The 67,897-nt window shown below is 39.8% G+C and overlaps 2 protein-coding genes and 2 pseudogenes across 2 annotated transcripts; 2 read left to right on the top strand and 2 right to left on the bottom strand.

Annotated features, from left to right (window-relative positions):
* Positions 1-2,788: 2,788 nt before the first annotated feature.
* On the top strand, positions 2,789-3,708 carry LOC147820776 (N-myc-interactor pseudogene; annotated as a pseudogene).
* An 11,142-nt stretch (positions 3,709-14,850) lies between these two features.
* On the bottom strand, positions 14,851-15,801 carry LOC101714507 (olfactory receptor 1165). Its single transcript, XM_004869818.2, has one exon. It carries the CDS (start codon positions 15,799-15,801, stop codon positions 14,851-14,853), a length of 951 nt encoding a protein of 316 aa, XP_004869875.2.
* Positions 15,802-23,332: 7,531 nt separating this feature from the next.
* Positions 23,333-36,063, bottom strand: LOC147820775 (olfactory receptor 4C6-like; annotated as a pseudogene).
* Positions 36,064-42,729: 6,666 nt separating this feature from the next.
* LOC147820774 (olfactory receptor 4C16-like) lies at positions 42,730-43,662 on the top strand. The gene has a single exon (XM_087203591.1). The coding sequence runs from the start codon at positions 42,730-42,732 to the stop codon at positions 43,660-43,662; it is 933 nt and encodes a 310-aa protein (XP_087059717.1).
* The last annotated feature ends 24,235 nt before the right edge of the window (positions 43,663-67,897 follow it).

The raw sequence follows: 67,897 nt of genomic DNA, 5'->3' as shown, positions 1-67,897 counted from the left end.
TCTTGTTTATTTTTGCCACATTTAATGCAGCTGGCACACTGCTCATCACTCTTGTCTTACTTGCTCATGTGGTTACCATCCTCAAGATGCGTTCAGCCAGTGGGCAGCACAAGGCTTTTCTCCACCTGCACCTCCCACCTGACGGCCATCAGCATCTTCCACGGCACCATCCTGTTCCTCTACACTGTGCCCAGCTCCAAGAACTCCAGGCACACGGTCAGAGTGTGGCTCTGTGTTTTACACTCTGTGATCCCCATGCTGAACCCCCTGATCTACAGTCTGAGAAATAAAGATGTGAAGGACACAGTCCGCAAATTAATGGACATCAAATTCTTTCCTTATTGAGCATGGGATTTCAGTTGATTTGGGCTCTGATGTACACGTCTTTGTCATAAAGGTTGATTTAAGGATTAAAAATCAAGAGTTAATTTTGTGTAGTGGGCTAGAAACCGACGTTGCTTTCAAGATACCAACTTCAGCTGTGTCTTCCTTGTTGAGAACATCAGTAATTCTGGTGATCTTTCACCTTTATCTCCAGATTTGGTGTAACATAACATAGTTTCTAATCTGGTTGTGAAGTTGACACATAATATAAATATCATGTGGCACATCTTGTACAATTCAATAAATATTAATTCCATTCCTATTTTTATGAACTACCTGAAGTCGACTAGGCTTTCAAAACAGAATTATGTTACAAATGTAGGAGTATATGTCAGATATAAAATTCTAGTCTTCCACATGCAAAATCCATTGTTAACAGAATGCCAAAGAAGGACTTGGCCATTGAAAAGAAAATAAATGTCCTAGAGAAGGGAAATTTCAGAAGCACTACAGGATTTGTTGAAGGATGCTTTTATTTAAATTTCAAAAGAAGCTAATGAATCCTGGCCATGAAGAAGAGAAACAGCTGAGATGTTCCAAATATATTTAAGTGAGAAAGGAATTTTATTCACCACAAATAAAATGAAGAAGGAAGGAAGGTAATAGTGAGCTAATAAGTCAATAAGTACTTTTGTGAGTTCATGTGATATAATTTTGTTTGTGTTTGTGGGCATGTGTTGTTTAATGTACACAGATTAATCAGCATAAATAAAATTTGATTAAGATGCATTCTGTTTCCTGAATGCGTTTTTAAAGGACCTACAGTGTGGCCATGTTATAATCTATGATAGACATCACAAAAGTCATAGAACTGATAGACTGGATCTTAAAAAATGTTATATGTAAAATGGGGTTTATGTGCCTACCTATCCTGCATGAAGATATCACAAATATTATCAATTCTTTGTGATTTGTAAATTTTGTGTATAAGTTCAGAATCTTTCTCAATAGACTTATTTACCTTAAAAAGAAAATGTTTGCCATTATCTTAACAGTTGAAAAATAATTTCCTATGTAAATTTCTTCAAAATAAAATACAAACCAGGTATCAATTCTCATTTTTTATAAATGATCAAAACTGCACCAGATTTTACCCGAATACCTCACTTTCACTGAAATAACTTGTACAGACTTAACCTTCTATTTACTCATTCTGTCTAGATGAAATTTTAAGCCATCATCAATACTGTGATAATGGTAATATGGGTCAGTAAGAAATGCAGCACAGTGGACAACTGACACAGTCATTTGTGGAAACTATTGGAGGCAACTGAAATGGGATTGTACTCTTGTTAGCATGACCATCACCCAAGAGCAAAGTAATAGCTCAAAGCCTCCCTTACTCTAGGTACGTATCTAGAAACATGAGTTCTGTTGTGGCTTGTGTATAGAATGTCCCCCCAAACCCCAACTCATGCAGTCATAAACGGGGCTTTTGCAGAGGTGGGTGAGTCTAGGGTATGTGACTCTGGAACTGATCCGTGGTGCAGTGCTAGGCTGAAGGGCAGTAGGATTAAGTGTGTGAATCTACCTGCCCTAAATAGTCTGGTTAAGATAAAAGGGGCAGAAGGACGCCATTAAGATCCCTTGCTTTCTTCTGCTGATTTCTGCTTGCAATGAACTTGTTCTCCTCTGTGATGCCTCTCTGCTAAGCCTGGGGCCTCTCTGCCTTGGAACCAGCTGATTATGAACTGAAACCTCTACAAACTGAACTAAATAAACCTTTCCTCCTTTAACTTGTGGGTGTTGGGTATTTTGTCTTAGCAAGGAGAAAACTAACACAAGTTCTTTTTGGGTGAAAGTCAAGCCCTCTCCTTCTAGACACCAACTGTGTTGAATGTTAAGATTCTAAAGGGCTATCTGTGTTTCTAACCATATCACTTATGGTCCTAGAAATTGCCCTTGACTTGAGTTGGCTTGTTGGTGATCCTATTACTTTTATTTCTATTTTAATCCATTTTTCAGAAATCCACAGGTGCCTACTTGTTAGGAAAGTTTGATTATACCAGTATCAGTGCTCACAAATTTCAAGGTTTGTTTTGATTTTCATTTGAAAATTTTCCACAATAAAATAAATTCACTGTTCTTTCAAATTTAAGTGGCAATATCCTTCTTGAACTAAGGTTATTCTTATCTTTCCTGTTTTATATAATTAGTCATCTACTGAATCATTTTGGAGTCTGTTACAGATAACTAAATCCAATCAGCAAAAAATACCTGAACTTAAAATTATATTATACAACTATCTCATACTGTAAATATAGTATTTTTTCTCAATAAACAGGGTGATATGTCTTTTGCAAAAGCGAAGGTGAACAAGAGATAGAGGGAACTGAGGAGGGGACAGAAAGGGGACTAAAAATTTCAGATGGGGGTTGCATTGAGATGGCGGTCACGGAGAATAATGGAACCTGAGCAGGACAACAAAAATCAAGAACTTAAAAAACAGCTGGATGAAAAATCTAAGAATGATGAATAAAATGAGGGATTACTTGATGAAATTAGAAAGGAAAATATCCAACTACAAGAGGAGATCCAGAAGCTTGAAGCTAAATTACAAGAGTCCACCAAAGACTTCCAGATTAAAGAGGATATTCCTGAGACACAGATGACATTCACACCATTAGAGAATCCTGAGAATGACAGCCAGTTTTTAAATATCTCCTGTTCATTTCAAGTGAGCTCACAAGTATCTTATGAGCTACAGAAAGGACAAGCACTTTTCACTCTGAAAAAGAAGTTGCAGAAAATGTGATAACAATGGGAAGGCATCAAGTGCCGATAAAGGATGTGAATGTGGTGGTTACAGCCAAGCCAGTTCCACTGAATGCTGGGGTCAGATTCCAGGTTCGTGTAGAAGTCTCTCAAGTGAAGATCAATGCTACTGAAATTCCCGATGGATTGCCTGAAGATCAGACGAGAGACACACTGGCGCCGAGTTTTAGCAAGTCCTGGAATGGAGGTGGGGAGGTGGAAAATGTGGACAATGACCAAGAGTCCCGAAGTGCTGTCATCACGTTTGTGGACACCGGAGTCACTGACAAGATTCTGAAAAAGAAAGACTACCCTCTTCACATAAATCAAAGCTGCCATAGTGTTGTTGTTTCTCCATACATAGAAAGACGCTGGCAAAAGTACCAGGTATTTTCAGGAATATCTACGAGGACAGTGCTCCTGACTGGACTGGAACACATTCGGATGGATGAAGAGACTGTGGTGGATTTGGTTAGCATTCACTTTCAATGGGAGAAGAACAGGGATGGAGAAGTAGAAGTTGTAAAACGTTCCCTTGGTCAGCCTCACACAGCATATTTTGAAGACTAGACTGATGCTTCATATGAAAACTATAACTTTTTAGTCAAATCACTGTAAACATTTGGCAAAATGAATACTCCTTTCTTTAAAAAACTGAACACTTCTTTAGTGTCCATGTAGTCTTAAATACAATATATATTTCCAAAAAATAATAATAAAGATGTATTATGTATGCAAAACAACTTCCCATGACAAATATCATTATATATTGCAAACAGGTACTAATAAAAATAGAATAGAAAATTTTGAAAACCAGGTAACAGACACTCTTCCATAATATAGTCAAATATAAAAGGTCCACGTTTTAAGATAGTCTCCCTCTTTAATTCTTTAATAGCTATTTTACCAAGGATACCTGTGACAGATCATGCCACTCTTAATGACATTTTTTAATACTGTATTGTATTATTTTATCATAATAAAGATATTAACATTAAAAGTAAGACTAACACTGAAAAAATAAGTGCAGAGGGAAATAAAAATAAGTCTGTAAAAAATAATACTCTACATACATTACTTTTATTTTGACAACTGTTTACCTTTACTCTTGTCCATCAATAACTAGACCTAAATACTCTATCTATCTTCTGACTATGCAGGTTAAAAAAGAGAAAGGGAAAATTTGTATCCAGTATTTCAAAGTGCACACATATGCACACACTTAAACTTTCATTGTCTCATTCCATCTAAGAAATAAAATTAGTAATAGTAATGGTGATGAAGAGAAAATCAAAACAAAGTAACATTGACACATTGCCACTGACTTGACTCACAGGTGGTTCATACATGACTGTCTCTTGTAGGCACAGGATAGTCCAATTCAGTGGTACAAGCTTCGCAACGCCACAGTCATGCATGAACAGCTGGTCATGAATATGTTAATGGAAATATTCACAACTTGGTTTCTTGTAGCTTTATTTATGCTATTGATGACACTTAAATCTATGACCTGCCTCTTCAACCACCATAAATGCTCTTCTTTTTTTTCCCTTAAATTCTTTTATTGGTACATTTTAGGTATACAACATGTTTACATTTATCATTGGGTGTTTGTACCTGTATCTTGGTTCTTATTTTTTCCCCATTACCTGTTCACCCTTCACCCCCTCCATCCTTCTCTATTTACATAGATTTGTTTCCATTTTTTGTTCTTTTCTCATAATTTTCCTTTCCCTTCTTTCCTTTCCCCTTCCCCTCCCAACACCCCTCCACCCTTGGAACTTTTCTTCCTATTTCAAATTATCAATTATTCATTTTAATCATTTTAATCCTTATTTACACTCTCAGTTTCTCACACTAGAGAAACTATTTGGTATTTACACATGTGTGTCCTATTTATTTCACTTATGAGTATGGCCTCAATATGCATCCATTTAGCTATAAATGTTTCCAGTTTCTCTTTCTTTAAGGCTGAGTACTACTCAATTTTATAAAAAAAAAAAATCTTCTTTATCCAGTTTCCAGTTGATGGGCACTTGGGCACTTGGGATGTTTCCAAGCTTTAGCTATTACAAACTGTGCCTCTATGAACATGGGTGCACATATATTGCTGTGGTATGATTCTTTTAATTCTTTTGGGAAGATACCCAGCAGGGGAATAGCTGGGTCAAATGGGACCTCTAGTCCTAGTTCTTTGAGGTCTCTCCATATGAATTTCTACACTGGTTGCACCAGTCTGCATTCCCACCAGCAATGGAGAAGGGTTCCTTTCTCCCCACACCCCTGCTAGCATTAGTTATTGGTTGATTTCTTGATAGCAGCCATTCTTTCTGGGGAGTGTTGGCATCTCAGTGTTGTTTTCATCTGCATCTCTCGAATGACCAATGATGTTGAACATTTTTTCATAAATTTATTGGCTGATTTTAATTCTATGAGAAATGTCTGTTCATTTCAGATGCCCATTTTTGAATTGGGTTTTTGAATTTGGGGGGTCTGATTTTTTTTCAGTTCTTTATATATTCTAGATAGTAGTCTTTTGTCTGAGGTACAGCTGCTAAAACTTTTTTCCCACATAGTAGCTTGTGTCTTATCTCTGTTGGTGATTTCTCTGGCAGTGCAGAAACTTTTCAATAAGATGAGATCCCAGCTGTTGATTCTTTGTGGTAGTTGCCATGCTACTGAGGTTTTGTTCAAAAAGTCTTTTCCCATGCCAATGACTTCAAGAGTTCTACATAACTAATCTTCCAGCAAGTTCAGTGTTTCTGTCTTAATATTTAGATCTTTAATCCACTTTGATCTTAGCTTAGTGCATGGTGATAGGTATAGGTCTAATTTTAATCATTAGCATGTTGAAATCCAGTTTTTCCAACACCATTTATTAAATAGACTACTTTCCTCCAATGATGGTAGTTGGTTCCTTTGTCAAAGTTGAAGTGGCTGAGTATGTCTGGAGTTGTTTCTGCATCTTCTAATCTATTCCACTGATGCTCAGGTCTGGTTCTTTGCCAGTACCATGCTGTTTTTATCACAGTAGCTTTGTAGTATAGTTTCAAGGTGGGGATTGTGATAACCCCAGCCATATCTCTGTTGCCTAGAATTGCTTTTACTATTCTAGATCTCTTCTGATTTGAAATGAATTTTTGGATTGTTTTCTCTAGTTCTGTGAAGTGTATTGTTGGAATTTCAATTGGAATTGCATTAAATCTATATAGTAGTTTTGGAAGTATGGTCATTTTCACTATATTGGTTCTTCCTACCCAGGAACAAGGGATGTCTTTCCATTTTCTTATATCTTCCCAGATCTCCTTTTTTAGAGTGCTGTAGTTTTCAGTGTAGAGGTCTTTTGCTTCCTTTGTTAGATTGATTCCTAGATATTTTTTGATGCTATTGTAAAAGGAATTATTTCTGTAATTTCTATTTCAGCAAGTCTGCTATTTGTGTATAAGAAGGCTATTTTTTTGAGTGTTGACCTTATATCCAGCTACACTTCTCATTCTGTCAATTAGGTCTAGAAGTCTTTTGGCAGAGTTTTTTGGGTCTTCTATGTAAAGTACCACATCATCAGAAAATAAAGACAATTTAACCTCTTCCTTTCCTATCTTTATTCCTTTTATTTTTTTCTCATTGCTGTGGCCAATGTTTCCAGAACTAAATTGAACAGAAGTGGTGATAGTGGGCATTTTTGTCTTGTTCTTGATTTTAGCCTGAAAGTTTTCAGTTTTTGACCATTTAATATGATGTTGGCTGTTGGTTTTTCACAGTTAGCCTTAATCAGGTTGAGATAAAGACCTTCTATTGCAATTTTCTGTAGAGTTTTTATCATGAATGGGTGCTGGATTTTGTCAAATGCCTTTTCTGCATCTGTTGAGATGATCATGTGGTTATTGTCCTCGGCTCTGTTGATGTAGTGTATTACATTTATTGATTTATGGATGTTGAACCATCCTTGCATCCCTGAGATAAATCCGTCTTGGTCAGGGTGTATGATCCTCTTGAGGACCCTCAGTATTCTGTTTGCCAGTATCTTTTTGAGGATTTTTGCATCTATGTTCATTAAGGAGATTGGCCTGTAGTTCTCTTTTTGGGTTGGGTCTTTCCATGGTTTTGGAATCAAAGTAACACTTGCTTCCAGGAATGAATTTGGAAGCCTTGCTTCCCTTTCAATTTCCTTGATGGGTTTAAAGAGTAATGGTGATAGTTCTTCTTCTTTTTTTATTCTTTTATTGGTACATTTTAGGTATACAATACATTTACATTTCTCATTGGGAACTTGTACCTTTACATGATATATCTTGTTTCTTATTTTTCCCCATTCCCAGCCCTCCCTTCACCCCTTCCACCCTTCTATATTTACAAAGATTTTGTTTCCATTTTTTAAATATTAATTCCATTCCTGTCTTTCCTTTCCCCTACCCCTCCCACTTCCCCTTCCCCCTTTGCCCCTTTCCTTCCTATTTCACATTATATATCATACCTTTTAGTCCTTATTTACACTTTCAGTTTCTCATACTAGAGAAACTATTCAGTATTTATACATGTGTCTTATAGAATTCAGCAGTGAAGTCATCAGGACCTGGGCTTTTCTTTGTTAGTAAGTTTTTTATTACATTTTCAATTTCACTTATTGTAATTGGGGTGTTTAAAATTTCTGTTTCTTCTTCATTTAACTTTGGCAATTCATATGTATCTAGGAATCTGTCCATTTCTTCTGTGCTTTCCATTTTATTAGAGTACAGGTTCTCAAAGTAGGTATTGATGATCCTCTGGATTTCTGCTGGGTCTGTTGTGGCTTCACCTTTTTTGTTCTTAATTGCATGGATTTGCACCTTTTCTTTCCTTTTATTGATAAGGTTGGCTAAAGGTTTATCGATTTTATTTATTGTTTTGAAAAACGAACTCTTTGACTTATTAATTTTCTGTATCATTCTCTTAGTCTCCATTGCATTGATTTCTGCTCTGATCTTTATAATTTCCTCTCTTGAATGAGCTTTCAGTTTGTTGTGCTCTTCTTTTTCTAGGAGACTGAGGTTCTGCATTAGGTTATTTATCTGAGTTTTCTCTGTTTTCCTAATATGGGCATTCACTGCTATGAATTTCCTGGCTAGAACGGCTTTCATTGTGTCCCATAGATTCCTATATATTCTACTGGCATTATCATTTACTTGTAGAAACTGTCTAATTTCTTTCTTAATTTCCTCTGTCACCCATTGGTTGTTCAGGAGGGTGTTATTCAATTGCCAGGTGTTTGTGGGAGTTTTGTGGTTTCTTATGTTATTGATCTCCAATTTTATTGCACTATGGTCTGATAATATACATGGAGTAACTTCAATTCTTTTACATTTACTTAGACATGTCCTATGAGCTAGCACGTGGTGTATTTTGGAGAATGAACTGTGTGTAGCTGAAAAGAATGTGTATTCTGATTTTGTGGTGTGGAACACTTCTGTAAACATCTATTAAATCCATTTGCTCGATAGTTTGGTTCAGTTCTAGAATTTCATTGTTAGTTTTTTGTCTAGATGGTCTGTCTATTTGTGATAGTGGGGTATTGAGGTTCCCATTACAATTGTATTAGTGCTTATTTTGTTTCTCATGTGCATTAATATTTCTTTTGTATGGTTGAGGCATTCGTATTTGGTGTATATATATTTAGGATTGTCATTTCTTCCTCTTGTATTGTTCTCTTCACAAGGATGTAGTGACCATATTTGTCTCTGTTAATCAGTTTTGTTTTGAAATCTCCATTGTGTGCAAATAAGATTGCTACACCTGCTTTTTTCTGGGTTCCTGTTGTGTGGAGAACTGTTTTCCATCCTTTTACTTTCCGTCTATGAATTTCCTTTTGAATTAAGTGTGTTTTTTTGTATACAGCATATTGCTGGATTTTGCTTCTTAATCCATTCTGTCAGCCTATTTCTTTTGATTGGTGAATTGAGGCCATTAACATTCATAGTTATAATTGATAGATATTGACTCATCCTTGTCATGATGTTTTACTATTGTTGGCTCTTTTATTTCTTATTTTTCCCCCCTTTCCCTTTTGTATCTTACCTTGCCTGGTGGCTTCCCTCTGTTGGGCCCCATGGAGTTTTGACATTAATTGTCTTTTTCTAGGATATTGCTTAGAATTGTTTGGAGTGCTGGTTTGGTGTTCATGAAATTTCTCAGGTGTTCTTTGTCATGAAAGTATATAATTTCCCCCATCGATTTTGAAAGATAATTATGCAGGATACAACAGTCTACGTTGGAAGTTATTTTCTTTTAAGGCTTGAAATACTTGACTCCAGGCTTTCCTTGAGTTGAGGGTTTGTGTTAAGAAGTCTGCTGTGATTCTGATGGGCTTTCCTTTGTAGGTGATTTGTTTATTTTCTCTATCTGCCTGTAGGACTTTGTTCTTCTGTTGGGTTTCTGGGATCTTGACTATTATATATCTAGGTGTAGTTTTTTTTTTATCATGGCTAGATGAAGTTCTATATGCCTCTCTTATCTGTATTTCCAATTCTCCACCTCTGTCTGGGAAGTTTTCTACCATTACTTCTATGGACAGTTTTTTATGTTAATTGTACTTTCTCCTGCTTTTTCGTGGATTCCTATCAGTCTTATGTTATTCTTCTTTGCATCATCTAGCAGCTGCAGGATTGATTTATCATGGTCCCTTAGTATTTTTAAGAAATCTCTGTTTTCATAGTCCTTCACCACAACCCTGTCTTCTACATCTGATATTCTGTCTTCAGATTCCCTTAATCTGCTCTGCATGCTTTCAGTGGAGTTTTTAATCTCCTGAATATCTGTTTGAATCTTTTTCATGGTATCCATTTCTTTCTTATGCTGGGCATTCATGGTTTCCAGCATATTTCTGAGCTCATCTATTTTTTTTTATCTGTTTCTGTTCTAGAGCCTCTAATCATGTCTTTCACACTGTTCATCACCTCTGTAGTTATCTGGGAGATTATTTCTGTTTTGAATTTTTCTAGAGCCTAATTCATCTGTTTTGTTACTTCCTGTACTATCAGTTCAGGGTGTCCAGGTGGTTGATTATTGGACTTTTCCACCTCATTTAACACCAGAATTTGCCCTTTTGGGGGGGGGGGTCTGAGTTTGTGCCTTATTTAAATGTCTTCTCATTTTTGTTTTTGGTACTGTCCTTGGTTTAGTTCCTGGGTTTATACTTCGAAGTTGCTTATTGTAAGTATATTTTTTGATGTATTTAGAACCCTTATGGAATGATTGCTTCTAAGAGGTGTCTTCCAGATATAGCTGGTCTTTACGTTTTGAGCCTCTAATGGCTCTGAGGCTGTCTCATTTTCATTATACCAGGAAAGACAACTGATTAGATCAATCACAACACTTTAGCCCAAGTGATACAATTAGCAACACAATAGCATCAAGTACCTCTTAGAAAATGACAATTTGTGGTAGTTATTAATCTATCATCTTTAACTGTGTGAATTAAATCAAAATCAAGGACCAACCCAACATATGTTTATAGTGAATAAACTCTTCAATAAAGCAACTTTACCATTTGAAATGTTTAGTTAGAAGGAGTTTCAGAGGGAGGTATAGGTAAGTAGACGGATAGGGGAAGGTTAGCAGTGAGACCAGAGGACACAGGTGAGAGAAAGAAAGAGAAGAAATGAAAACTAAAGAAGAAATATGAACCAGGGCCAGAACAGGAACACAAAGGGAAATGAAGAACAATGTGGGACAGCAAGGGAGTGAGGGAGAGAGAGAGAGAAAGAAAACAGAAAAGAAAGAAAAAAGAGAAAAATAAAAAATTTGAGTAGAAAAAGAAGGAAAAATATTAAAAATAAGAGCAAAAAAATAGTGGTAATTTTGAAAATAACAAATACATGATAAAAATGAAGAGCCCTTTCACTGTATGTCTCTGCTGTCACAATAGACAACATGGGCAGCAGTGTGCAGTTATAAGTCAATGAGTCTCAGTTAGCCAGTCACAGACCCATGAGATTCAGGCAGATTTCTGGCTGCAAGTCCCAAGTTGAGCTCCTTGTCCTCCTGAAGACTTGAACTGTGCAAGTTTCTATTGCAAGTTCCAGCTGCCTTTCCCCTGAAGATAGTCCAGGTTCCGATGGGAGGTGATGATCCCTCCAACTCACCAAGTATGGTGGTCTGGTGTGCCTTTATTGCAGAGATTCTCTTCACTCTTCCACTGGGTTTCAGTTATCATCAGGGAGCCTGAGAGAGGTCCACTCTCTGTTGTTCACTTCTGAAGCTCAAGACAATGACCTTTGTGTCCCCCTGTGCCTCTGTAGTGTGGAACCAAGTAGCTGCACAGCAAAAAGGCCAGAGGTGGGGGGACAGGGGGCTCTGTTGTTGCAGGTGCCCGTGCTGCTCCATGGGTGGCTGTTCTCTCTGGGAGGCTGTCTCACATGAGGGGAAAGGTCACCCAGTATTTCTAAAACAGGACAGGTTAACACAGATGGGGTCTTTGCGATAGCCTACACAGAGCACAAGAACAACATATTTTACAGTTCGTGGACAGATGTGCTACAGTAATTATTCATTCCATGTTATGTTTGACAGCTCCTTCTACTTCATATATAATGACCAAGGGATAATATTCATAGTTTATAATTCTACATAAATAATTATAAATGACCAATATTTTAAGTTACTAGAAAACAAATTCATGAACATATTAAAGAGTGGCACAGATCATTGTTTATGAAAACATCCAAATTAAATACAGTGAAATATTGCATAAGGAGTAGTCATGTGGTCTGATAATACTTCGTGCTGTAGTGAAGGAAGTAGATCATAAGGTTAAAAGTTTCAAACTTTGTTATTAGACATGTAAATTAATGAAAGAATTCTGAGAAATTGAGAGCTAAATATATGCACAATACTCCTACATGTAAACCCCTTTGTAATGAGTAACTATGTGCTCTGCAACAATACTTACACTTACATGATGAAATATTAAAGAGGAACAACATTAAAGTCACTGAAATATATGCAGCAACTTCAATACCATGTAAAGACATTGGTAAGTTATGAAGTGTGATACATGAAATAAACACTACAAATATTAGTTTGCATTAGTTTGTCAATAAGAAATAACCGGTAGTTCATACTTTTTTCTTCTGTTACCTTTATCCAGTTTTAGGATTAGCACCATGTTGAGTTCCTAAAATGAGGGGAGAAGTGTTCCTTTTCCTGCTTTAATTGTTTGATATAATTTATCAGTTAAAATGTATATGAGCCTATCATTGTCATATAGGTAGGTTATCAAGCTAGGAATATACTTTCTTTAATAGGTGCTATTCAAATTTTATATTGCCTCCAGAGTTAGTTTCATTAATTTGTCTTCCAAGGTACTTCTTAGAAGTTATCAAATTTATTTCAAAAAAGAATTTTGTAATATGCTTTCTATATCCTTTTAATTTCTGTAAAATCTGTGGTAATGTCTCCTAGATATTGATATTGTAATTTTTAAAATGTATAATTGATATTGTTTAATAGGAAGAAAGGTCTAAAGGAGCAGGGGAAGTGGGAGAGGTAGGGGAAAGGAAAAAAGGGAAAAGAAAAAATATGAGAAAAGGAAAAAAATGGAAACAAAGTCTTTGCAAATAGGAAAGGGTGGAGGGGGTGAAGGGAGGGGAGGGGAAGGGGGAAAAAAATAAGAACCAAGATACTCATGTAATGGTACAAGATCCCAATGATGAATGTAACTGTTTTTTATACCTAAAATGTACCAATAAAGTTAGTGGAAAAAAAAAAGAAAAGAAATAACTGGTATCCAGTGACAGATATCTTAGGTAGCAAAATCTAGAGAAAAAAAGTGCCTTAATATGATAAAAGTCTTCTTTGGGTTATTGAGAGTGGGAGGAAAGTAGTATAGACTTTTCAGGGTGGTCATTTCCTATCGATGTATTTGAGACTTACATGTTCATTTAACAAGTATTTTAAAATATATTTGGAACTTTAACTGATATGTCAGAAATTCAGGCTACTCCACATTTTTCAAAGAGATTTATTTTAATACTTGGGGAGAGAAATAATCAGATAATACATTTCTAAAAAATGGATGATCTATGATAAATTACATATAGAAGTTTAGGGAAAATGGGAAAGTTGGTTTCTATTACCGACTAAAACCTACTTAATTATATGGCTCATCAATCAGGAATCAAAACACCAAGAGATAGCCGATTTTGGAGATGTAAACTAGGAGTTAATGATATGTCTGTTAGAAGCTAGTGATGATTCACGTTTCTTTTTTGTGAAAGCAACTAGAGAATGTCAGTTACTGATAAGGAGTCCAGAAGCTCACCGGGATACTGTGTAATAAAAAATGAAATTGACAACTATGGTCTTGTGTCAGTCAGTAATTAGCTTACGTACTAAGGCAAGTGAACAGAACTTTATCAACACCCATTATGGAAATATAAGAAAAATGAGCTAAGATAGTAGCTAATATTTTCAAATTTGGTTTGCTTAAATTCAGACCAAGTTTTCGTGATACAAACCCAAGGTCCTTGTTCTACTTGAAATTGAGTATTAAGGCAAAACAAAAGATGTGCTGAGCTATGGAGCCTCGAGTATGAATCCAGCAAAAGCAGCTGTCGTCTGTGTTTGCTGAACTTTCATTAAGCTCAACTTAAAGTAAAGCCATAACATAGGAAATGAGTTGCTGCATCCACATCTCTTCACTGTCGCTTCCACAGTGTCCAGTGAGGAAATGTTCAAATGTACAGCAACACCTTGGTTTGTGAGCATAGTTCATTCTGGGAACATGCTTGTAATCGAAAGGAAATCTAATATCAAAGCAAATTTCCCAGTAAGAAATAATGAAAACTTGGATGATTTGTTACACAATGCAAAAATATTCATATAAAGTGATTATGATATAGTAATACAATACAAAATGATACAGAAAATATAAAGAAAAATAAACAAATTAACCTGCATTTACCTTTGAAACCCTTCGTGGCTGGTATGAGGAAGACAGGAAGAGGAATGTGATTGTGTAGGATGACTTCCACTATCACTAAGGGAATCACTGCATTCCATTGGCTCAGTGGAATCTGTTTCTTTTTGTGTAACTTTAACAAGGACTCTATTCAATGATACTTGCTTTTGCCTCCTTTTGAGGATTTCACAGAAATGTGGCATTGCGTTGTCATTAAATTCATCACTCACATTCCTACCGCCTTATTCAGGTGGTGCATTTCTGCAAAATTTTGCACTCTTTCCCACATTGTACACATCTCCCTAGTCTCATTTGAAGTGAAGGATCCCTCCACCTTTTTCTCCTCCTCTTCTGCAGATGAGACCCTCCATAACCTCTTGCCTTTGGGAGAGGATTACCCACAATTCCTAGGACAGATTGGCTCAGTTGTGATCATGCAATGTTCGGCATCAGGTACTGTTCATAGTACAAGACATCATTTGTTTATCAAGTTAAATTTATTGGAAATGTTTGCTCATCTTGTGGAACATTTGCTGCACAAGTTATTCACAATGCAAGGTTTTACTGTAATTCATTCTAAAATTCAGATAAAATGGATGAGTGCAATATATTTGTATCAAATCATAGGAAATGATAAACACCATTCTAAACATAGCATTTTCAATAGCTTAATTGATTACAGTACAACAATAAATTCATTTAAAGCTAAAGTATCAACAGTAATGTACATGAAAATATGAGATGTAATTAAGACATAAATAAACAATTATTTGTTTGCATTATGTGGATTGACAATGCAGTTTGGGATTTATTAGCCTCCTGATCGTGTCTTTAACATCCTTGTTCCTGAGGCTGTAGATGAGGGGATTCAGCATGGGAACCACTACTGTATAAAGCACAGTGGCCACTTTGACCAGCAGCCAGGAGCCCTTGGAGCTGGGCACACAGTAGAGGAGAAGGAGGATGCCATGGAAGATGCTGATGGCCATTAGGTGGGAGGTGCAGGTGGAGAAGGCTTTTTGGAGTCCACCCTTGAAGGGCATCCTGATGATAGTCACCACGATGACCACATAGGAGGCAAGGGTGATCAGGAGGCTGCAGGCCTCACTCAGTATAGAAATTATTAAACATATCATCTGGCTGAAGGAGGGGTCGGAGCAGGACACATCCAGGACAGCAGAGTACTCACAGCCAAAGTGGTTGATGATGCTGGACTCGCAGTAGGACAACTGCACAAGAGAATACGTGATTGTCAAGGAACAGAGTACACCCCACATGTAAGTTCCTGCCACCAGGACAGCACAGAGCTTAGGAGGCATGGCCACTGTGTAGAGCAGGGGGTTACAGACAGCCATGAACCGGTCATAGGCCATCACTGCCAACATGAACATCTCCGTGAACACACAGGCACAGCCAAAGAAAAACTGTGCCATGCACCCTCTGAAAGAGATTGTTCTTTCCTCCACGACCAGGATCTCTAAGAGTTTGGGGGTAAACACACTCGAATAACAAATATCCAAAAAGGAAAGATGGCTGAGGAAAAAGTACATGGGCGTGTGAAGTTTGGGATTGAGTTTCCGGACCACAATTATGCCCAAGTTCCCCAGCAGAGTGACTGTGTAGATGGCCAGGAACACCAGGAAGAGGGCCACCTGGAGCTGGGGGTAATCTGAGAACCCCACCAGGACGAACGAGGTCACATAGCTCCGATTTCCCAAGTGAAGCAGCATGATGCTTAATTAGGAAATGCAGATAAAAGTAGAAGGAAACTTGGGCAGCAGAACTTGAGCAAATGAGTTGGCTGAAGCTGGGCAGAGGCTCAGTGTAAACCAGTGAAGACAAGTGTGGTCAGCTGGCATCCACGGAGGCTCTGGATCACTTTGGGGTATTATTTGGCCACTTTTCGACTTGTCGCTCTGGGCAATTAGCTTTGTCCTTCAACAATTTATTGATCTTATCTATCCATAAAAAGAATATTATACACATTATTATTTTATATAAATCAATAATAAATGTTACCACTATTGAGAATAACCAGAGTAAATCATGTTTTGAAGAAATCAAAGGCGGCAGAGCAAACTCAAACATATATTAAGCATGGTGGCCATGTGATTATGGATGTGGAGTCTTTGAAAAGATCAAATATTTTAGCGCATAAATAAAAATGTGGTACAAAATTGTGAGGGAGAAGCAAAATATCTTGTCAGATATTCCCAGGTCTGTAGTGATATACTGAATTTTCACCCTTTCTAGGCATATCCTATTACAAGGAACTCAAAAAACATCTACTTCAGAGGAACTTTAGGTGATTTGATCAATAGTTCTATTAATATTGATATTACTTCAATTTTATATCTACTGCATGGTTACTGGTAGGCCTTAAACAATAAAATCTAATGATCTCCTGATAAACTAGTCCAGAGATATCCTTAGAAGTCTAATATTGATTACTGTTGGTTATGAAGTTGGTTTGCAGTACATATCATATTGAAAAGAAACAACAACTTACAAACTCTATAAACAGAGTAGTATAAGTAATATCTCTTATAAGAGAACCAAAATCCTTTCATGTTACAAGCCTAAGTGCGGACATCAAGGAAGTACGACAGAACATGTAAGACTGAACTACATGAAGTGCTTGTTTTTGCATGCCACCAGGAGTCTGATTATTAGATATTGCATATGGTGAATTCTGAATGAAAAACTGATTTTGCAAGCGGTTGTGAAGACCCAATAAACATCTTGAGCACATCTGAGAACTGACACCCTCATGGCCTTGTCTGTAGCCATTGAGTCTGCTATGAATGAAATCTGCCACTACCATTCCTAGGTAAAGAGCACCAGCTACTCCACCACACGGTCCAGTGCATAGACGAGTCGGTGGACCTCTGTGAATGTTATCTCTTAATCAATGTGTCCCTAAAGAAGTCTTCCTTTTATATTCAGGAACTTAGATTGTTTTCATTGGGTTGAGAATTTTGACAAAAACCTGGGTCTATCTACTGTAAGAGAGTCTGATGAGACCAAGGTATCAGTAAGGCTCTGCTAGTTGACATAGAGACAGAATTCCTGAATGGTTAGATTATACACTGTCTAATGGTAACAAAGTAACCATTCTAAGAGTCTCTAATCCAATCACCAAAGAATAATCGACACAGTTTGAAAGCAACAAATTTTTGAATAGTTTTACAGGCTTGATGTTCAGTCTTGATTGCCAAAATGTATACTGTCCATTCCAGACATTAAAGTTCCTGTCCTCACACCAGGAAGTTCTCCTTCAAATGTGGTTTTTGAAAGAAACCACAGGACTAATCACAGTCAATTCTGTATTTTAATATTTATCTTTGTTGTTCTACAAATAATGAATTTCCTTGTAAGTTTAGGTTCCAGTAGGCATATTTCAATTTTGGAAGTTGTTGTTTTTTAAGCATTCTTTACTTTCACAGTACAGAAAATCAAATATTTCAGATACTTGGCTTGGCCTTGTGCTTTTTCTTAGGTAAAATCATGACTATATTTGCTTGTTTGTTCTGTCATTTGCCTCTTTCAATGGTTAGAAATTGTCCTGGAGAGCTACTTCTTAGGACAACATTCTTGACACAGTATTAATCTTTCTGAGCTGATAAAGTACCAAGAACCAGGCTCAGTATCCCAAGAAAATCTTCCGGCTCAGAAAGAATGAACTCAGTTCACTACTATTACTCATTTCTGGCTTCGAGCCTGGACTTAGCTTATGAATTTAACTCAATTCACTACCATGCCAAAATTTGTTCCTTGATTGCTACTAAGCCATGCCCTTTATGCTTATATGCTTACAATTTTTGGACCAAGTTATAGATTGCGCATTTATTATTACATGTTTTACCCTGCCTGATTCTCTCATTCCCATTGCTGATTGAGTGCCCTTTCATCCTAATAGCATAGAATGGACCAACTACATTTCTTGACTTCTACAGGCTCTCTGCCTAGAATCCTTTGCTATAATTTCATTTGCCTTTAAAATCACTGATAGTTATGGTGATTCTAGTTTTATGTGCTATTATGATTTGGGGATTTTGCTGATCCTTTATTAAATTTTCTTTCACCTGGCCTTTGGAAGGCTACTCACAATGTGGTTAGAGCGTGATTTTAATTTAATGTACAAAGAGCCATCAAAACATGAAAGAGTTCAAATAATTTTTAAATGACCCCCTTGATTCATTTCTCAATTTGGAAAGTGAGGTCCCCACTGCATATTTAATACTTTACAAATAGAATAGCTACTCAAGAGTGAAAAGAGTACAATAATTGCTAAACTGATGTCACGGTGATAATTTTATACAAACAGTCATGGTGTAATTTGGAGCTATTTAAGCAGTATGCCGTGGGGGATTCTGAATCACTGTGCTTATGTTTACAGCATTAGACAAAAAGCGGTCCTATGGTTTTCATTCTGCAGTGCTTTTAGTCTTACCTGAATTAATTTTCATTTTTGGTTTCTAAATTGCCTTGACTTCACTATGCAGTGATATATTTTCTTAATTTTCCCAATGATATAACATTACAATCTTATTCCTTGTGATTTTTATTTTATAATCTCAAATTGTGACTATCGTAAAGTCAGAAAAAATGAAAAACAAAAAAAATTCCAAATATCCCTTCTCCTTGCTTCCCTGTGTCCCCAGTCAGCAGTTAGACACAGCTGTCCTTGGTAGCCACCCCAGGACACTCTGGCCTAACACAAAAACGCACGTGCTGGGGCAGCACTCTGGTATAAACGCTTGAAATTGCAAAGTACTCTATGTAGGTTTCTCTAGTGTCACTCAGGAAGTGTATAAAATATTTTGTCACCAATATAATGTCCAATTAATATCATTGTTCAAAAATTTTGTTCTACAAAACATTATTTTTTCTAATCTACTAGGATAATGCCATTTCTCCTTTAGTGTTTTCTATTATACCCTTTTGAAATGGTAAGTCTCTTATGTAGCTCTTTCAAAAACAAGTTGCCAGACATTCCAAATACCACTATTTTTAGCTAGGCTGTTTTTCTTGCACTTACATTATTGCCATCTTTACAAAGGCTTGCATATTTTTTATTTTACTTCTTTTTCATATCTGTGTTTTTACCCTATTTATCACAAATTGATTAAATATAAGAGGTCAAAACTTCACATTGAATATTTCTTTGAAAATCCCTACATACGTAAGTATATTTAACATGGCAATTAAATGTATACCTTTAAATTCAGTAAAATGACCTTAAAATCAGAACTTGTCACATTTAAAAATTACTGTTAGCCAAATTAAGTTGTTATCAGTATTACTCTCCTCCAGCTCACCTACATTTATTCCTCTCAATATGTTTTCCAGATTTCAGTATACATCATATGAGAATAAAATATGCTAAACATTGCAGGTACTCACCAAAAGCCAGATTTACCTGTTACACATTTTAAATTCATTACTTCCTTGCAATGATTAATCAACCACATGTACATTTTCCCTCAAACTTAAAGTTTTCTTACAAATTTTACCATTCCTTTAAAGACAGTGGGGGACTCTCATGAAGTAGAACGGAAAGAAGAAGGCAACTAAAATGTTTCATATCATCAAAATTTTGGAAGGAAGTTTGAGATGCCTTTGTGGAAGATTCAGACATTGACACTGTATTTATGACCATGTTGTTTGTTTCACATCTAAGTGCTTGACTTTGGGGAACTAGACTCTGGAGAATTGACATTTGTTGTCATAAGCTATGAAACAAAACATCAGAGGAAATGTTTTCCTGTTACTTGAAATGGAATTTCTTCTAAACCAATAGTGTACGGATAGTCAGGTCTTAAGGAAACACCAAAAAGCCAACCTGCCTCTGTGCAGAGATTGTACTTCTGGAAGTCGTGGAGCCAAAATACAGCAACGAAGACACGGCCCTGTCCATTCCTGTAACCTGCACATAACAGAATCGGGGCTGACAAACACCAGCTAACACTCTCCTTCTTTTAGAGATTGTTTAGTAGGGTATCTAGGCAAAAACTAAAGGGACAAAGACAGCTGAGACCCACATGGGTACAGTGTCCCTGTGCATAGACCAGGGCATCTGCCACTCACCAGGTGGCCCTGACCCCAGGACCTCACGAGACCTCCCCAAGAAACGACCCAGACAGAGTGAGCAGGTTCTCTCACACTCAGGGAGAAACGTGAACCACAGCCTGTGGGCTCGCCCAGTGGGTCCGACACGGCTGAGAGGACGGGAACCAATCCCGACAGCTTCCCGTTGTCCACCATCCCGGTGGCTCTGCCACTAAACAGAAGGTCTTAGCTGGGGGAGATTTCTGACTCTACCTATGTTGTAGTGTCTGTCTGAGTTCCAGTTTCTCTCTTTCCAGTTTCCCTCCATCCAGACTATTTTCTAGCACCTGTGTTTTATTTACTTTCCTTTTTAAATTCTTCACTGTTTTTCATACTCAGGTCCTGCTATCTAGCATGCTGGCCTTGAACCCACTGCATAACCCAGGCTGGCCTCAGACTTCTGATCTTCCGGCCTCAGCCTACTGAGTGTTGAGATTACAAGCATGAACCACCACCCTGGCACTATTTTCCATACTTTTAATCAACTTTGTGCTGCCATTCTTTGCCTATTCAATTGATTATCTTAATCCCTCTTTTCTGTTTCCCCCTTTTCTGTTATTTTACAACTACCTTCTTACTATTTTCTCTTTTCCTTCCTCTTTTTTACATCACTTCTGCTATTCTTTTTTCTCACTTGTTTTTGCTCTGCTTTGTTTTATTAATCTTCACCTCTTCAGAGTATTGCATAGCATGACTCTTCTTTCAGTCACAGGTGATGGGTTCTGTATTCTCATTTGTTTTTTGCTCTCTCAGGGCTCATTGCTCACGTGTGGGGCTTGTTGCTGAACTATGTCGTCTCCACTCTGAGCAGTGCTGAGGACTGGGCCCAAGGTCCCATGCGCCCCCGAGTGTGTGTTGCAGAGCTGCACCTCCAGCCCACCTGAGAGAAATCGCACCTCCCTTGAGGCCTGCCCTCATCTCACTGGAACCTTGCCTGGTGCTTTGGCTTAGATGACAGCAGGAACAGAAGCAGCCAGGCAGCAACCTCGCCCCGTGTACCCGTGGCTAGGGAGGGACAAGTCTCAGCTCTGGACATGACCGTCACTGCAAGGGCAGAGACAAACAAGACACCTCTGGGCAACACCGTACCTAGCGGCACCCAAGCTAAGTTGTGACCATAATCTTTCAGGAATCTCTGTGTTGAAAAAGAAACAGAGAAGTATTCACAGGGGTCCGAACACACTCTGCTGCTTCACACACGCCTGCCTTGACTGCCGAGGGACCCGCAATTGTGACACCGGGTGACACAACTTCTCGCGAAGTACGTGCTGTCAGTTTGCACTGATAATGGACAAAGAACCCAGGCAGGATATATAAGCAACTCTGCCTACAACTAAACACTGTTCAACGGACTGATAGCGGGCACATTCCCAAGAGAAGGCTCCGTGAGAAAGCGTCCATTAAACTGCAGGAGAACTCCATCGCAGCTCCTGTGCAGATCTCCACATGGAAACATATTTGCTCCTATGAAACAGAGAAGCATGAACAGAAATCTCAATATATTTGTCATAAATATGAAAAAAACAAGGGAATGACTATTCCAAATGTTAATACTCCCGTAGCTACTGATTCCCATAACATTGCAAGTGACAAAATATCAGTTAAAGAATTAAAACTAATGATTATAAAAATGACAAATAAATGCAAGCAAGAATAAAAAAGTGAATGAAATAAGGAAGACAATAATGGATAGAAAAGAGTAATAAAAAGATAAGGATTTCAAAACATAAAAATAAGAAAATATTGGCAATAAAAGCTGAAAATTTCAAAATAAAACCCCATTGAAATCTTCATCAATTGACTAGATCAAGCAAAAGTTAAAAATTCAAGGCTTGAAGGTAGGAGAGATGACATATTACATTGGAAGTTTGTGAGACTTAGAACATAGAACTTCCTCCCATCATATTGTTAAAACATTAAAGGCACAGAACAAAGAAAAAATACTAAAATCTATAAGACAAAATGTCAATCTACTTACAAAATCATCCAAATAACAGCTGATTTATCAGTGGAAACTTGAGGGGTCAAGAGGGTTTGAAATAATGTACGTCAAGTAGTGAAATAAGTGAGCTGAACAAATATCCTACTAAAAGAGTCCTTCTCCAGGATGTTCCTGGCAATAAATAATTGCAACTTTCCTTTTCTGTGAACTTTTTAAGGATCTCTCAGATTCTTCTCCTTGTCTATCTTTAGTTACTCATTGATGATCTCCTTTTCCCTCTACTTGAATTTGATTACTTAGAAATAAATGGCTCCTATATTCTATAATCATTCAACAGATAGTTATTACAAACCTATTAAGTACAAAACACACATGAAACAGAAGTCTGACTCTCACAAACTTCCAATCTAGAGAGGGGCGGAAAATACTTAAAGCCACTGGTAATTATATGGAAAGACTGAGCACTTGGTCAGTGCTACTGAGGAAGTGAGAGTGGGAGTTAGAGAAGAATAGCAGGAATGGCAGACTCTTTGAACAGTTACATGAAAGGCTTCACTGACATGGTCCATTCAGTGTGAAGTCAGAGAAGCCATCGCCTTAGGGGAAGGGCCCCATTTGAAGACAGAGAGAAGCGGGAGCCCTGAGGAGAGAAAAGGCTTTCTTAGCGCCTTAGGTAGTTCGGGAAAAAAACAAAACCATACGCAACTGAGGCACAGAGAGGGAAGTGGTGAGAAATTCAAGATGTGCATGGAGAGGTAGAGGTAGGAGAGGATGAACCAGAGAGTTCCGGGACAGGGCAAGGGGCGTCTGCAGCCAAGGAAAAAGTGGAAGAGTGTCATAAAACCTGAACTCTGACTACTCTGAATCACAAGATAGGGTTTTTAAATTTTTAACTATAAAAGACCCCTCTGTTGTCAGTGGAGAATGAACAGTTTCAGTTCCCATGTATCTCTGAACAAATGATGTTTTTATATCTACAGTTTCTTATCACCACCTGTCTGCATTACTTCATGATTACGATCACTGGGGGAGTTGGTGCAGGCATGTAACACATCCTCATTCTTTTCACTTCCTCCCCTCCTCCCCTCCTGTCCCTCTCTGTCCATCTTTAGGTCCACTTCCCGTTTGCAAAAGATGAATCACATCTTATGGAAAACATGCTGCTCGCAGCAAGACAGTAACCCATTGGTCTAAGTCTCTTGTTTCATTCACAGTTTCTTCATGGCACTTTTCACCTCTGTATTTCTCAATGTGTAGATCAAGGGATTCAGCACAGGGGTGATGATGGAATCTGACACAGCATTGCTTTCTCAATGGGGTAAGTAGCCCCAGGCCTCACGTACAAGAAAATACATGGCACAAAGAACAACATGACCACCATGAGCTGGGAGCCACAGGTGGAAATGGCTTTTTGCCTCCCTTCGAGGTTGTGAGACTGCAGAGAACACAGGATGACTACATAGGAGATGATGAGTAAAAGGAAGATGGCCATGCACATCACGCCACTGTGGAGGATGACCAGGAGCCCCGGGTGTGGGTGTCCATGAGGGCCGGGGTCAGCAGCTGAAACAAGTCACATATAAAGGGATCTGGGATACTGGGACCACAGAAAGGTATTTGATACATGAAGAGAAGCTGAACTGTTGCGTGCAGGAATCTCCCTGCCCAAGCTGCCCCCAACAGCAAGGGACACATCCGAGGACTCATGATGGTCACGTAGTACAGGGGCTTGCAGATGGCCCCGTAGCGGTCAGAGGCCATCACGATGAGGAGGAGGACCCCCACCCCGCCAAAGAAGTGCTCTGCAAAGAGCTGGGCCATGCAGCCTTCAAAGGAGATGGCGGTGCTGTCAGAGCAGGAGTCCACAATCAGCTCTGGGGCAATGACAGAGGAGTAGGTGGCATCCAAGGGACAAAAATTGAGAAAAAAGTACAGAGGAGATCTCAGACTCAGACTTGTGCTCATGGTTGCCACAATGAGCAGATTTACCAGCACGATGATCACATGCATGATTAGAAACACAGCAGGAAAGAGTTTCCGCAGCTCTGCGTTCTCTGTAAAACCCAAAAGAATCAATTCTGTCACATTGCTTTCATTTCCCCTTTGTCTGGTGTGGGTAACCTAAGAAAAGAGATTTGGGAAATCTGAAAAAGAAACATACAATTTATAATTACTGATTAATTGGCTTCCTATATTTTCAGGGTCCCAAGGTGCTTCTTATTTATTTATTTATTCACCATCCTAGAGTTGACCTTGAAGAAAATAGGCTAAATCAGGAATTTACAGATAGATACTTCATAAAGGCAATGCTTTCCCTTGCCTTTTCTCCTGTCTTTAAGTTGCTGTTCCACCAGCATGGTACTGGCAAAGAAACAGACCTGAGGACCAGTGGAACAGCTTAGAAGATGCACAAACAACACCAGACACACTCAGCCATCTCATCTTCAATAAAGGGGCCAAGCACCCTCACTGGAGGAAAGATAGCCTCTTTAATAAATGGTGCTGGAAAAATTGGGCTTCAACTTGCCAAAGATTAAAACTAGACCTGTATCTCTCACCATGCACTAAACTAAAATCAAAATGGATTAAAGATCTAAATATTCAAATAGAAACTCTGAACCAGTTGGAACAGAGGTTAGGTAGAACCCTTGAAGACATCGGTGTAGGAAAAGATTTTATGAACAAAACCTCAGTTGCCCGTGAACTAGCACAAACAATCAACAAGTGAGATCTCTTCTTATTAAAAGGCTTCTGCACAGCAAGAGAAACCACCACCAGTGTGAAGAGACAACCCACAATGTGGGAAAAAATCTTCACCTGCTCTTCCTCAGACAAAGGTCTACTATCTCAAATCTATAAAGAACTTAAAAAGATCAGACCTCCCAAATTTAAAGACCCAATCTGAAAATGGGCATCTGAAATGAACAGACATTTCTCACACAAAGAAGTAGAAATAGCAAATAAATACATGAAAAAATGTTCAACATCACTGGTCATTTGAGAGATGCAAATGAAAACAACACTGAGATTCCACTTCACTCCAGAAAGAATGGCTGCTATCATGAAATCAACCAAAAACAAATGCTAGCGGGGCTGTGGGGAAAGAGGAACCCTGCTCCACTGCTGGTGGGAGTGTAGACTGGTGCAAGCACTGTGGAAAGCAGTATGGAGATACCTCAGAGAACTAGGACTGGAAGTCCCATTTGATCCTGCTATTCCCCTGCTGAGTATATTCTCCAAAGAATTAAAAGAATCATACCACAGTGATATATGTGCACCCATGTTCATAGCAGCACAGTTTGTAATAGCTAAAACTTGGAAACAGCCCAAATGCCCATCAACTGGAGACTGGATCAAGAAAATGTGGTTTTTTTATAAAATGGAGTACTACTCAGCCATAAAAAATGAGAAATTAAAGACATTTATAGCTAAGTGGATGCACATTGAGGTGATACTCTTAAGTGAAATAAATAGGACACACATGTAAATACCGAATAGTTTCTCTGGTGTGAGAAACTGAAAGTGTAAATAAGGACTAAAACGTATAATAGGTAATGTGAAATGGGAAGAAAAGGGGCAAAGGGGAAGGAAGTGGGAGGCCTAGGGGAAAGGATAGAAGGGAATGGGATTAATATGAGAAAATGGAAAAATAGGAACAAAATCTTTGTAAATAGGGAGGACTGGAGGGGTTGAAGGGAGGGCTAGACCAGGGTGAAAAATAAGAACCAAGAGAGATTATGTAAAGGTGCAAATTTCCAATGATGAATGTCATTCTATTGTATACCTAAAATGTACCAATGATTAGAATGAATAATTGATAATGCAAAATAGGAAGAAAAGGTCCAAAAGGGTAGGGGTAGTTGGAGGGGCAGGGGAAAGGAAAGAAGGGAAAGGAAAAAATACTGAGAAATGGAAAAAATGGAAATAAAGTCTTTGTAAATAGGGAAGGGTGGAGGGGGTGAAGGGAGGGCTAGGAATGGGGAAAAAATAAGAACCAAGATGCATCATGTAAAGGTACAATTCCCAATGAGAAATGTAATTGTGTTGTACACCTAAAATGTACCAATAAAAGAATTTAATTTTTTTAAAAAGTTGCTGTTCCACTTTGAAGCAGGTTTTCCTCCTCCTTCTTCTACCTTTAGGACTGTTATTTGTGGTAGTCACCTTCTTTCCGGAACCTACCACACTCCAGGCAGGAGAGTCATCCTATAATTAGCTTCATTTTACAGGTAAAGAGATGGACTCTCCCATAGGCTAGGAAACTTAACTCGGGTTTCCTACCCAGTGAACAGTGAGGCTCTAATATGGACTGCATTTTCCAACTCCAAGTTCAGTGCTCACAAATATCAACATGGTGTCCCTGGTTAATTGTGCTTGGTGCCATGTTGGAGATGTTCAACACAGTTGCTACCCTGTTTTATCTTTAAAGCTATCCACTGAAATGAATTTTCCTCCTTGTGCTCTTAGTAAGTACGCTAATGCTTTTGTAAATTTGTTTTGCTTCTAAATTTTAAACAATCAATATATACTTAAGAATTGGGATTATAAAATCCCTACTGACATAGCAATTGTTGATAGAGATTACAAACTGTGAAGATACAGCTAAGCTTTAAATCCACAATAGAACGAATTTGAACCAGAATCAGCCCGATTCATTTCTTCCATCTTTCTTTCCCCCCTAGACGGAGCTTAAACTTAAACTTGCAGGGTGACTATGCTGCTGGATTTTGGTCGGGGATGCAGGATGTCACGTGGTAAGCACCATTACTACGCCCAGCCCAGTGTAAAGCAAAATTAAAGCCTTGGTATTTGCATTTCTTGCATACAATTATTGAACTAGTGTTTTGTGGAATCAGTGTTTGGAATATCTCTGGACTCAGCTACAGCAAACTTTCCCCCCGAGTCCTGGATAGGATACAGCAAACCTGCTTTGCAATCTCAGTGTCCCCAGGCTTGGATTTCTGCTGTAGTGAGTGCACTGTAGGAACCACAGCTGCCCTGTTTGTACTGCTTACTCACTCCAGGCAAGCCGCAAGGGGCTTCTGCTCACTCAGTCATCACAAGCAGCCACTATGAGGTATTGTGATTGTCTGAATTTTCCAAAGCAGCAACTGAGGCTTAGAGCGATGGTGTGACTTCTTTCGCCTCTGTCTTTGTTTTCCAGGCAGGCATGTGATAATTCCTCAGCACAGTTTATTAACTGCCCCACTTTGCAGAGCCCTCCCAATACTTTCGCCTCCTGTCTCACAGGATATATTAGGTCCCATACAGTCCAAGGCATTTTATCACTGGGGGAAACTGAGGCACAGGAGAGGCCACATCAGGCTGGTGCTGCCCCATGCCCGAGGCTCGACAGCAAATCTGTGAGCAAAGTCTGGTTGTTTCTCCATCATGTACTGGCTGTTGTCTTTATGTTTGTCTTCTGAGACCTTCTTCAGCCAAATCTCAGAAACTGACAGCACCTTGACTTGCAGTTCAGTGCTGAGAGACACCATCAGCTGCCTTTGGGATGCCTACTTCCCCTGTGGTGGAAGAAGAGACATCGCTTTTAAAGAGACTGAGCTAGAGAAGAGAGGGATGATTATAATCAGCGCCTTCACTCCACTTTCCTCCTTTCCCTAAGTGTTTACGGAGACAGCCAGCGCATCACAAACTCATCTGATGTGGCCCATTTCCTTATGGAGAAGGTGGGACTTGTCGATTTAGAAAAGAGCCCATATAAGTAACTGAAATGAAAGAGGAATAAACGAATTAATCCTTCAAGCTAGACCTTCCTAGGAGAAGGGAAGACCGGGGGACAATGAGAGGGAAGGTCTGGAAGGCAGAAGAGACGTCCTGTGAGCAGGTTCCAGGGTGACTTGGGGCACACTTGCAGCTGCGCTACTGGGTGACAGTCGTGTGCTCTCTCAGACCTGCAGCTACTTGGAGTTATTGAATTTGCAACTTAATAATGTTATTGCAGCATCATAGGTCACTGCACGTGTGTAAATATAGTCTGTGGCTTATATTTTAATGACTAATTTATCATCCATAGACCCCATGTCAATATACAAATATTTATACTATTTCTAATTTGTGCTACTCCAACAATGCTGCAGTGACAACTTTTGCATGTTTGTCTGTATGAATGTATACTTCATGCCTTTTTATTGACATACATATTAACATGGACATATCAATTAAATTGATCTAAGTAGTTCTGTGAGACAACTTTTTGCAATAGGACTTCAGAATCAAGTGTTTGAACATTCTAATTGTGAAAAGGCATTGATAAATTCTCTCTCTGAAATTTATATAGTCTCATCAGTCATATAGTAGATTTGTTTTTTCTGTTTCATTTGTTTTTCTACTTTATATCCATTTACTAATTTTAAATTTTATTAAGTTTATATTTATTATCTTATAAGCATATATTATTTACTAAAGAATAATTTATAAAAAGTTTGAACAAACATTTAAGCTATTAGATAAAATGTCAGGGCAATTATATTTCTCTAAGAATCATCAATATATTCTTTCAAAATGAAATTAATTAAAGCAATTAGCATTTGCCATACTGAGGTTTTGTCACATGTTTAAGATAACAGAATTGGTGAGTGGCATGGTTGGAATTTGAATTCGAGGAAAAATAACTGTGGCTGATATTGTTCTATTCTATTTGAGTGTGAGTGTCTGTGTGTGTGTGTGTGTGTGTGTGTGAAAACCCTTAAAATATCTTCCTAATTGCTCCTTCTTATCAGGAAATGTAAGGAACAGTTAGTGGAAAAGCAACTAACTTGGTTAGATTGTACACTTTGGAGACAGCAATGCTGTTGTCATTTTTAAATTTAGGGTCTATAATGACAGTAGCCTCTGCCTGGGTTGCAGCCACTGCACCAAAATGACAGCCAGGATTTAAACCACCAGCATTGCCCCCGCTGCCACCAAGTGTCCTTCCTATGTCACACCTACGGGTACTTTTTGGGAATCATGCATTCTGTTTACCAATTCTTTGTTTAATAGAGGCTCATTCATTTTAATTTTTTTAAAGTTGCTCAAAGATATAAAAGTAGTACAAATAAAGTAGTTTGATCTAACTCAAGTTAAAACACAAAGTATGAAATCACATTTCTAACTCAAGTTTTCTATGCAAGGAATAAACATCACTTACAGATAAAGCAAACATATTAATTGTGAATGACTGATGTGCTTTTAGAGTACTAGGTATATATGCACTTGTTTAGTGAAGTTAAATCAATTGATAATTTTTTATATTTTGAAAGATATTTCTATGCTATAATTCTATGCAAGAACTAAACCTACATATTGAATACTTAGCCAAATAATGAGGTGATCCTTAGAAAATGTGAATATCTGCCAAATACCCTAAGATCTTCTTATCAAATTCAAGTTTCACTCACAAGAAACAACTTCTTCAGAGAGTCCAAGAGTCAGGTAGAAGTATTTCAGCCTGATGTTTCCAATTGTGGAGGCAAGCTGCCTGGGGTACCAGTGAGGGAAAACTCATCCAATTATTCACCGTTATCCAAATTTGTGGAACTAGGATTCCTACTGTTTTCAAAGAAAAGTTTAAAACAGAAGCCTTAAGACTCTCAGAGTGAAGGGAGAAATAGCCCTTCTGGGTCACCAGGGATTTGCGTTCTCTCCAGTTAAGAACATTGTTAAACACCCTCTTGAACAACCAATGGGTCAGAGAAGTAATTAAAGAAGAAATTAAACAGTTTCTACAAGTAAATGAAAATGCCAGTACAACATACAGGAATCTATGGGACACAATGAAAGCAGTTCTATACAGGAAATTCATAGCAGTGAATGCCCATATTAGGAAAACAGAGAAAACTCAGATAAATAACCTAATGCATCACCTCAAGCTCCTAGGAAAAAGAAGAGCATAATGAATCCAAAGCTCATACAAGAGAGGAAATTATAAGGATTAGGGCAGAAATCAATGCAATGGAGACTAAGAGAACAATACAAAAAAATCAATAAATCGAAGAGTTGGTTTTTTGAAAGAATAAATGAAATTGATAAACCTTTAGTCAACCTTATCAAAAAAAGGAAAGAAAAGGCTCAAATACATGCAATTAAGAATGAAAAAGGTGAAGTCACAACAGATCCAACAGAAATCCAGAGGATCATCAATACCTACTCTGAGAACCTCTACTCCAATAAAATGGAAAACACAGAAGAAATGGGCAGATTCCTAGATACATATGAACTGCCAAAGTTAAATGAAGAAGATATAGAAATTCTAAATACCCCAATTACAATGAGTGAAATTGAAAATGTAATAAAATATTTACCAACAAAGAAAAGCCCAGGTCCGGATGGATTCACAGCTGAACTTTACAAGACATTTAAAGAAGAACTATCACCATTACTCTTTAAACTCATCAAGGAAATTGAAAGGGAAGCAATACTTCCAAATTCATTCCTGGAAGCAAGTGTTACTTTGATTCCAAAACCAAGGAAAGACCCAACCCAAAAAGAGAACTACAGGCCAATCTCCCTAATGAACATAGATGCAAAAATCCTCAACAAGATAATGGCAAACAGAATACAGAGGGTCATCAAGAAAATCATACACCCTGACCAAGTTGGATTTATCCCAGGGATGCAAGGATGGTTCAACATTCATAAATCAATAAATGTAATACCTCACTTAACAGAGTCAAGGACAAAAAGCATATGATCATCTCAATAGATGCAGAAAAAGCATTTGACAAAATCCAGCACCCATTCATGATAAAAATGCTACAGAAAATTGGAATAGAAGGTCTTTATCTTAACCTGGTTAAGGCTATCTATGAAAAACCAACAGCCAACATCATACTAAATGGTCAAAAACTGAAAACTTTCACACTAAAATCAGGAACAAGACAAGGATGTCCAGTATCACCACTCCTGTTCAATATAGTTCTGGAAACATTAGCCACAGTGATTAGAAAAGAGAAAGGAATAAAGATAGGAAAAGAAGAAGTTAAACTCTCATTATTTGCTGAGGATATGATACTTTACATAGAAGACCCAAAAAACTCTGCCAAAAGAATTCTAGACTTAATTGACAGATTCAGCAGAGTAGCTGGATACAAGGCCAATACTCAAAAAACAATAGTCTTCTTGTACACAAATAACAGACTCACTGAGAGAGAAATTAGGGAAACAATTCCTTTTATAATAGCATCCAAAAAAATGAAATACCTAGGAATCAATCTAACAAAGGAAGCAAAAGACCTCTACACGGAAAACAACAATACTCTGAAAAAAGAGACCGAAGAGGACACAAGAAAATGGAAAGATATCCCTTGCTCCTGGGTAGGAAGAACCAATATAGTGAAAATGACCATACTTCCAAAACTACTATATAGATTCAATGCAATGCCAATTGAAATTCCAACAATATACTTCACAGAACTAGAGAAAACAATCCAAAAATTCATTTGGAACCATAAGAGACCTAGAATAGCTAAAGCAATTCCAGGCAACAGAGACGTGGCTGGGGGGATCACAATCCCTAACTTGAAACTATACTACAAAGCTACTGAGATAAAATCAGCATGGTACTGGCAAAGGAACAGACCTGAGCATCAGTGGAATAGATTAGAAGATGCAGAATCAACTCCAGACACACTCAGCCACCTCATCTTTGACAAAGGAGCCAATCACCCTCATTGGAGGAAAGATAGCCTATTTAATAAAGAGTGTTCTAAAAACTGGATTTCAACCTGCCAAAGATTGAAACTAGACCCATACCTATCACCATGCACTAAACTAAGATCGAAATGGATTAAAGATCTAAATATTAAGACAGAAACACTGAACTTGCTGGAAGATAAGTTAGGTAGAACTCTTGAAGACATTGGCATAGGAAAAGACTTCATGAACAAAACCTCAGCAGCATGGGAACTAGCACAAAGAATCAACAACTGGGATCTCATCTTATTAAAAAGCTTTTGCACTGCAAAAGAAACTACCAACAGAGCTAACAGACAACCTACAATATGGGAAAAAATTCTTAGCAGCTGTACCTCAGACGAAGGACTACTATCTAGAATATATAAAGAATTGAAAAAAATCAGACCCCCCAAATTCAAAGACCCAATTCAAAAATGGGCATCTGAAATGAACAGACATTTCTCAGACAAGGAAGTAAAAGCAGCAAACAAATATATGAAAAAATGTTCAACATCACCCATCATTAGAGAGATGCAGATGAAAAAACAACACTGAGATTCCACCTCACCCTAGAAAGAATGGCTGCTATCAAGAAATCAACAAATAACAAATGCTGGTGGGGGTGTGGGGAAAAAGGAACCCTTCTCCATTGTTGGTGGGAGTGCAGACTGGTGCAACCACTATGGAAATCAGTGTGGAGATACCTCAAAGAAATAGGACTAGAGGTCCCATTTGACCCAGCTACTCCCCTGCTGGGTATCTTCCCAAAAGAATTAAAAGAATCATCCCACAGTGATATATGTGCACCCATGTTCATAGCGGCACAGTTTGTAATAGCTAAAGCTTGGAAACAGCCCAAGTGCCCATCAACTGGAAACTGGATAAAGAAAATGTGGTTTTTTAATAAAATGGAGTACTACTCAGCCATGAAGGATGAAAAACTAGAGTCATTTTTAGCTAAATGGATGCATATCGAGGCCATACTCTTAAGTGAAATAAATAGGTCACACATGTGTAAATACCGAATGGTTTCTCTAGTGTGAGAAACTGATAGTGTAAACAAGGGTTACAATGATTAAAATGAATAATTGATAATTTGAAATAGGAAAAAGGGTCCAAAGACTAAGGAGTGAAGGGAGGGGGAGGGGAAAGGAAAAGAGGGAAAGGAAAAACTATGAGAAAAGAAAAAAAATGGAAATGAAATCTATGTAAATAGGGAAGGGTGGAGGGGGTGAAGGGTGTACAGGTAATGGGGAAAAAAAAATAAGAACCAAGATATATCATGTACAGGTACAAACGCCCAATGATAAAGGTAAACGAAGTGTATACCTAAAATGTACCAATAACAGAACAAAACAACAAAAAAAGAACCCTGTTAAAGCGATAGCCAAAGCAAACGTGTTGAATCCATTTCATGTTCCTCCATTAATGCTGCTGACTGTGTTTCTGGATCACAGGAGAAGGATTCCGTTCCATTTCCGAGGAGGTCCGTCATGAGAACACGTTCCCCTCTGGGTGTGAGATCGGACTGTGAGGGCGTGGGGCGCCCACGTGAGCAGGAAGACACAGCCACACTTGCATCATCACAGCTGTGTCCCTTGAGGTTGGTTTTACCCGGACAGAAGTGTTCATCTCTCACCCGTCGCCTTGCAGTCACCTACTGTAAGAATAAAGTGTTCCCGGGGCGAGATCACCTCTGGGCAGGACCAGCATGCTGTTCCTCGTGCAGAAATCCGGTTCACAATATGAATTACTTTATTATTTGTTTCTTCACTGGGCTCTGAACCTCAGCCACCCAATGACCTCATTAGTACACAGGAGCTAGTACATGGGAACTGGAAGGAAACTGAGTGGAATCTAACTCTAGATTCTATTTCCCACCACCATTGAGGTTAGAAGATTTTTTTTTAAATTTAGGCACAAAATGTATTTAAATTACTTCCAGTTTCTTAAGAAGTGGCAGTTCCAGGTAATACTTTACAATTTTAAAACAATGGATTATAACTTTCAGTTCTTCTTGTTGGTAAATTTGTTCAATGAAAGTACTGCCTCAGCATCCATTTTCAAGCTGGACGCCCATTATTGAAAATCAGCCATGCCCCATAATCTTTGGGTTGGTTGTTTAATATACAGAGCTTGTTTCTCATCTTGCTGCTTTATAACCCAACACCATCCACAGATTCTGGCTATGACAAAAACTAATAACTAATCCAGAGTCTTGTAAGTTTGCTCTCCCTTCACTCATGACTTTTTTTAAATTAGCCAACAAACATCCCACACAGAAAACCCTGAGATGAAGCCCACTGTCCTTAATAAATGTGTGGTGCCAGGTGCCCTCTCTTTCTTCTTTGACATGCAATGTGTGAGCTCTCTCATGCCTCCACACTTCCCTCCACCATTCTGTGAACACCCTTTGTCTCTTGGGACCTGTGAATGAAGAGTTCATTCTGTTTCATGTATTCATGTATTTCATATTTTCATGTATTTCATGTATTTCATATTTTCACTTCCTAATTTTGCTTGACTACAACACACATACACACTCACCAACTTCTTTTTTCTAAGAATGCTCTTGGAAGAAAAGCTGGACACAGATCAGATCAGACAAGAGACAAGGCCATCGCTAGTATAAACAGATTTTGTTTAAAAAAATGGAACAAGAAATTAATAGACATTACTCTAAAGAAAACATAGTCAACAGATTATGAAAGATACTTGACATCATTAGTCATCAAGGAAATATTACCAAAAATCACGATAAAATATTAACTCACACCTATTAAGATGACTATTATCCATAAAAGAAGAAGAAAATGGACCGACAAGGGGAAGAGAAAGAAGAAGTAAGAAAGGAAGGAAGGACATGAGGAAGGAAAGGATTATTTCTAAAAGACACAAATGATGAAGTGCTGTGACCACTTTCTCATAATTTCCCAAGTCATTTTAATGACTAAAGTGCAATTTCAGTTGGATTATCCAAAATCATCAACATTTATACATGAAATAAAACTATGTTTCACTACACAGAATGTTGAGTTAGAATTTGAGGATATGAATTGTAATGTGTCATCTGCTAATTAACTAACTTTGGATCCAGTAGCATAAATAAATTCTATACCAGTCATTTTTGTCTTATTTACTCATCTACTTCCAAGATCAGAAAGAAAAGGCCTTTTTAATATCACCTTCCAAATCCCTCAGGAGTGTATATATTGGCGGGAAGAGAATGTATACCCAGAGTACAAAATATAGAGTACAGTCATTGTGACATCTAGCATTCTAACACCTTCCAAAATAAAGTGGGTGGATTTGAATTCAGGAAAGCCAATGCAAAGTGCTAAACACAAAGAAAAACTGTAGACTGTAGCTATTCACAGAAAAGAATGAATTTTTATTCTACAGTATTTATTTAAAAGGCTTTATAAAATTGATAATGCTGGGAAGAAATAAAGGAAGGAAAGAAAGACAGAAGGAAGGAAGGAAGGAAAATGGAAAGAAGGAAGGAACGAAAGAGGAAAGGAAGGGGCAAACACACAAAAATATCAACCTGAGGGGCAATTCCTTGATGACCAAAATAGTTTCTGTGCTTAGTACCAAAGAGTGCTTCTCAGCCATTTTGTCAAAAACTGTAATAAGAATGATCAATTTATCCAATGGTCAATGCCCAAATCTATTGCATAACCCATATTTTAAATTATTCATATAATTTACAGTAACGTGTAAACACTGAAATGTTGTGAAAACATTTCAACATTGCAAATAATTGGGTGAATGGTTGAAGTCTACTGTAGATTTGTTTTATTTGTTTAATCTTCAGCATGTATATCCACAGTTCTGAGTATGTTTTCTCAAGCTTTGTTTCTACACACTTTAGACAGTTTCTCATTTATTCCACAAAAACGTATAGCATAAGAATTAAGTGCCAGACCTGTTCTGTGCACTTGAGTTAACAGAGTGAACAAAACAAATGATATTTCCTGCTATGATGAGGATAGATCCTAGTGAGGGAAAGAGAGAAAATAAATAGTAGGCCAGCAAGTAGATAGCATACTGTGTTAGAAGTTTATAGGTGGTATGGGAGACTAAAAGTTAAGCATGGCACAAAGAGGATCATCAGGGCTGCAAAAAATCTGCAATTTTAAATAGGAAACAATAGAAAGTCATTCCTCACAGTTCTGGAGACCATGTCAGCCACCACGTCCAAGACCAAGTCATGAGCAGATTCAGTGTCTGGTGAGGGCCGGTTCCTCATGGATGGCGCCATCTTCACAGGACTGAAGGGCAGAGGAGAGGAACCCCATCCCCTCAAGTCCTTCCAAAAGGGCACTAATCCTGCCAGTGAGGGTCCCCAGTTTTGGAGAGTCACCAGTATTTATCACATAGTACAGTGGCTGAAAGTTTTTTGGTTTGTGAAATGGATAGGATGGAGTTGCTGTCTACTGAGAAGAGACATTTTCAAGAGAAGTTTGGACATGATGGTATTGGTGTAGTGGAGGTTTGGGGCTGTGACATCAGAGTGCCTTTTGCTGGCATTGTAAATTTAAGATATTTGTTAGACAACAAAGGTTTAGACAGGAAGTTAGATGTCTGAGTCTGAGGTACAGAGGTAAGTTTGTGTGCATTCGGCACATACATATATTTACAGCTAAGGGATCAGACGCATTTACTGAAGTAGCGTACATTGACAAAGGAAAAAGGAGAACCCAGGATTGGATTGCTGCAACCCTTACAGGCCCGGGAGAAAAGGAAAATCACAAAGCAGGGTAAACTGGAAACAGTGAACAAAGTTTATCAGGAAATGGGAATGATCATGAGTTTGTAAGACTGCTGATAGGACTGGCAGAACCATGGATGAGACTGACAATTGGGTGAGCACTGCAGAGGTGACCTGCAGTAGTGACCATGGGAAAACCTGACTGGAACAGGTTTAAGATGGACTGAGAAAAAATATCTGGAGACAGTACTTTGCAAGAGTAAAAGTGTTATGAGTAGAATAAATGAATGGAAAATGTCTGCAAGAGGAAGTAGGATTACAAGAAGGACTTTTTAATTTTTATTTAACAATTTTATTTACTTATAGAGTACAATGTGAAGTTGTGATGTATGCAACACTGTAGAAAGATTAAATTGAGCTGGTTAACACATCGACAGCTATGGTTTATATCTGGATTCCCCCAAACCATTCCATGCCCAGAGGCAGGGGCTTGTGGATGGAGATTGGATTATGGGGGCTGCAGCTGGTTTTATGTTGGGAGGTGGGGTCTGATCAGAAGAGGTGGACCACTGTGAGCAAGACTCGAAGGGTTCACCTCCCTCTCTGGCTTCTCCCTTCTTCTCTTTTCTCCACCCAGCCCCTTCCACCATGCCAATTACGGATTGAAAACATTGAGTCCAAATAAACTTCTCTTGCTTTAAACTCTGAGTGTTGGATTTTCTGTCCCAGAACTGAGAAAGTGACTAAGACATCCACCGTATCTATTGTCCTCTTTCTTCTTCTAACTTATTCCTTTTTACTGGAACTTTTTACTCTTTGATCAAAATTTCCCCTTCAAGCGTCAATTCCTACTTGCCCAAGCTGTTGGCTTGCTTCCCTAATCACACTGTATTTGTTTTCCTTTGGTTACCTCACTGTGTTCCACAAGTAATGATTTCCAAGTCTAGTTTTGCCTCCCTAACTTGAAATTCACCCTTCTAAAAATCACCTCACTATTTACTGTGCATTTCCTTTATATATTTCATGAAAATTTCAATCCTCAACCCGTCATTACTTACTACTAATTTTAAGATCCTCCACCTGAAATACTATTAGTGAACTATTAGGAATATCTTTCACCATCATCACTTTCAAGTAACCCTGGTTTTTAATTCAGGGTAGTGTAAAGAGGAGCATCATGAAATTAAGAGTCTTCAGTACAGACATAAGTATTATGCTTGCTAAATGCACAACTCAGGTACTTAGCTCAACTTCTGTGAGTTTTGGTTTCTCTCACATGAAGTGTCATTTTAAACACCCACTTCATGGAAGAGTTATGTGGATCAAAAGATAAACATATACAGTGATAAATGTTATAGGAAAGATATTCAGTAAATATTTGGGGGAGTTTTGTTATTTTAATAAAAGTTTATTCTTTAGGTGTCTTTTTTCCAAACATGAATTAATAAAAGAAACAGAAGTGAATTTGGGGAAAAAACCCCACAAAATTCAGGGCCTAGGATACATATTAATAGTCCGAACCCTTGTGAAATATCTGGAGGTCTTGAAAGGAAAGGTCTGTAGCCCACAGAATAGAACTTCTAGTTGAGGACACAACCCTGTCTTCCCAGGATTGCAGGATTACTATTAAATAAATTACAAGTGCAACACAGGAGCTAGGGTACTTTGTTTCCTAAAACAGGGATTGGCAACTTGAGGCACTGAGTAGGAGCAGAGTGGTGCTGGGTGGTCCAATGACTCCTTTACCAATGATGCTATCTTCCACATTTCTTCTCCATTTATACTATTCCTCTTCTAATCTTTCCCTGGTACTTTTGGGGGACAGCTCCATACCCTTGTTTCTCTCTGGTTCCTGCATATGAGGAGGGTTGACTTGATATTCTTCTAGGCTAAGTAGGCAAGCAAAAAGTTAAATTCATGACAACATCTAGGATGTTTCCAGTTAGCAAGGGAAGGGAACCTTTAGGGAATAACACTGCCTAGGATGCTAATGTCTTACATCATTATGCATTACAGTATTCCCTCTGGAATGCAGGAAGGGCATTTTTTTAAGTGTCCTATGGGAAAGATGGTATGAAAAGTGCATAGATGGTGAGGCTAAGGTGGAGAGTCCTCTCACAGGTAAGTGACAATTCCACGTTTATGAGCCCAGTGATCATCATTACCGGAGAAGTCAACAGAATTTTAACTGATTTCTATATCTGTTCTGAGTGTATTGGTCCAACATTCTCTGATGAAGGGGCAGAAAAAATGAATAACAATTTTTAAAGGTTACTTTTATTATAAGAAATAAATAGAATGGAATATAATCCCCAGGATAAAACAATTCTTTGAATTCAACAAGTACTTTATGTGCACCAGGATGATGAGAGAAATTGTTGTTGTGTGGGAGGAGAAAGACACTTTCCATATGTTAAGCATCATCCCAATTTTCTGAGGTGTAGAATACGGAAAAGTTTCCCGAGGCATTTCTAACTGAGGTGATTAGGAAAGACAGGTCTCCCCAAGATCAGCAGGTACAAGAAACTTAGAAGAGAACAAGCCTGGTCACAAATTAGAGAAAGCTTAGCAGAGAACACTGACCTGGCCCAAGCTTCTGAATAATGTCAGATCTCTCCATCTCCAGGGACGTACTGAGTAGAGGAAGGTGCGGTACAGCGTGGAATTATTAGTCTTTGCGTGTTCCTAAGGGGGTATCATAAACAATGTAACTTGCAGTTGACAGGCACCTGATACTTGGTTTGACAAGTCAAATAATTACCTTTCAGATCAGGTATAGAGCAAAGATGACAATAAGAAGAATAAAATCTGTATAATGAAGGTGGAAAACAACATGGGTAGAGGTGTTGCTGAAAATATTTTTAATAAAAATCTTCTCTTTTGCTCAGTACCTGTCCCACCTTATCCTTTCTTCACGTGTTGTCAAGCCCTGGCCCTCTCCAATCTTCCTCTTTCCTGTCTAATAAGACTGAGAATAATTCATTAAACACTAATCTCATGACATCTTGGGAAGTCAGTGCAGAACGCGCAGGTGATGGACACCACCTTCCATGACAGCTTTCAGGTTCTCAGTCCCGACCGCTTTCCTGTGCATCTCTTGACCGGATCGCGGGACCCGGGAGATCCAACTGGACATACAGTGAGAAGGTCGAGGAAGGTCACTTCTCTCACTCTTTATTCTAATAATTTGCAAGCTAAAACAAAGTTGAGACAGCCAGACACTGTTCCCAGAATGCGGTAACCTCTGCCAGAAGTACAGCAGAAGCAGGGATTCCTCGGCAGAGCCCTGGGGCATGAGCCTGGGGCAGCCGACAGGAGGAGAGTCCGGAAGGCGGCCCTCTCGCCTGGGCCTCAGCAGCACGGCACAGGAGCACAGAGCAGGCCCGCCCTCGGCTGTGTCCTCCTTCTCGGGCTCGTTTCCTCGCAGCTCGTCTCCACTGTCCCCAGCACCAAGCCCTCGTTCGCCCTGGTTTCCTCCATCGTAGCCCCCCCAGCACGGGCTCACCTCCTCTGGAGAGCTGAAGGGAGCGCCACTGCTACTCCCCCGTGGGCTCTGTTGCTGCTGCTGCTGCTGCTTTGTCTCCAGACCCCTGAAACCCATGTTTGTGTCTGATTCTTTTCAGAACCTCATAAAAGCTGTAAACACTGCTCTGGAGAAAAAATGGACATGGAGTCACACACAGACACCCCCAAAACTGAGTGAACAGCGGGACGACGTGAAAGATTTCAAGGTTCTCCCCGCATCCTTTAAGGGCCAGACATTCGTGTGTGTGTTTGTGGGTGTCGGAGTCGCACGTCCTTCATGCAGTGTGGTCGTGTGCATTGTCCACTCCCGGCTCTGCTGCTGATTCACCAAGGGATTTTAAATCAATCTTCACGTTTTTGTTTATTTTGGATTCTTTCCCCTGATGGCTTTAAACTTAACACATTTTTCTCTCTCCCGTACACAATGGATGATAATCATGTGGGTGTATTTTAGAGGCAGAATAGTAGCAAAATAATCTGATAAATAGTATTGCATCTTAAGAGGTAAGAGAGAATATTTCATTTTTAAACACAAATTGTGGAGAGTAAAATCCTAACAATATGTAATGTTTTATGGTTCTAACTCCAGGATGGAAACTAAAAAACACATGTGGAATTGCACTTAGCCAACAGTATGTAAAATTATAGTTATAAGAAAAACAATAAAGGAAGGCTTTTGAGAACCACAGAACACATTTTATTTGTCTAAAGAAAACCATGAGTGGTGACCTGGAGCAGGTTACTTGGCTCCTGGATGTTTAAATTTTTGGACAACGAAAGGAGCTAGAAATGAAAAAGTATTCTGAAAGGAAAGAGACCATGGGTTAAATGTCTTCATGAGATATCTGGTGAAAACCCACAACTATTAACAAGGTAATGAAATGGTTCCTAATTTAAGTTAAAATATAAGTCCAAAGCTAAAAAGGAAAAAAACCTTGTTTGTAAATACAGACAATCTAATAGGACTGATAAGGAAAATTAAGTCACACACTAAAAGAAATGGCTAAAACATGGACTATTATAGGGAAACATTTTTTACACCAACTTCCTCCAAAGATTAACATATTTTCAAGTACAATAGGTCATGCTTTCAAATTAATAAAGAAATAATTGTCTTACTCTAATGATTAAGATATCAAGATTCACTTCCCATATGGTGTAAGATCCTTGCCAAAGATCACATGTTTTAAAGAGAATTTCTTATGTTTTCATTCCTGGCAACCCAAAGAGAATAATTTTATTCCACATTTTGTGAAAAGTTATTAATATGGAAGAAAAATGTATATTTTGCCTAGGTTGAGGAAGGAAAAATTTCATTAAGGAAAGGTAACATACCCACATTTATCTCCCCATGTATCTATGTATCTGTCTGTATGAAATTTCATATCGATTTTGTCTGTCAGGCTCTATGCTTAGGCGACATCGCAATGCTAAAGACAGTGTATGGAAGACACAGCTGGGATTCAGAGAAAGCACACTGTGGTAGGTTTATCTTCCAGAGCATATTTAATTACACCCATTTTAGTTTACTGGTTACTTTCATTTAGTGTCACATTGGTGTGTGATCCTTTTGCTAGGAAAGACTAAGAAAAGGTTTTGATCTTGAAAATTATTCCACAATAATATTTCCCCATTTGAAAAAAGAAATCTTCATTGAAAGAAATATCAATTAAAGTTTATTATAATGATTAACTTTAGCAGGACAGAAAATATATTGAAGAAAAAAAATCAGCTACTGAATATCCACTATCACCTTGCTCTAAAACCACATTTCTCTCTTCTGAAATATTTCTGTGTCCTAAGTGTGTAAGAGTCTCAGATATCTGGAAAATGACAAACTACCTGAGATGATACACATGGTCCTTTCTACACTGACTGCCTGGAGGCGGCCTCCTAACCACCCTTGGTCTGAAAGGAGAGAAAACATTGACTGTTGTGTAGTATGGTATTTCCCTTCACTGGAATAGGACTTCTGGGATCTTGGGTTCTGTAAAGGATGCTTTCCAAAAATAGGGAAAAACTGGACTTGGGATATTTGATATATTACCATCCAAGAACATTTATTTCTGGCCTCTGGTGTATATCACACACAAAACATCATAAAGGTGTTTCATGGTAGCAGCAGATTATTTAAAAGGGACAGGAATTTCTTGTTCTTTTGAAGGCCCAATATCTGAGAGAGTGACATATTCATATATGCACAATTCTATGTGGTCTATAAATATAGATAAAACATTTTATGGGGTTAGGAGTGTGCAACTTTATATCCTAAACTTCCAATGAATTCAAAATATTTTAAATGCTACATGAAACAACGCAAAAATGAACTCAGAAGTTTTACTGAATATGAAAAAAATAAAAGAAATAATGATGGGAAACATATGTCTAAGTTTTACATGCACTGAAACATCAAAATGAATCAGAGCCAGGTGAGAGCTAACAAGAGCTTGCATTTGAAGAGCGCTGTGGGAAAGCATGCTCAGAAGACATTTCAGACAGACAGTGACCCTACAAATGTGACCCTTTCACATTTTAGGAGTGAATGTTGAAGCTACTTCTTAATAAACCACATCCACAGCAGACTGTCTGGTAAAAAGTACTTATTTCTGCTTGAAAAATTCCATAACATCCAACGGCAAGTGGTAAATTGATTCCTTTGTTTTGCAGGTAAACTACCTCACAAAGGAAACCATGCAGCTGAACAATAATGTGACCGAGTTCATTCTGCTGGGGTTGACACAGGACCCTGTTAGGAAGAAAATAGTGTTCACAATGTTCTTGCTTTTGTATTTCGGAACCTTGATGGGTAACTTGCTGATCATTGCTACCATCAAGACCAGTCAGACTCTTGGGAGCCCCATGTACTTCTTCCTCTTCTATTTATCCTTGTCTGACACCTGCCTCTCTACGTGCACAGCCCCTAGAGCTCTTGTGGGCTCCCTTCTGAAAAAGAACATAATTTCTTTCAGTGAGTGCATGATCCAAGTCTTTTCAACCCATTTCTTTGGCTGCCTGGAGATCTTCATCCTTATCCTCATGGCTGTGGACCGCTACATGGCCATCTGTAAGCCCCTGCACTACCCGACCATCATGAGCTGCAAGGTCTGTGCAGTGTTGATGGCTGTGGCCTGGGTGGGTTCCTGTGTGCATTCTTCAGCTCAGATTTTTCTGGCCTTGAGTCTGCCTTACTGTGGACCCAATATGATCGATCACTATTTCTGTGACCTGGAGCCCTTGTTGGAACTTGCCTGTGCGGACACCTACGTGGTCAACCTGCTCCTGGTGTCCAACAGTGGGGCCATTTGTTCAGTGAGTTTTGTCTTGCTGATGTTCAACTACACTGTCATCCTGTATTCTCTCAGAAACCACAGCGCTGAAGGGAGGAGAAAAGCCCTCTCCACCTGCATCTCCCACATCACCGTGGTCGTCTTGTTCTTTGGACCCTGCATATTTATTTACACACGCCCTGCCACCACCTTCCCCATGGATAAGATGATAGCTGTGTTTTACACGATTGGGACACCTTTGCTCAACCCTCTGATTTACACACTGAGGAACGCCGAAGTGAAAAACGCCATGAGGAAATTGTGGAGCAAGAAAGTGATCTCGGATGCCTTAAGATGAATGCAGGCTTGGAAACATCTTCATAGTTTTTAGATTGATCTAAAAGAAGTCATAAAGAATGCTACCTTCTTTGAGTGGATAAAGCAAAGGCCTAACGTGGAGACTGACTGTTAATTCCTTCAAGAGAATGGGCAGTGTGGACCGTTGTGCCTTCCTGAGTGCCTCTGGCATCACCTGGTATCACCTGTTGTTTCAGTCTAGGGTTTTTCCCTAACCTTCTTCATGTTGATTTCTGGTGTTGATTTGGAACCTTTTTCATGTTGATTTGTACCTAGAACATGTATCCAGAGCCTAGCATTTTTATTCTCTTTCAAATGGTCTTCTATAGTAGACATTTATCTCATTGTATTTCATCATGGCCCTTCAATTCACTTGTCCTTTTTAACCCAGAAGAAGGCGCTAGGTTCATATATTTGTATAGACTTTGTGTGTCCTTCTCTGCCTATAGCCATTTTTTATTCTGAACAGCTAAGCAGGGGAAAGTCCCAGGAAGGCTTAGGTAATTTTCCTCTCAATTATTGGGATTATTCTCCAAATTCTTACTAAGTCTCTACATAGATCCCTCTAGAAGAATGAGAAATTATCATTCCTGGAAAGCAGTCCTTTGAATTAGGAAGACTACCACTTGTGGTACTCATTGTATTATATTATTTGTAAATTATCATTTGCTCCTTATTTGATACATTTGAAGTTTGGCAGAAGATTATGGTTTCTTCTGAATCATAATGATTATAGTTATTGTTTCTAATATGTAGTTATGATTATATCATAAATGCTGCAAATTGAAATAAATATCTATATGTAGTCTGGGAGTGAAAAGGGCCAACATTTTTGATTGTATCTTTGAGTATATTAATGCGTTAAATGACGAATGTTACAATACATGAGGATATTTCACAGAAATAGTTAAATCACAACTATAAATTATTTTAGAGAATTTTCAGTACAAGTGGAGGATAATATCTTGAGCAAAGAAGAAGGTACTGGGATGAGCAGCAAATTTCTTTCCCCCCCCCATTAAGTTTATTGATACATTTTAGGTATACAATACAGTTACATTCATTATTGGGATCTTGTACCATTACATGAGTATCTTGGTTCTTATTGTTTTCCCCTTCCCTTGCCCTCCCTTCACCCCCTCCACCTTTCCCTATTTGCAAAGACCTTGTTTCCATTTCTTTCCCCTTCTCATAGTTTTTCCTTTCCCTTTTTTCCCTTCCCCTACCCCTCCCAATTCCCCTGCTCTTTTAGACCTTTTTTTCCTGTTACACAATATCAGTTATACATTTTTTAAATTACAATATTGAGATCTAGGAGACATTACCACAGATTTTACAGAATTTAAAAGGATATAGAAAGTATATTACAAAAATCTTTTTGAAATAAATTTGACAACTTCTAAGAAGTACCTTGGAAGACATATTAATGAAACTAACTCTGGAGGAAATATAAAATTTGAATAGCACCTATTAAAGAAAGTATATTCTTAGCTTGAAAGCCTACCTATATGACAACAGCAGGCTCATAAACATTTTAACTGATAAATTATATCAAACAATTAAAGCAGAAAAAAGAAGGAACACTTCTCCCCTCATTTTAGGAACTCAACATTGTGCTAATACTAAAACTGGATAAAGATAATAGAAGAAAAAAGTATGAACATAGATAGAAATTTGTTTAACAAAACAAACTATTGGAAGTCAGATCTGGCAGGATGCAGAAAGTGGTTTTATTATAGGGATGGCAGTGTTGGTTCAGCATTGGAAGATCCACCCCTAAAAGTCATCATTTAAACAGAGGAAAGGAAAAAGCCGTATGATCCTGTCACTAGTTGGAGAAAAAGTATTGGACTAAATTCTACAGCTGTTCATGGTAAAAGCTATCAGGAGACTACAAGTAGAACAGAAACTTCTCAACAGATTAAAGACATGTACTCCATACTTCCAGCGAGAACACCTTATATGAATGGAGAAGATACAATACTTTCTCCTTAAGGTGGGGAACAAGGACAGATATGCTTACTCTTTATCTGTCCATTAAACTTTGAAACTTAGTCCCCATCAAAATAATCTGGCAAGGGGCCGGGGATTTAGCTCAGTGGTTCCGCCCCCTGCCTTGCAAGCGGAAGGATTCGAGGTTGACCCCTGCTACCAAAAAAAAAAATAGCCTGGCAATAAAATGACACAACTAGGATAGGATTGGCACGGCAGAAGCAAAATCTTTATATGCAGATGAAATGATCATCTACAGAGAAAATACTATGAAATCTCTAGGAGTTCCTAGAACTTATACTTGAATTTAGCAGGATTAGAAAACACAAGGTATATATAAAAATTCAGGTCTGTGTATACTTGCTATAAATGAAGAATTGGATACTGAAATTTAAAAGTTATGTAGGAGTACAAAGGACCTAGAAAAGTTAAAAACAAAAACAAAAACAATGTTGGAAGATGTTTAGTACCTAATTTTAAGACTTCTTCTAAAGCTACAGTAATCAAGACAGTGTTGGTGTAAGGAAAGACATATAGATCATTGGAATAAAACAGAGAATCCAGAAATAGAACCACACATATATGGTCCACTGAGTTTTGAAAGATTATTTAACATTAGCATTTTATAGAATATAAACTCCATTCAAGAGCTGAGGAAGAGATAGTGTTTTCAGCAAACGGCACTAGAACACCTGATATCTGTATATAAAAAATTAACCTCAACCCTTTTTTTCCATACATGAAAATAACTTGAAGGGATCTATGAACCTAAATAAGAAAGCCTAAAAGTATAAAACTTTAAGAAGAAATTATAAGGGAAAATATTTATGAATTCAGGGTAGGCAATGATGTATAAAAGAAAAATTTGATAAATGAGATTCCATCAAAATTTAGAACTTTAAATGACATCATTAAAATGAAAAGTAGTCCTTAATACAGACCATATTTACAATGCATATAACCTATGACCAGAATATATAAAGAACTCTTACAGCTTATTAATAGACAACCCAATTAAAATGTAGACATAAGAAGATGATAAACAGCCAGTATAGCACAAGGAATGGTGTGCAACTCTAGAATCAGAAAAATACTAATCAGTACAATAATAAGATTGAATTATACACTCATTAGGGAGATGAAGTTCAAAGTTTTAAAAGCCTTGTCATGACTTTTTCTTTTTGCTGGATTCTCCCCCTTTGCGTTTAATTTGTCACGCCCAAAGGATTCATTCTGCTGGGTTTCCTGGGGTTGTGATCCTCATTGTCTTTTCCTAGGATATTGTCTAAAATTTTCTGGAGTGCCAGTTTGGTATTCATGAAGTTTCTGAGGTGCTCTTTATCATCAAAGTATCTTATTTCTCCATCAGTTTTGAAAGATAGTTTTGCAGGGTACATCAATCTGGCTTGGAGGCTGCTTTCCTTTAGGGCTTGAAATACATCACTCCAAGCTCTTCCTGCCTTGAGGGTTTGCACTGAGAAGTCTGCTGTGATTCTGATGGGCTTTCCTTTTGTTTTGTCTTGATTTGTTTCTTTTCTCTCACTGCTTATATTTTGTTCTTCTGCTGGATTTCTGGAATCCTATTATATGCCTATGTGTAGATTTTTTTTTTTTGATTAAGGCTAGCTGGAGTCCTATATGCCTCACTTATCTGTATGTCAAGTTCTTTTCCCCTCCTTGGGAAGTTTCCTGCCATCACTTCTGTGAAGAGTTTTTTGATGTCCTCTGCACTCTCTCCTCTTTCTTCATTGACTCCAATCAGTCTTATGTTATTCTTCTTTGCATCATCTAGCAGCTGCTGGATTGATTTCTCATGTTCCCTTACAATTTTAAAGCAATTTTTCTTTTCCTCCTCACTAATTGCAATCTTATCTTCTATATGTGAAATTCTATCCTCACATTGGTTCATTCTGCTGCACAGACTTTCCATGGAGTTTTTAATCTCTTGGAAATCTGTATCTGTTTTATGGATTCCATTTGTTTCCTATGTTGGGATTTCATCATATTCCTCAGATCCTCTATTTTTTGATCTGTACCATCTCTAGATTTATTAATCATGTCTTGCACCATGAGAAAAATCTTTGCTGTTATCTGAGTAATTATTTCTGATTTCATTTTTCCCAGATCCTCTTTTGTTGCCAGTTCAGAGAGTCCAGGTGGTTGAGTATCAGATTGTTCCATCTCATTTCCCTTTCGGGTTGCTGTAGGTGATGTGGAACTCTGTTTTCGGGGCTTGTTTGTGTGTTTTCTCATTTCCATGGGGGGGGGGGTGTGCTTCTGGGGCCCACACAGCGCACCTTCTCTGCCCTAGGAGCCTGGGATGGAGGTGAGGAGCTCAGCAGCAAATTTCTAAGGTGCAGATGGGTGTGGCATTTTGTTGCTACCCATCAGCACCACTGTCTATAGTTCATGGTCACAAAGATTTTGGTTTTATTTTGTTTCCTTATTTATATTTTTACCAATATAGAAAATTAAACGTGGATCATTTTGTTTATTTGCATCTACCATTTTTATTTATAATTTTATGAATTATATTAAGATTACTAAATCTGTGTCCATGTCACTTTTATTGTACCAGAAACTTCAGAATTATTTTTATCTCAAAGAGATTATCATCTGTTTCTCTATAAAAATGGGAAACTCTGGATTCCACCATAAACTGCAGCCATGTGTGTGCACCACCTTTTTTCAGGTTCGGAGTATTTCAAGTTGAAATCTACACCAAGCAGTTCTTCATTAAACACAGCAGTTAAACTTTAATTCTTCTGGTGTGAGATTTCCAGAGAAGTAGATTCCACATGGCAGAGACTTACCCGATGTCTTCGTCACATCAAGACATGGAAAACATGATAAGGGCTTCGGAGAAGACCTCATGCCGGTGCCACAGGTGCAGTCTGTCTAAGACGTCTTCTGGACACAGACTCAACACAGACCCCAGGCTGCTATCACCACCTCTCCTTCTGACAGAGCCTGTGACTGCAGCTTTGTCCAGAGATATAAAGGGCACAGAAGCTGTGACCCCACCAGGTTCTGTGGTTGGAGTGTGTGTTCTGTCAGACAAAGAGTGGAATCTGAGAACTAAAATAAGCAGTGTTTGTGGGGGAAGATGAGGCACACAATCCAATAAAACACCTGCCTTCTCTGGGTTGTCACAAGCAGGTCCTTCTCCTTGGAAGAGAAGGACAGTCTTTCCTCTGCTGGACAATGCGACCATGTTATTGGGAGGTCATGTCATGCTATGACATGTGCTGTCCCTGGGAGCAACACCCTGTACTATGCACTGATTCTAAATAACCCACCAGGAGCCTCCAACTGGGAGAATACAGTCATGCTTGAGAAAAAAATGGAAAATAGTGGGGAACTTCAGCTTTAGTATGTATAGGCTTGAGCCAAGGAAACGTTTCACTGGGGGAATCCATGTTGAATTTATTAGCACAAAGTAGTGTAAGTCCAGAGAACCAAAAAACTGTTTAACACGAGAAACTCTTCCATGACTTGAGATGTGATGTTTTTCTGAGTAGAATCATGGCCACCAAGAAAATGGTACATTGGAATAAAAATTCCTAGGAGTTCAGAATGTGATCATATTGAGAGAGAGTGTGCTACAAATTAAGCACCCTGAAATCGTAACATAGCTCTAAGCTGGTGTGACTTACATTCTTAGAAAAAAAAGGGAGGGATATCTAGCCACAAAGAGAGACACAAAGAAGGAAGTATGAAGATGAAAGCAGAAACTGGGGTAATTCACCTACAAACCAAAGAATCACCACAAATACTGTTGGTAAACCACAAGAGTTAGGAGAGTAACATACAGCAGGTTGTCCAATCCGTAGAGAATATCTACCCATTACAGACTGATTCAATGATTGTCTCAGAAATAAGCCCAATAGAGAACGTTTACTACTGGACAAAGCTTTGAATAATAAAATTGTTTTCACCTTTGTATGGAGTAAGAGTTATTCTGGGTTGTGGATATCTATTGACTCAGAAAGAATGAGAAATGCCTAGATTGAAGTGGGCACCAAATTGGAAGCACCTAAACCTTCCTGGGACTTTTTCCTGTTTAGAATAAATAAGGCATATAGGTGGCAGAGGAACTTTTTTTCCATTAATTACAATTACCTAAGACTTGTCTTCAGTGTGCATTTGCATACCAAAGTTCAAAGAAGCAGTTTAATGTTATATTAAACGTTAATGTTATATTAAGCAGTTTCATGTTATATTAAAACTGTTAAATAAAATCAAAGCTTCCTATGACTCTAAGGGTCGGTCCTATGCCAATGACTCTCACATTTATATTCCACTGTTAACATCTCACTTGAATGCCAGATTTTCATGCCCACCACTTAATTGACATGTTTCTTATATACCACACGGAGGTCATCACACTGAATGATTGTGTTGGAACTAAATGTACTGTCTGTCTAGTTTTCCAAACTAAAATCATGGACTCACAAATTTGGTAATGTCATGGCTCACACCTAACATGTTAGAAAACATTATCTTCCAAAATGTATACAGAATCTGTTTTTTAAACTAAATTTTCCTATCATCCTGCTATGAGCTGCCATCACCTGTCTCTTCAATCACACCATAGGTGCTACGAATTTTCCCTACCACTACCATTTTTTTCTTCCAAGTCTGTACTCAGCTGAGCAATCTGAGCATCTTTTTAAAACCAGAGTCACATCAGGACACTCCCTGCATAAAATCCTGCAGTGGCTAATGAGTCACGACTTCTAATAATTGCTTAAAACCTGCTATCTGATTTTTGCTGCTTATCCCTAGATTATTATTTCAGGACCCTTGACAATTGCCACAAGAGAACTACAAGAAATTTGGGGAGCAATGTTTTCCTTTATTATACTTTTGTATCAAAAAAGGAAAGATTTAATCAAATATGCTTCCTGGTAGAACATAAAGCAGATTTTATTTCTTTGATTTTAAAAACTTAAGAGGTTTTTTGTTTTATCTTTAAAGATTTATATTTCTGAAATTATAGTCCAATGAGAACATAATCACAGAGATAATGATGTGGTAATGCATATTGAAAGATAGTGGCTGAAGGGTCTTTATGAAGATCAAAATCCTGGAGAAGAAATGTCAAGAAAGGACAAAGAAGCCTTTCACTTGAACTCCAGGCCATGATAGTAACAGGCAGTGATGGATAAACATAATGATTATTCACTTATTGATTATCACAGGCTTCTGCTCCAGGCCTTAAAACACCAACCTCATGGAGCAGGCTGGGCTGCGGCCCCACCTGAAGCTCCTGGTCCTCCTCATGCTCATGTGGCAGAATCCATCCGCTGACATCTAGAATTCATGGCAATGTACACCTTCTTTGAGGACAGCAGGACATCCAACATATCAAGTTCTTCCAGGAGCTTGTTAAGAGTTGACCTGATTGTGTCCGGTTCATTCACAATGATGTCCTTTCGGATGCCCTCAGTGTCAAACGATCAGTTACCTCCTGACAGGATGGAGAGCCAATGGCATCCATGGGTCCATCCACATGGGAGGAGGCAGTCACAAGAGTGTGGGTCCCTGAGTCATTAGAATTATGCCCACTGCAATGGCTAAACAAAAGCTATTCTCCCTGTTCTCACCCCAGGTGGGGTGGCCTCCTTCCTGAGTCCAGATCAGTGAACATCTCACCCGGAGAGATTCGCATTACCTCTTTACCCTGTTACAGCAGCGCTCCCTGGGCTCTGAAGCCATGCTGGGTCCCGACATCCCTTCATTTGCGCATCCATCCATGGTCTCACCAGAGGCCTGCAGAGCAGAGAAAGGGAAATTGAGAGACGCGGACAGCGAGGCCCTGGGAAGGACAGGGCAGCCTGCCTTCCAGACAGGGAGAGGCTCAGAGTGAGGAATCGGAATCGAGGGTAAAGCCCCAGCAGGTCCCGTGGCATCGCTTTCCAACGACCCGGAGAGCAGAGAAAACTCACAGTCAAATGAAGACAGGGGAGCGGGAGGAGACCGGCTCTGCGGTGCTCATTGAAGCCTTTTCTGTCTCCCCGCCCCATTCCCCAGGCAGCACCACGTCGCCCGTCCCTGCAAGTCTCCCATCAAAGGAGAGAACCACATCGCCTGTGTTCTACCAGTCAGTTCTCATTACAAGGGCCTCGCGGTGGCTTCCCCAGACATTATCCGATTTTCAAACTTCATTGGATGATTTTATTCCAACTGAGTGAGTATCTGGGCTTGGGACACATTCCTCAGACCCTCCCAATCTCAGTGCCCGGGCCTGTGGTCCTGCCCGCTTTGGAGCAGCGATAGAGCCCGGTGACACTCACTGGTCTCCTCTGTGACTCATCCAGCGCCGTGGCCTTGGTTAACTCAGTGCCGAGTCTCCGTGTGGTCCGGATTTCATCACCGCCCCAACCAACTGCACGTCACAGAGTCTGTGGAGGAATTTTCCTTCCTCCTGAGGATTCCTGCCGGGCCGGGCCGGGCCGGGCCGAGTGGTTTTTACTACGCTCTACTCGAGGTCAGCGCTCTCAGGCGAGCTCAGCCGCCGGAAGTGCGTCCTGGCAGCCGGGTCCAGGGGAAGCCTGAGAAGGCGCCACCTTGGCCCGAGGCTGAGTTCAGGAAGAAAGGGCAAGGATGATGTGGAGTCGGAAGGGACCCTCAGATTGTTTGCTCGCTCACCTGAGCATGGTGGTTGACTGCACAGGGTGTGATACTCCCGCCGTCAAATTCCCGCACCACAGAAACAGCATCTCCCGCACCCTTTGGAGGAGCTTTGATGACACCAGCGGCAGAAGGAGAGAGAAATGTTCCAGAAAATCGACCGTGAGTTTAATGCAAGTCCCCATCTGGGAAACCACCAGAGTCTAACTCTGACTTAGGTTCCTTATTGGTGTATAAATTCATACTTTCACATTCCCCCAGGAATCTGACACATCATTTAACTCGTTTCTTTGACAGACTATCATATGCTAATTAAATAAAGCCTGGAGCTTATTTTGCCAGCAGCAACTGAACATGTTTCCTTCATCCTCATGGGCTTACACAGAGGGAATTGGCACCGAAGCTGACAACAAACGGACAACGGTGTTCCTGAAAGGAGCGCTCCGTGCAGACGGCGTGCTCACTCCCTGTAGGGCAATGGTTCTCCGACTTGCTTGACCTGTTTTCTTTTATCCACCTTTAGAGATAGGACTTTCTGCCTTTGATATTTTCAAATGTATGAATTTTTCCTTTTTCCTTTCTTTCTCCCATGCAAAGTGGGATTGAAGAGCATAGGCAGTCCTTGCATTTGCATGAGCCATTGAGGGTAAGACTAAGTGGATCCCAGTCAAGTTGTGCATTTTATTCTCATTCTCTCTCTCTCTCCCTCTCTCTCTTTCCTCTCTTGCTGTTTCTTCTCTTTCTCTTCTCATTTTTCTCCCTACTGGTTCACTCCTACTTGGAAAGATTATATCTTAATCAAATTCATATATATATTTATATATATCCACATATGGAATTCTTAAATACATGATATTCGCTAAATATGCATTATTTTTATTTTTTTACTTGCAGAACAAAAATTAATTAAATTAAATTAGAAAAATTCATCTATGCACTTCCTACTTCATGTCAAGATGCAATATAGGTGGAAATAAACTAAGTGTCCAAGTGAGGAAATACAGAAATATGAAGAAGGTGTGGCTTCTAATCACTCATCCAGGAATCAGGTTTTATCCTGAAAATCACATCTCTAATTTACTACTTGCAGAACCAACCATGCACAAAATATGCATTTCTCTGTGCTTCACATTTCCAATCAGGAAAAACGTAATACTGCCTGGTTCTCAGCCCTGTGGAAATAAGTTGGTATGATGTAGGTTGTCGTTCACTACTCTTGCGGTCATACATTCTGCAGCAAAAGACTCAGTTTACATCAATACAAAATACATGTTAATATATTCTATTTCATACATCAATACATCATTTTATTCAACACATACTTATAATTGTCTAAGATGAGGCAGGTATTACTGCATGGATATAGGAAATAATGTTGACTAACTTAGGGTAAGATATAAATTAACATGTAAAGAGTCAGAATATGTTAGTATATTGTCACACACTACTTGCAGGATAGATTACCTTAGTGGGCTACAGAGTGGTTGCAAATGTTGGCCAAGTTGTGGGTGGTTACATTGTGCAGAGCAGCAAAAGTTGTTTTTAGGAAGTTTCTCTTTCATTATGTCAGAATAAAAGTGAACATTGCATTTTCTTGGACATTGGTGATTTCAGTGTATAATCATATACATTGTGCATGTGTGCTTTCTAACTCAATACATATTTCTATACATTTAAGTTTTCTAACTCAGTTTTGTAATTTAGTACATATACATATATTGTGTATGTGTGTTTTCTAAGTATATGTGTCTACACACCTATGTTTTCTATTTAATGTCTTTATTTTCCATTCTATGCTAAATCACATATTACAGCACCAGCCTTTTGTAATGCATGCTTCTCATATGAAGTGCTGCTTCCATCAACACCAACCTGTCCAACTTCTCCAGCTTCATCAATGAGCAACACCTACACAAGGCCCAGTAGGAACTAGATTTTCCCTTTCCCCACTTGAAGAGTGGGCAGCCACCCAGCAAGGTCCCTTGGGATCAATCTTATCCATCTGCTCCCTGTGATAATTGATTGTTCTTTAGGTAATATGGGTGTCATTTTATGTCAACATGGTTGTTATAAGAATTTGTTTCCTTTTAGTATATTTGAAATAAAATACTATTCTCTAGATATATAATCAAATGCCTCACAATCTACTATTCACAATTTTACTTTTTCAGCAAATTTCATAGTAGATGTAAACCTATATGGGAAACACACCAACAACAAAAAGTGAATACTTCCACCATCAATAAGAAACCACCAAGTTCTGTTTCTCAGAAAGCTCTCACCACACCCTTTATATTTGTGGAAACTGCTGAAAGGAGAGCGAAGAGTGAAACCCAAGGAGGTTGGAGTGAGAGGCGGCGACTATATGTGGACCCAGGCTCCATGCTTTTCCCAGAGCCTGGGCCTCAGAGATGGAGGAGAAGCTGCAGCACGAGGAGGTAGGTGCAGGGCTCACCTTGCTGAGCTCCTGGCTTGATGGAGCTCCATTCACTGTTTCTAAGATACCAGGAATGGAATGGGAAAAACGAGGCCACTTCCTGCGACACCGGCTGATGTAGTTTGTGGTGGGCCAGGGGCACCTTTGAATGTACTTTTAGGGTCATTTGAGGTTTTTGCTGGGGTTTTTGCTGCACAGCATGGGGCAAGGGTAGGCCAAAGGCCACCTAAATGCCCTACCTGAGTGCACAATAAGATTTCTTATTTGTTACTTTTGATTTTCAAATCCCATGGCTACTGAAAATCTTAATGTAATATTTTAAATTTTTAATAATTATTTCACACCCTTATTCCTCTTTCTTTTATATTCTGTATTCTTTTTCTGAAAACTTGTTATGTTATAAATCAGCATTTCAGTAAAGACCTTCCAGTGCAGCATTCATTGGGATGGTGTGGGGTCAAAGCAAGGTCCTCAGTCTGTCACACTTAGACCGGAGGTGACACAGATCATGACCTGACTTGGTTTTCCAGTCATCTTTGACACCATGCATGGATCATCTGTGCCATAAAGTGAAGCTGCTCCTGAGCTCCTACTGCTGGGAGTCACTGTGAAGATTCATAGCACCGTGGAGCTCAGAAAGGAGGTTGGAGGACATTATGCCAATGCACTCTGTGGTCAGATGGGGTAAAGAATAAGCAAAATAACTCACCCATGATTGCACAAGTTAGTATCAGAGCCAAGAGTAAGACCCACACTCCCCGGATGCTTAGTCCAGGCCTGTTCCCTGTCTAGGTCCCCATTTCTCCATCTCCACAATGATCTTCTAAGAAAACATCTGTATTTGGGCTTCCTTTTAGGTCTATATTTTATTGAGAAACTTTGTGAAAGTGAGGAAGACCGTTAAAATCACATACTTAGCGCTCCCTCCTGAGTGATTGTGACCCATGAGGGGAATGCTAATATAAATTTAGGAGTCACATGATTAGACGTGGTTCTGATCCACAAGGGGCTTGGGGGCAACAGAAGAAGCAGAGTTGGTCTACATTTCCCCATCTCTGCACGAGGGTAAAATTGAAACAAAAATTCCAGTAGTTTCATGGGTGTCATAGGCAATGTGGTCAATTGATCAGGACTTTCACCAATCTGAAATGAAAGACCTCCATAACTACATACTATCTTCTCCAACTGGTTTAAATAATACTGGATAATTGGAACATGAAGCCCAGGACAGTAATTTTTTGGTTCCTGAGGAATTTCCTTATCCCGAGTAAAAATCACATGGATTTCTGAGTAGGAGGCAGCTACATGAACTTACAGTGGCCTAACATCAGCCTTGAATATCCAGAATCTGACTGGTGTAGGGATGAAAACATCACAAAAGCCACCAAAAGCATTATTTGCACGTAGCCTTTGTCCTAGACAAGAGCTAAAGGTAGCCTTTACCAGCAAGGCACAAAATGGAAGAACCACCAATGGTGTCTGATAAAGTTATTGTAGCCAAGTTTACTGCATTACACTCAGAAGGCCAAGGACTTGGGGACAAATGTTTGGAGCAAGGACAATGTAGTTCTTTGGAAGGTGACCAAAGAAAGCAGATGATGTCTACGGCCAACAAAGACTGTCTTGCTTCAGAGTTGTAGGCACAGGCTTGTACAGGGCTACCAGGAGGCAGAGCAGATCAGCAGATGCCTAGGTGCTGACCACTTCAGGGCAGCTCCAGACTGTGGTCTGCTTTTCTGACACATAAACTTCTATGTGTTCTCTGCACTACGTTCAGTAAATCTTCAGGAAACACTCAGATTAGAAAGTCCTATGGCTCATGTCTCCTTTTCCCAAGAGTATCTAACCCTCCATTAACTATTAGGACATCTTTTGTTATTAGGCACCTAGTTAAAGGAAACTTTCAGTGGGGCAGTGGGAAAGTGAGGAGCAGGCTATATTTGCTGGAGAACAGTACAGACCATAGGTGGCTCCGAGTAATGGACATCAGCTACAGCAAAGCTAATGGAGATCTAATAGTACAGTGTTCAGTTGTGCGATTTCCACAAATCAGAGAAAATCAGGGAACCCAAAGTGTTCATGGAAGGTTAACCTGAGTTAAAAGTTGGCAGAACTCACATTTTCTGAACCTGTGGTCTGAAAGTATGTATGAGACATTAAATTAGAGATTTCTCTACATTGAGGAGCATCAATCAAAGTACATATTCAAACCAGCTAAAAAGAATAATCTTCAACTATTTTTACAACATATTTGGATTCCATGGCATAAGAAGGAAACAGAGATGTTTTATACCTTCCCAAACCCTAACCATAACCTCTACCAAATGCTAAGCCCTAACCCTAACCCCTAATGCTAAACCCTAAGCACTAACTCGAACTACTAACCCTAAGCACTAACTCGAACTACTAACACTAACCCTAACTCTAACCCCTAACTCTAACCCTAACCCCCAAACCTAAATCCTAAGCACTAACCCTAACCACTAACACTAACCCTAACCAAAACCCTAACCCTGACCCTGACCCTTCCAGTTGGAGTCACTTCTGCTCTGTCTGACAAGGCAGGAGCTAAGTGACACTGTGAGTGTACTAGAATGGGCTGTGTGTTGTAGACCAGACTGGAAAGTGGTGCAACACTTAGGCAAATGAGTACAGCACATGCACATAACCCAATACAGAAATGCAGTTACTGATTTTCAAAAACAAAATAAGTCACAAATATTGGAGGCTTCCAAAATGGAAAAGAGAGAGGGATTCAATAAAACTAGGAGCATAGACACGGACAGAGCAGATTTTCCCCTATCAACAACTGTACCATTTTTAACTGTTTGCTAAGAGGGGAAGGATGAAAAGAAATTATGTTAAAGGAGGGTAGCTCCCCATTTTTTGCATTTACAGGGTTATTCTGGCCATTGAAGGGGGGATAACTGAGAAAGGCAGGGCCACAAATCAATACAGGGGAACATTAAGGGGGGAAAAAGAGGATGGTGAGTTCTTTAGGTAAGGAAGTAGAGAGACTTGAAAAAACTTCATATAGGATGAGAGCGATGTGATTGATTGGACACAGCAGGCAGGTCAGAGGGGGCCTAGGGCAAATGTTGATGTTTCAAGCATGGACAACTGAGTCAAGGGTGGTCCTTCCATTAGGACTGGAGACTGAGTTCCTTCACCTTCTTACGGTTCTCAGGACTTAGCTCTTGCTGGTCTCAGAGAACACTGGTAAGGCTCTGAAATAACGTTCTCATATACATTTCCCTGGCCATATTACGTTTCTAAAAGAGTAGGTTTGAGGAAGACGGGATAGCTTCTATTCAGGTTTCCCGACTTTAGAAATGACCATTCCCCTCTCACTTTTGGAATAAATTACCAAGTTAAATGGAGCTCAGAAGGATTCAGACTCTTCATGTGAAACTCTACTAAAGGGCATTGATTAGATTCATGCACAAAAGAAGACCTCCTATTTTACTCTATCTCTTTTGTCCCAAATAGATTGTTCTGTGGTAGCCATGCACCTACCCAACAGCATGTGACATGTGAGTCACCTCACATACCTTACATAACAGGCTGAGAGACAGTGACAGCAGGCCTGACCTACACACCTCCTTCTGGCTGTCATGGATAAAGCTGCTAAGAAAATGCATGCACAGGTCTTTAGTGTGGACCTGGGTTTATTTCTCTTGTGTGTACTCCTGGGAGTGGAGAGCAGATTGTAATGCACAACTGTCTAGCATTGCTCAGAATTGCCCAAGTGTTTTCTAAAGTAGGTGCATCAGCTCCCGGCCTGAGTACCACGTTGGGGGCTTCTCATTTCTCTACATCCTCACCCTCATTACACCTTTCTTATGTTCGATTGCTTCTCTTTCCTGATGGATATGATGAGGTGGCTGCCCATGGCTTTAACAAATGCTTCTGTAAGTTGCAAATTATGTTTAGCATATTCTCATGTACTCAAGCATTTGTATATTTTTGGAGGAATGCCTATTAAATTATCTACCTATTTTAAATTGTATATTTACTTTCTCATATTTAAATGGTAGTTGTTCTTTATGTATTCGGGATATGAACACCTTTGTAGACACAGGATTTGCAAATATTTTCTCTATTATGTAGTTGGTGTTTTCATTATTTTTATGGTGCTCATTCAAACAAGAAACTACTTTTGATGATATCTGCTTTATCTGTTTTTCTTTAATTCTTTGATTTCTTTAATTCTCTTTTAATATCTAAGTAACCATGGTCCAATCCAAGGTCATGGAGACTGACTGCAAGTTTTGTGGTATTTTTATATTTTTCGCTGTTATATTTAGAAGTTTACTGAATTGTAAGGTAATATTTTGTTTAGTCTTTTTATGTTTAACTAATGATCTTCTTTGTTGTGAAAACCTTTGGATTGAAGTCTGTTTACCCTGATTAAAGTATCACCATGCCTGCTATCTTTTGGCTCTTTTATGTGGAATAACTATTCCCTTCCCATTGCTTTCAGCCTATCTGTGCCCTAAACATAGACTGGGTCTGTTGTCTGAGTCATAGAGCTGGATCCTACTATTTTACCCAAACCCTAATTCTAGGACAAGCCCATTCCCTAACTTTATTGGAGAACTCAATCCATTTATATCAAATATATTAATATTGATCCATAGGACATACTACTATCATGTTAAAATTTTTTTTCATAAATCCCCTCTTTCTAACAGCCTGTTATTTTTCAATCTTTGTAATTTGTTTGTTTCTTTTCCTTTTCCTTTTCCTTTTCCTCTTCCTTATCATTTTCCTTATCCTTTCTTTTCTGTGTTTTGATATAATCCAGGGGGCACACGCAAACTAACCAAGTGCCCTGCTGGGCTACATCATCAGTCCATGATTCTTAATACTCTCTTGTACTAAGCTTTGCTTTTCTCTATTTATTATTTGTAAATGTGGTTTCGTGTTTCCACTTGTAGTTACCACGATGTTCTCCTAATCCGGCCTTTAGTTCTAATCAACCATTTAACGTAGATAACTTGCAATCTTTCGGCAGTAGTGCTGGCAGGATGGCTCCTGACAGTCTTTCGTGACGGGGACTTGGGGATCCCCCATTCTTGTCTCCCTGCAGTGAGAACTGTTAGCGGAAGGCTGCGAGCTGTCTGATCCGCTGTCACCGCAGGCAGCCACAGCAGTGGGGACAAGGCCACACATGTTTACCACTGCAGCACAGCATGGGTGCTGGGCTCAGGGTGTCACAAACCTACTTGAGCACTGGTTTTCTCACTAAGACGAGAGCATGCAGATCGGCCACAGTTCTGGGGTCTGCAGCCCAGAGCTGCACCTCCGAGCTTGAGCCCACAGCCCAGGGTGGAGCGGTCATCCTGAGCACGGCCCAGTGCCAGGCTCAGCAAGAGACTGAGAAAGAAGTGCCATCTGTGCACCTCGGGTCTTGTGGGGCCGTTTGCTGTTACAGTTCTGGTTCCAGGAGCCACACGGGAGACCGGGACCCTGGCCCTGAGGATCGTAGCACTATACCCTGGTGGCCCTGGACTGTGAGATGGGCAGGTGTCTCTGGTATCTTCTCATAGCTGAGACACAGTACCAGACATGCACAACTGTAAGGAGCAGAGGTTTATTTTGGCTCACCATCTGTAGAGGTTTCAGTTCATAGGCAGCTGGCTCTGTAACAGGGCAGCCCACAGAGGGGCAGGGCAGAGGAGAAACAGCTCATGGCAGGGCAGCAGGAAGCAGAGAAATCAGGGAGAAGGGGGCAGACATACCCTTCCAGGCCACACCCCCACTGCCCCACTTCCTCTAACCAGGCTTCACCTCCCAACCTCATGTTTAGCTATACACTCATCAGTGGACCCATCCACTTTGATTATCAGCACCCCTGATCCAGTTACTTCCCCAGAGGCCCACCTAGGAGAGACTGAGGCTTTGGGAGGACATCCAGATTATAAAGCCCAGCAGTCAGCCAGGGCCCTGTCACAACCCCTGTGAGCTCAGGTACAGGCAGCAGACACCCAGGAATGGCGAGGCCCGGCTGTGACTTGAGCCCCATGGAGCCACACAGTGGAGTCTCCACTCCAGGGGTGCAGGGTGCCTGGGAAGCACACAGTCACAGGGACTAGTGCAGTTCCAGAAGGAAGCACACAACGCTTTCAGACTACAGTGTGGGGTGTGACCACTTAAAAGCCTCATTCCCTGGGACAGGGTCATCACATCACCTCACCTCAGAAGGCCCAAGAGGCTCTGCTTCCTCATGAAATATAGAGCCATCTCAGCCCATGTGCAGGGAGCCCAACAGCTCAATAGCTGTGACTCTAGGTCTCTGCAGGGCAGGTGCTGGATCACCTTGGCTTCAGAGGAGGTGCTGTGCCTGCTCTGGTGCCCTTGTGAGGCAGGGTTAAGTTCATGGCTGGACCCTCAGGATGAGGCTGCACCAGAAGATGGGCTGGGAGCTCATAGGACCCAGCGGTGTTGGGGGACAGCAGCCAGGTGGGCTCAGGTGCTTGGTGCAGGGGTGGACAGGTCTCAGGTGTAGTAGGGCCACTGTACCATAGAGCAAGGTGTGTTCTATCAGTCATCTGTTTCCAGGAAATGGCAGCTCAGCAGCAGCTCCGGCCCCGTGAGGTTACAGCATGGGGAATGGGTTGAAGAGGTGGCTCCTTCTCTGGGGAGTGGTGGAGTGAGGACCTCAGGTGGCCCCTCTGCTGGGCTTGGTGCCTGTGGTGACCCTGGGAGTCTCTGATGGTGGACCCTGCACTGACTTACACCTGCCGCTTGCTGTGCTCACTCCCGGGGTTGTGAACAATGTCATGTTCTGCACTTTAAGAAATCTCTTACCTAGAACAAGTGTGCTCTAAAACCTGTGACCATCATGTCCTCTTCCATCCATATTCTTTCCAAAATCCCCCTCAATTTCATCCTGATGTCATTTAAAAAAATCCTTCCAAATGACTTATAGGGATTTATGAGAAACTCAAACTCTAGTCCTTTTCTTCTAATTAATTTTGGGGAATTCTTGAAGAGAAGACAAGAAGAAATAGTGACTTTTGTTTGCAGCCTCCGATTTAGTTCCTGATGTTAAGTATTTTGGTGTGAACATTAATGTTTCTCATTAGATACTCATAATATTTCATGCATAGTGATGTTTTAAACACCCATTTATTATTTGTCATTTTGTACTTGTAATTTGTTCTGTATTCCATAAATTTGAATATATAATAAAATTAATGATTTAAGTGGTCAACTTTTATATTCACTCTCCACTCACTCAATATTTTCTAGAATTGAAACTCCATATTTCAATTCTATCAATTTTATTGCTAGATAGTAAAAAATGTTGTTTTCCATGTCTCTCAACTATGAAAAGAATTTCATGAAAAGATTTCCTGGAGAATGCTGAGTTGTTTTGCTGAACATAAACAATTTGAATAAATATAGTATTTTTCAAATACTCTGTTATGAATAGGAAGATGCCCTTGGCAAACAAGAAATATTTATGGGTCTCAGTGAAGGATACTTGGCATCCAAATCAATTGTGGCTTAAAAGACTTGATCAGCTTCACTTCCTTCCACATGGAAGAAAATGGCCCTTGACCATCTGAATATGAAGTCAACTGGGGTCCCAAAATTCATGTATCTTAAATTCATACAGAACCTGATTTGAGTTACTGTATTGGGCAGAAAAAGGTGCATTAAATTCTTCCGTAAGAATTTTATGTACTTTACTATGCATTGGCAAGTTCTGAAATAAAGCAATGTAATTGGAGAGAAAAAAATTTGTGGAGCCAGTGCTGTCACTGAAAGCCATAAATTCTTTCTGAAGAGCCCCAAGTTCAGAAGACCACACTGCAGATTATATAAATCACACTCAATAAGACGGACTAGGGGAGGATTTTGGCCCTGGAAATGTCCCGAGTTTTGAATATGAAAAGGAGACTGTGAAATACTACACAATATATATCAATGCAAGTGGTACTTCGCAGTTAACTACTAATATTGAAATGATCATTGAATGTTAATGTCTGTAATTAAGGGGATAGGCAGAGGTAAGCGACAGAAAAGAAATCTCAACAGACTTGGAGCATGAACTTGAAGAAGTTTTCATATTATGGGTTTGAGCATATTGAATCAATTCTACGCAAATGTTTATCTCTTTATTACTTTATATCACAGTGCTATCATATGGTATTTTGATATTCTCCTCTCTCTCTCTCTCTCTCTCTCTGTGTCTCTCTCTCTCTCTGTCTCTCTCCCTGCTGTGATAGTGTACTGTTTTGCATAATTTCCTGCCTTCAGATAACTATCATAGGGTAGGAAAGAAACCTGGTCCAGAACCCGCCCTCAGGGAGGAACTTGCCTCTCAGGTCCACGTTCCCCTCTTGTCCTTTCCAGGACCTCATCCTGAGCTGCATTTCTTCTTCTAGCACTGCTTCTGCTGCCATGGCAGCCATGCAAGCAATGGAGTGGACCACCCTGGAGGCCAGACCAGTTGGGCCGCAGCTGGGGCAGCCTGATGCTCTGCACTCTCAAATGTCAGCAGAGAGGACAGCGATGTTCCTGAAGGGGGAGCCCCAATTCCTCGGGGTGAGTCAGCTGTGGAGAGGATGGTGTAGTGAGCTCACACCTAGTCAGCCCAGGGCCAAGCGCTCTGTCCCTCGGGGTCAGGACACATCGAACACACTAGAGTCAGGGTTTGAATCTTATGCCTCATTGTCTGAAAAATGGTACTAGTTCTACCACACCATGCTTCCAGTTAAGTTAAATGTGACCTTTAGTAATCTGAGATCTATTCTAGATGTGGGGCATCCAGAATAATTATATTTGGCCTCACTGTAGAAGAGCAGCAAATAGTGAACTGGGCAAGGTGACACATACCAGTAATCCCACTGCCCCAGGAGGCTGACACAGGAGAGTCAGAAGTTTGATCCCACCCTTGGCAACTTGCTTACAAAATAAAAAAGGACTAATATGGAGCTCCAAGACTAATATATAGCTCAAACAGTGCCCTCACTCCAGAAAAAGGAAAAAACAAAACAAAAACCAAGAGAAACCAAGGAGAAGGCTCTGTGTGCCCTCGCTGGCATGCTCGACAGGCCTGCCTCCTAGCCAGGGACCTAGCCTTTGTTCCTGAATCTCTCTGTGTCCCCACTTACCTGCTACTCCCAGGGGGAAACATCTTCCCTCCAGTCAGTTGCTTCTAGAGTCTCAGGCTCCTGTGCCTCATGGAGGTGGAGGCTCTAAAGAACGACAGCTCCACGCAGTGAATCCAGAAGATCACTGTTACCCAACATTCACTGGGCAGCAGCCACTGGTGGGCACTTTGGATTCGCTTTTGGCATTGCTGTTCTGTATTTTTTGTAAACTTTGGAATATGCAAGGTATTTCTCATGGAATATGAATACATTTCCTGTTATTTACATTGACATTTCCAAGTTCATTTTTAATAAACTTGACTTTTAGAAAACTTTTAGGATAGGAGGAAAATTGAGAGGAACATACAGACATGCCCCATACTCCTGCACACTCAGCAGCACCATTCCAGTTGTGTACCTCCCTCCACAGTGCACATTTGGGCAACCATTGGCCCCAGGTGTTACAGCAAAGTGGCACATTTCGGTGCTATAGCCAAGTGTTACAGATCAGAGGCACAGCTGAGTGTTACAGCTCAGTGTGGCAGCTCTGTATCTCGGCTCTCACAATTTGAAGACTAGAGAATGCAATAGTAACTCGAAGAGGTGGAGAAAAAGCTTTCTTACACTGGTGGGCTCAGAGGAGTTTGTGCTCCAAGTCTGAGTACCTTACCAGAAATGAGAGCCTCCTTATATAGGGATCTACAGGGAAGGAGAGCATGCTCACTGAAGTAGAGGGGCAGAGCTACAGAACATTCCTGTAGGGCACAGCGGGTGAGCATGTGCACAGATGCAAGGGGGTGGAGTTACAGAACATTGCTGTGAGGGGCAGAGCTTGATAGAACATTGCTGAAAGGTCACACAGTTCAAACAGTCACAGAACATTTTGATACATTGGGCTGCAGCTGCCCAGCAGCACAAACTGTTACATTTCTGCTACATTTCTGGAACAAAGCATTGGTGGGCGGGGGTGAAAAGCTTGGAGATAAGGCAAGGGAAAAGCCAGGGCCGATCTTACTGCGTAGCATTTCTCTATCACAGGGGTCGATCTTACTGTGTGGCATTTCTCTATCAATCACAGGGACCCAGCTTCTTCACATAGTCTGGAGGGGACAGTGGGGTCGTTGCTCGCGCTGCACATTCTGCGGGGAACGCGTCTCCACTGTGAGCAAGTTCACTGCCCTAAATCCTCCCTGCTCTCCCCGGTCGTGGCCCTTCTTGCTCGCCCCTCTGCCTCCCGAAAACCGCTGTATTTCACACTGCTGCCGCTTGCCCTTGAGGAGAGCTCGCAGACCCGCAGTAGAGGTCCCTGAGCCTCCTGCGTTCTCGGGGTCCTGTCCAATGCTTGGTGCCCCTTTCCCCTGGCACTGATTGACATCCCATTACAGGAGCCACCGTCTGTAATCTGGACCGAATCTCGGGGCTTCTAAGCTTCGGCAGCGGAGGGTGAAGCTGCTATAATCCTCTCTGTGCAGATTCACGTGGACGTCAGTTCTCCACGCATCTGGGGCAGCGAGATGGCTGCTGAGCGATGCTTCGGTCCAGTTTGTGGGTAGAACAAACACCGAGGCTCCACCGCTTATGAGGAAACAGCTTTCCAGGGCTGGCTGCTGCGGTGGCTGGAGAGTCGCGACGTCCGAGTGCGGCCCCCCTTGGCTGCACCACAGCATCTGGGGAGGCGGAAAGGGAAACGGAGGCTGAGCCTCGGGGCCGCCCACGCTGATGACAGCCTGCGCCTGTGAGAGGGCGAGGCCCCTCCCACGGGGCCTGCAGGACTTCCCCGCCCTTCACAAGGCTGCTTCTCAGAGGTTCCCCACCCCAGCACCACAGAGGGGACCAAGCTCCCAGCACCTCCAAGTCTGAGGGACAAAACAAGTCCGAACAACATGGCGCATTGCAACAGGGCGTTCATTTTGCAGGAAGCCGCCGAAGGGTCTGCGCAGTGACTGTGCTGGTTTGAGCATTCGAAACGACAGCAAGGGTTTCGCCACATCGTCACCACCTTTTGACCTTGGCAGAGTTGTGGATTTTGGCCGTTCTGCCCGGTGTTCCGTTGTATCTCACTGTTGTTTCATTTCCATTTCCCACATCACGTATGGTGTGGAGCACGTTTTCATGTTTTTTCTCATTCTTACACCTTCTTAATGGGTTCATTGTTAAGCTCTTTCACTGTGAATGTCTTTTGTGGTCTTATTGACATTAGAAGCCTCAGTGTATTTTTATAACAATCCTTTGTCGTGTATGTATTTTGATAATATATTCTCCCAAGTAGTGGTTTTTCTTTGAATGTCTTGAATGAGGTTTTGCAATGCCAGACAATTAATTTTAATAAAATTCAGTTCATTCATTCTCTCTTTTATGGTTATGCCTTTGATAATGTTTGGGAAAAGACATCACCAAACCCAAAGTCATGTAATTGTCTTCTTTCTTCTTTGGGAATTCTACAGTTTTGGTTACATGTGTGATTCATTTTCAGATAATCACTATGAGTGATAAAATCTCTATGTCCAAACCCAGTTCTTGCACGTGGATGTCCACCTTGCCCAGCACAATTTTTTCTTGATTGTATTGCCCTTTCTCTTTTGCAAAATATCCATTGACTACATTCGTGTGTCTATGTCTGGAATCACTATTCTATTCCATTCATTTCTTTGTCTACTATTTTTGTCAGTACCATAGTTCTTCATTATTCTAGCTTAATACTGTGCCCAGAAGGTTTTTCCAGGCTCCATCTATATTCTACTTTTTTATTCACTATTTTACTTGCTATTCTGTCTTTTTTCCTCTCCATATAAATATTAAAATCACTTTTTCATGCCTATAAAATAGTATATTGGGATTTTGACTGAGATTGCTTGGAATCTAAGGGTAAAGGTGGGATGAATAGACATTGTGCCACTATTAAGCTTTTCCATACTCATGGAAACTATGTTCTTCTAAAAGATGTCATTGATTTTCCAGTTGCAATAATGTCTCAGGTCACCAAGGCTCGTTTCCAAATAATTCAGTTCCCAAACAAAAGCATTCAGCAAAATTTTGCCTCCATTCCCAAGCTCTGCATCAGGTGACAACATGACCACAGCTTTCTACACCACACAAACACAGCATCTTCCCCAAAATTATAAAACAAATTAACTTTGTGAACCAGAGTACCACTGTAGTTTTCTTTTCCTTCTGTTTTATTTGGATTTATTTGTTTTGCCTTCTCTAGTTTCTTGGATAAAATCTTAGGTAACTGATTTTACATATTTGCTCATTTCTAGTTTATGCATCCAATGTGCTATACTTCCCATTAAGCAGTACTTTTAATCCACCTCACAAGTTTTGTTTATTCAGTTTCATTTTCTTTGGGTCCTTTCTAATGATATGATGATATTTTAGCTCCAAATCCCTACTTTTAAGTTTATATTCTCTCTTTGCATCTCAGGACACCTGTCACAGGTGTTGTTTTCTTGTGTTTTTTTTCTCAATATCCCCATTCTAATTTTCTTTTTTCAGGTTAGTTCTTCTTGCTAGAATAATTGCATCCTAATTTCGAGGCAATTCTAGTCTGAGTTCAAAAAAAGGGGTGCAGCACTTGAGGTAGCATTCTGGCTGTCATATGAGCACCTCTAGGCAGTTTTGGCAAACTCATAACCTTGATATTACTAGACCAGTGTCAGATACTATATTTTGAGGGACAATTAGTTAAGTTGGTTTGCCCACAATGCTAAATGTGGAAAAATGTGACAAGAGAATATCTACAAGTTCACCAGACTGAATAAAAACATGGAGAATGAGGGTAACTTCATGCTTGGGTGGGTGATGGAATGGGAACAATTTTTGCGGTGGACAATCTGTGTTCACCTCTTTGTCCTTTCTAGGTTGTGCAGATCATGGTTGGCCTGATGAACTTCCTCTTGGGAATGGTAATAATGAGTGTCTCACTGCCTTTCTATGAGCAACCCCCCGACAGCGATTGCAGGGTACATAATTTGGAGATCCGTGATGGTGAGTCGCACACCTGCTCACAAAATTGCAGATAAAGTAAGACTGTTGCCACTAGCCTCATATTTGCATAGGCTTTT

This window comes from Heterocephalus glaber, unplaced genomic scaffold, assembly GCF_053883595.1.
Source record: "Heterocephalus glaber isolate CG9 unplaced genomic scaffold, H.glaber_assembly_v1.0 deba00001805, whole genome shotgun sequence".
Lineage (NCBI taxonomy): Eukaryota > Metazoa > Chordata > Mammalia > Rodentia > Bathyergidae > Heterocephalus > Heterocephalus glaber.
Note: the sequence above shows the minus strand (reverse complement) of the source record. Positions and strands in the feature narration are given on the sequence as shown.

Coding starts and splice junctions, on each gene's coding strand:
- LOC101714507 (XM_004869818.2), bottom strand. CDS start 15,801: ATGCTGCTTCACTTGGGAAATCGGAGCTATGTGACCTCGTTCGTCCTG.
- LOC147820774 (XM_087203591.1), top strand. CDS start 42,730: ATGCAGCTGAACAATAATGTGACCGAGTTCATTCTGCTGGGGTTGACA.